Source organism: Mustelus asterias, chromosome 18 (genome assembly GCF_964213995.1).
Source record: "Mustelus asterias chromosome 18, sMusAst1.hap1.1, whole genome shotgun sequence".
NCBI lineage: Eukaryota > Metazoa > Chordata > Chondrichthyes > Carcharhiniformes > Triakidae > Mustelus > Mustelus asterias.
In genome coordinates this window covers 66,118,548-66,190,636 of record NC_135818.1, presented here as the reverse complement: position 1 = coordinate 66,190,636, position 72,089 = coordinate 66,118,548, and the positions used below count along the sequence as shown (strand labels likewise).

The 72,089-nt window shown below is 43.1% G+C and overlaps 1 protein-coding gene across 1 annotated transcript; it reads left to right on the top strand.

Annotated features, from left to right (window-relative positions):
- Positions 1-22,968: 22,968 nt before the first annotated feature.
- On the top strand, positions 22,969-47,688 carry LOC144507241 (homeobox protein SIX4-like). The gene is made up of 4 exons (XM_078234221.1): positions 22,969-23,870; positions 29,108-29,466; positions 29,578-29,799; positions 43,113-47,688. The coding sequence occupies exons 1-4, from the start codon at positions 23,128-23,130 to the stop codon at positions 43,931-43,933; spliced, it is 2,145 nt and encodes a 714-aa protein (XP_078090347.1). The 5' UTR covers positions 22,969-23,127; the 3' UTR covers positions 43,934-47,688.
- The last annotated feature ends 24,401 nt before the right edge of the window (positions 47,689-72,089 follow it).

Below are 72,089 nucleotides of genomic sequence, written 5' to 3'. Positions count from 1 at the left end.
ACATCCCTACCTTCTAGACCTACCTATAACCCTCCATACTATTACGCTCCATGTACTCATCCAGGAGTCTCTTAAAAGACCCTATTGAGTTCGCCTCCACCACCACTGACGGCAGCCGATTCCACTCGCCCACCACCCTCTGTGTGAAAAACTTACCCCTAACATCTCCCCTGTACCTACCCCCCAGCACCCTAAACCTGTGTCCCCTCGTAGCAGACATTTCCACCCTGGGAAAAAGCCTCTGAGAGTCCACCCGATCTATGCCTCTCAACATCTTATACACCTCTATTAGGTCTCCTCTCATCCTGCGTCTCTCCAAGGAGAAAAGACCAAGCTCCCTCAGCCTATCCTCATAAGGCATGCCACTCAATCCAGGCAACATCCTTGTAAATCTCCTCTGCACCCTTTCAATCTTTTCCACATCCTTCCTATAATGAGGCGACCAGAACTGAGCACAGTACTCCAAGTGGGGTCTGACGAGGGTCTTATATAGCGGCATCATTATCCCCAGACTCCTAAACTCAATCTCTCGACTGATAAAGGCCAGCACACCATACGCCTTCTTAACCACCTCCTCCACCTGCGGGGCCGATTTCAGAGTCCTATGGACCCGGACCCCAAGGTCCTTCTGATCCTCTACAGTACTAAGAGTCTTTCCCTTTATATTGTACTCCTTCATCCCATTTGACCCACCAAAATGGACCACGACGCATTTATCTGGGTTGAAGTCCATCTGCCACTTCTCCGCCCAGTCTTGCATCCTATCAATGTTCCTCTGTAACTTCTGACATCCCTCCAGACTATCCACAACCCCACCAACCTTCGTGTCATCGGCAAACTTACCAACCCATCCCTCCGCTTCCTCATCCAGGTCATTTATGAAAATGACAAACAGCAAAATGACAAACAGTTATGTATATATATAAAACCAGGATCCTCTACTCCTGCATCCCTTTCAGAATTGTACCCTTTATTTTATACTGTTTCTCCATTTCTACCTACCAAAATAAATCACTTCACATTTATCTGCTTTGAATTTCATTTGCCACTTGTCTGCCTATTCCACCAACTGTTAATGTCCTTTTGAAGTTCTGCACTATCCTCTTCACATTTCACAATGCTTCCATGTTTCGTATCATCTGCAAACGTTGAAACTGTGCCATGTAATCAGGTCTAAATCATTAATATATATTAGGAAAAGCAAGTGTCCCAACATTCAGTTCTGGGGAACTCCAGTACAAATATTCCTCTAGTCCAAAAAGCATCCATTAGTCACTGCTCCCTGGTTCCTGTCACTCAGTCAATTTTGTACCCATGTTGTTACAGTACCTTTTATTCCATGAGCTGCAGTATAACTTTGCTCATAGGACTGTTGTGCAGCATGGTAGCCAATCCGTTTGGAAGTCCTTGTTGTGACATTAGTGTACCTTTGAGAGATGTTTTTTTTAAATCATGATCTCTGCAGCTCTCAGAGTCAATGTTTCTCAGCTCATAGCCTTAGCTGATGTCACCGGTCTTACTGGGCTGACTACAATGAGTCCTTTTATTGCTATTTAGGTGTCTTAAATGGCTTTGTTTGTGTTTACTCTGGGATTAGTTTTACAATCCTGCATTGTTAGGACGGTCATGTGTTTTTGGACAGGTTTGTTTTTCATTTTTCAGTTCTGAGCAGCAGTTGGGTTTTAGAAGAGACAGCAAGCTAAAAATAAGTGTTTTCTCTCTCTCCCTGTTATTTTGAAAATTCTGTTTGTTGGCTGAAAACAAGATCTTGTTTTCTTGAAGGGTGAAAATCTGCTGTTGTTGGGGCTGGACCAGAGTCTCTCTGAAGTTTTGGGAAGCTGTCTTGTCTTCAAACTGTTCGGAGTGAATCCAGAGAACTGTAGATTTCAACCAAAAGACTCAATTTCCAGAATGGCGTGAGCATTAGTCTGTGCTGTATTAAGCCTGTCTTTTGTCTATGGGATTGGTTTGATTGGAACATTGTAGATATTTTTGTTATCATGATTGTTTGTTTCTTGTTTGTAATTGATAAAAGTTATTGCTAATTTTCTTACTATACATGTGAACTATATTCATAAATAAACTTTGTTTTATAAAAGCTCCCTAGTGGGTCACTTGAATCATACCTGAAGTGAAACATATCATACTTATCCTAGCCAAATTCAAAATGCAAAACTTATGATCCAGGTGGACTCCATTGAACACTTTGGAGTTTCTGACCTGAGCTATAACAATGTACGCAACATCAACATGCATTACCCTCATCAACCTTCTGTTACCTCTTCAAAACACACCAGCAAGAGAGCTAAATATGGTGGCCGGAATTCTCCGACCATTCACACCAATGGAATTCTCTGGTCCTACTGCAGTGAATGGAGATTTGGCTGAGCGCCAAACTTTCCGTCCTCACTTGCAGCAGCAGCAGGGTGTGAATGGCTAAAGAATTCTGGTCAATTTGTACTTAATAAGTCTATGCTAGCTTTCCTTAATTAACGCACATTTGTCCAAGTGACCTTTATTTTTGTCCCAAATTATTTTTTCCAGAAGCTACCCCACCAATAAAATTAAACTGAAAGGCTTGGAATTGCTGTGCTTAACTTTACACCCTTTTTTTGAACGTGGAAGTAACATTTGCAATTGTCCAGTCCTCTGGCACCACGCCTGAGTCTAAGGAAGACTGAAAGATACGGGCGGCACGGTAGCACAGTGGTTAGCACTGCTGCTTCACAGCTCCAGGGTCCCGGGTTCGATTCCCGGCTCGGGTCACTGTCTGTGTGGAGTTTGCACATTCTCCTCGTGTCTGCGTGGGTTTCCTCCGGGTGCTCCGGTTTCCTCCCACAGTCCCAAGATGTGCGGGTTAGGTTGATTGGCCAGGTTAAAAATTGCCCCTTCGAGTCCTGAGATGCGTAGGTTAGCGGGATTAGCGGGTAAAATATGTGGGAGTAGGGCCTGGGTGGGATTGTGGTTGGTGCAGACTCGATGGGCCGAATGGCCTCCTTCTGCACTGTAGGGTTTCTATGGTTTCTATGGAAAGATTGTTGGCTAATGCCTCTGCAATTTTCACTCCCTCTTCCTTCAGTATCCTGGGATGCATCTCATCTGGTCCTGGTGACTTATCATCTTTAATTACAAAAGGTAAAGCAGCAATACTTGATGCCAGACACCTGTACAACAAGTTAAGATTGCAGAAGCTGAGTTTCTTCATATCAACAAGAAGAACTTCTATGCATATAGTGCCTTTAACACAGTGTGCCAAATATCTTACACCAGAGAAAATGGAAAGGTTATCTTACTGCGTATTCACAATCCTTAACGGCATTGATAAGTTGAACCCTGTGAACCAAGGCCTGAATAATTACAATTTGGGTATGGGGTGAAGCTATGAGGAGAGGAAATGAATGGATAGATTACAAATAACTGCCTTGCACATATAGCAGCAGATCTTTGGAATAAATTGCATATGGAGATGATGGAGAGTGAGAACCGTCATTTGGGAAGAACATCAGTCGAGGGAAATAAGGTATAGATGTATTCTGCTACTGAACTCTTAAGACCAGCCAGGTGGATAACCATGTTCTTTTCCTGGCTTTTACTTATATGTGTTCTCTTTTAGCCCCCTTCCACCATGTTAGATATTTTTGCTCTGGGTCCCGGCTTGGGTCACTGTCTGTGTGGAGTTTGCACGTTCTCCCTATGTCTGCATGGGTCTCCTCCGCATGCTCTGCTTTCCACCTACACTCCAAAGATGTGCAGGTTAGGTGCATTGGCCATGCTAAATTCTCCCATAGTGTACCTGAATGGGCGCCGGAGTATGGTGACGAGGAGATTTTCACAGTAACTTCATTGCAGTGTGAATGTAAACCTATTTGTGACTAATAAATAAACTTTACTTTGCTATACAAAGCCTTTAGCTTTGCATTTAAACTCTTGCTTTCTAGTTTTGCTTTTTGGTTCTTCAGTTCTTCATTTTATTTCATATTTGTTGATTCTTCCCTCAGGTTTTCCTTCTAACTTGAAGGAATATTACTTGGACTTCTTCTTGATCCATTTTTCTTAATATTATTGTACAGTTCATAGATTCTATTTTCTAATTTTGGAACCATGGTATTTCTCTTGTCAGCAAGTCATATTTTTCCCAATACTTTGGAGCTGAATATAATATTTTTGCATCTTTGGATCTCCTGTAAGCTTTGATTATACCTGAGCTGTATCCCAACCATGTTTCCCCGACCCACAAATGGTGAGTCTTGGGACCAGCAATAAGCTTATTTATTGTTAAGTCTCTTCACATCCACTGTCCACATTTACACTCTCTGTTGCAGGAATACCTAGAAAAGGATCAGCAGCAAGTACCTTGGTTGACTTGTCCTTCCCTAGGCCAGGAGTTCTGAAGGTAATTATCGGGACGGTACTGGTATCCAGCTAAGAACAACAAGGATCTTTTGTGCATATGAATTACACATGATGGTTATCAACTAAGCTTTCAGGGTTCTGCGATTACTTGTTTTCCTGGTTTACGTTACAATCCGTTATTGGTAATGCATACCAAGTATGGCCAAATTACATTAAAATATGTGAAAGTAACACATGGCTCAATATTTTAACATGCAATCTGGACTTGGTTTTATAATATTTGATTTTTTTTTGCTTTGATGGGCATCATCTTTGTTGGGATGATCATGAATTTTCCTTTGGAACTGGAGTGACTCATTGGGTCACTTGCTTGCCTCTGAGCCAGAAGGCCCAGGGTTCAGATCCCACTCCAGGACTTATTAGCCATGAACAAGCCTAGCCACTGGTGCAGACAGGCCAAAGTGTAAAAAGCTCTCTCTCCCTCTCTCCTCTGAGTTCTCTGCCCCTCATTCTCTCCTATCTCTCTCTCCATCTAAACCGCATCCCATCATGTGGGCTTGCTACATCCATTGTCTCAATCATTTCACTTTCCCTGTATCACTTTGCTCCCTCAATCCCATTCCCAATCTAACCAGACTTCATCCTGTGTCCAACCTTGGAAAAACTAAGCCTCAACTCAAAACTTCACACTCAAAAAAATTATTACTCTTTAATCTTTGGCCAAATACTCTTTAACCTTTGGCCCTCCAATCACCATGACATTTTTGCAGCTACTAATTTGCTCAACTCCACCTTTGATACCATATTCCGCACTAATATCAAAATGCTCTCTCACCCTGGCCATTCCCCCGATAGAGCCCTCATCTTCACTTCTTCAGGCCAAAGAATGCAAACTTGAATGAATATGGCAGACATCTGCTTTAGCATTCACCTTCATATATACCTTGTCGTATCTGTTCTGTTTATTGTGGAGCAAAATATAATGGGAAGCTCGTCGGAATGTAAAGTGAAGCTCACAATGAGATCAACCTTGACCTTATTGAATGCTGAAGCAGGCTCAAGGGGCCGAATGGCCTACTCCTGCTCCGAATTCATATGGTGTTACGACTGGACCACATAAATTGGGCCTAGTTCTTGTCCATGAAAACTGCTCACTACTCCAGGACCACTGCAGAATGCAAAGACAACCCTGGCTTCTTTTCTCTAAGTAAGAAGTCTAACAACACCAGGTTAAAGTCCAACAGGTTTATTTGGTAGCAAAAGCCACGAGCTTTCGGAACAGGCTGTCCCTTTGTCAGGTGGGTGGGAGTTCTGATTACAAACAAGGCACAAAGACACAAACTCAATTTACATGAATAATGATTGGAATGTGAGCCTTTACAGCTAATCAAGTCTTAAAGGTATAGACAATGTGAGTGGAGGGAGCATTAAGCACAGGTTAAAGAGATGTGTATTGTCTCCAGACAGGACAGCTAGTGAGATATTGCACATCCAGGCAGGTTGTGGGGGTTACAGATAGTGTGACATGAACCCAATATCCCGGTTGAGGCCGTCCTCATGTGTGCGGAACCTGGCTATCAGTCTTCTTTTCTCTAATGCAGTTCACCTTCAAAAAAACCTCCAGCTTCTTCCATCAACATTCACCTCCAATAACAAGTGTGAGGAACTCATGGACTTCTTTGTCACTTTCCTCCTTCCCTCTAGCCCATGGGGCCAGCTTGTCTCTAAAGAACCCCCCGCCCTAGCTCTGAACTCACATCTTGTCCTAGTTTCTCTCCTATCTTTCGTCATGCCTTTTCTGAACTAAACCTGTCCGTGTCACCCACCTCTTGCTCTCTCGATCCTACCCCAAATAAACTGCTGACCCCCCATCTTCCATGCCTAGCCCCCATGTTAACTTTGGCCTGTCTGCACCAGTGGCTAACTGTTCTCTCTCTTTAGGTACTGCACCTCCCTCCTTCAAATCTCCCATCATCACTCCTAGAATTATAGAATGATAGAATCCATACAGTGCAGGAGGAGGCCATTTGGCCCATCAAGCCTGCACCGACAACAGCCTCACCCACACTCTATCCCCATAATCCAACATCTTTACTACTCGTCTCCTGACATGAAGGGACAATTTTACATGGCCAATCAACCTAATTCTCTCCACAAAAAAACCAGATTGATCCCAAAATCCATGCAAATATAACTTGCCTGTCCAAGGTAAAGTTGTGATGTGGAGATGCCGGCGTTGGACTGGAGTAAGCACAGTAAGAAGTCTCACAACACCAGGTTAAAGTCCAACAGGTTTATTTGGTAGCAAATACCATAAGCTTTCGGAGCTTGCTGCTCCTTCGCCAGATGGAGTGGTCTCTGTTCTCCAACAGTGCACAGACACAGAAATCAAGTTACAGAATACTAATTAGAATGCAAATCTCTACAGCCAGCCAGGTCTTAAAAGGTACAGATAATGTGGTTGGAGGGAACATTAAACACAGCTATGACAACGGATGAATGAACACCGCTCAACAATCATCAGGCAAGACTGTTCTCTTCCTGTGGGGGAGCACTTCAGCAGTCACGGGCATTCAGCCTTGGATCTTCAGGTAAGCGTTCTCCAAGGCGGCCTTCACGACACACGAGAGCGCAGAGTCGCTGAGCAGAAACTGATAGCCAAGTTCCGCACACATGAGGACGGCCTAAACCGGGATGTTGGATTTATGTCACATTATCAGTAACCCCCACAGCTCGCCCCTGGTCTTGCATAATCTCACCAGCTGTTCTGTCTGGAGACAATACACATCTCTTTCACCTGTGTTTAATGTTCCCTCCAACCACATTATCTGTACCTTTTAAGACCTGGCTGGCTGTAGAGATTTGCATTCTAATTAGTATTCTGTAACTTGATTTCTGTGTCTGTGCACTGTTGGAGAACAGAGACCACTCCATCTGACGAAGGAGCAGCAAGCTCCGAAAGCTTATGGTATTTGCTACCAAATAAACCTGTTGGACTTTAACCTGGTGTTGTGAGACTTCTTACCAAGGTAAAGTTCCCAGGATGTGTAGGTAGGGGGATTGGTGGGATAAATATGTGGGGTTACAGGGATAGGTTGGGATGGGTCTGGGTAGGATGCTGTGTTGGAGGGTCAGTACAGACTCGATGGGCTGAATGGCCTCCTTCGGCAGTGTAGAGATTCTACGATAAGGTCCTTGAATGTGTTGTCATCTCTCAAATCGGTGCCTTTTTTCCTGGAACTCCACGTTGGAATGCCCTAATCAGATTTCCATCTGTGTATCAGTACCAAATGGACTCTTTTTAAAGTCACGAAATTGAGAGCCAACCTGCCATTTGTAAATAAATAATTAATTTTCAATTGAGCTTGTTACCAAGCCAATTCGCCTGAATGTTACACTGCCCACACTGCAAAACAATGGGCATGGGCAGGCAGATGGGAGACCTAGTCTTCCTGATGCCCCCACTTCCAAAGCCTCCAAACTTCTTCACCCCCGGATCCACACATCCTCTTCATGTTGCAGGGTGACCCAGCCATGTTGAGCTTTGGTCAGAGCAGCACTGACTTTCCTTCTGCAAGTGTGAGCAATACTTCCACTCCCTGCCCTCCCCATTTCCAGATAGAAGAACATAAGAAAGAAGAGCAGGAGTAAACATCTTTCCCCTTGAGCCTGCTCTGCCATTCAATTTGCGGACTGATCTTCAGTCTGAATGCCACTTCCCTGGTCACTCCTTTGCCTCCCTGAGAGATCAAAGATCTATCAATCTCAATAATAGAGCATCAAAACCTCTCTAAAGTAGGGAAGTCCAAGGGTTCACAGCTTTGAGTGTAGAAATTTCTCCTCATCTAGGTCCTATCCTGAGGCAGGAGCCCTGTGTTCTAGATTACCCATGATCTGGAGATGCCGGCGTTGGACTGGGGTAAACACAGTAAGAAGTTTAACAACACCAGGTTAAAGTCCAAAAGGTTTATTTGGTACCCATCCAGGGGAAACAACTTCTCAGTATTGACCCTATTAAGCCCCTTCAGAATCTTGTATGATTCAATCACCTCTCATTCTTCTAAACTCAGAGATATGGCTCAATTTACTTAGATTTTCATTCTAGGACAACCTCTCAACCCAGGAACTGATATAGAGAATCTTTGGTGCACTGTCATCAATACAAATATACCCTTCCCTAGATAAGTAGACCAAAACTGTCCGAGGTTCTCTAGAAGTGGTCTCACCAAAGCTCTATCCAATTCTAGCAAAACTTCCCTATTCCTGTTCTCCAAATGCCTTGCAATAAATGGCCAACATGCCATTTGCTTTCCTCATTGTTTGCTGTACCTACATGCTAACTTTGAGTTCCTTGCATAAGTACACCCATTTGCTCTGAACACCAACATTAAAAACTATCACAACTTTTCAAAAATATTATGGTCTTTATTCTTTTGGCCAAAGTGAATAATATCACAGTTCCCCACATTATATTCCATCTGCCACCTTGTCTCCCACTTACATAATCAATACCTGAGGCCCCAGAACTGATCCTTGCGGCACTTGTCACAGCTTGCCAACCTGAAAATGTCCCATTTATTCCTTCTCTTTGCTTCCTGTCCATTAACCAATCCTCCATCCATGCCAATATATGACACTCAACTCCATGAGCCCTTAGCCTGTTCATTAACCTTTTGTGTAGTATTTTATCGAATACTTTTTGGAAATCTAAGAATAACACATCTACATGTTCGTCTTTATCTATGTTACTAGTCGCATCCTCAAAATTAAATATTGGGAGAACCATAAACATTGGCCATGATTTTCCAGCTGCATTTCGCCTGGCACAGATTGCAATAATCCAGGAAACTTGCACGTGGTCCTAAAAATGGGTTTTGCGCCTGGCGCCAAATGGTTTGCAATCTTCTAGGCTCCTTTCTGCTGGTGCAAACTAGATCTCACCCAGAAAGGGCACGAGGCTGATTAGCATGAAATTGACTTGTTTTCAATTTCATTAGCAAGTTTGGCACGCGATCATCCCCCTCCTGGAATGTTCCCACCCCCCACAGTGGGAAGTCACACAGGCATAAATCACTACTCGTCCCTGGAAGTATGATCCAGGGGGCTGGGGAATAAGGAAACTGGGGTATCAAGTGTGGGTCATGAAGGGGGGGTCATGAAGAGGGTCATGAACAGGGACTCATTGAGCGCTTCCCAATGCCCTGATACCAGTGACTTTTGCTGGAGAGGAGCATGGACAAACATCCCTTCAATGAGAGGAGTGCAGGGGGTGGGGGGGGTGGTGGTGGGGGTGGGGGGGGGGGGTGGGTTTGCTCCCTGATGTCTGTGGGGGGAGGGAGGGGGATCCACAATTCCAATTGGAGATCAGGATGCCCTTAAAAATGAGCACCCAATCTCTGTGAAGCCAGGCTCACTGGTGTGTTTAGGCCCTGCCCCTCTGAGAACTGATGTGAAATTCACCATTCTTCCAAAAAATGTCTAAGTGTGGGACGATTGCGATTTAATTTGCACCGGACATACCAACGCGGTTCGCATCTGTTTCCTCGCCCTATGTCTTCATTCCCCATTGCAAAGAGCATTCCCTAGTCATTGACTGGATCTCCATCCCTGGTCTGGGATTGAGCCTAATTCACAACCTTGCCCAGATAAGCTTCTGACCATGTTTCATGCCACCACTAAGACCGCTTATTTCCACCTCTGTAACATTGACCAACTCTGCTCCTATCTCAGTGCATCTGCTGCTGAAACACTCATCAATGTCTTTGTTATTACTCATGCACTCCTGGCCAGCCTTCACATTCTCGCTTTCATAAACTTGAAGTCTTAGAAAATTCTGTCGCCTTGTCCTTACTCACATCAAGTCCCGTTCACCCAGCACTCCTTTGTTCATTGACCTTCATTGGATTCCAGTAAAGCAATGTTTCAATCTTGAAATTCTCATCCCGTTTTACAAAACTCTTCATGGTTTCATCACTCCCTATCTTTGTGATTGCCTGCAGCCATACAATCGTCTGAGGCATTTGCTCTCTAATCACCAAATTTAAATTTCCACCACTGCAGGTCTTACTTAAAGCTTCCAAGACCCCAAATTCTGGAATTCCTTCCCTAAACTTTTCCATCTCTTCCCTTTCTGTCTTTCCATCATTAAGACTCTACTTAAAACCTATCTCTTTGACCATAAAAACCCATCTAGTTCACAAATATCTTTGAGGGAAGGAAACCTACTGTTCTTACCTGGTCTGGCCTACACATGACTCCAAGTCCACAGTAATGTGGTTTACTCAACTGTTCTCTGAAATAGCCTAGCAATCCATTCAATTCAAGAGTAATTAGGGATCGGCAACAAATGCTGGTCTTGGCAGAAATGTCTACATCCCATGAAAGAATAAACAAAACACCCCTATGACCTGAGGTTGCCATGGAGATGAACAGTGAAGGAGCAAAGGGTAAATAAAAGGTAATTTCAATGGGGTCGGGTCAGCCAGTACTTTCTGTTTGGCAATTCAAAACATAAAGAAGAAATGAGTATGATTCTCTCAATGGAGCTGTTTTTTGTTTAGTAGTTTTCAAATAGATCCTAGTGTTGAAGCAGGTCTCTGAGACTAGACAGGACATTGTGTTCAGCTTCTTGATTCTTTGCCCAAAGGCAGGTCCATCTGACAGCACCGTAATCTCCACCATTGGTGGGCAACAAGGCAGGTCCCAAATCCTCAGTGGCATGTCAGCCGGAATGGTATTCGAATCCCGTGCTGTTCACATCAATCTGATTTGCAACAGCCAACAGAGTCAATCAGCCCCTGGAGGAGACTTGAGTTGCTCTGTTAAAAAGACTTTTACATGCATGTTGTAGCCTGGAGCTATGGCTACTGATGCTAGAGGCTCCAATTTCTTTCCATCACGTGTTTGACCAGGAATCTCCCACACTTAGGCTGGGAAATTTACTGCTCCCCCCCCCCCCCCCCCCCCACTCCCTCCACCAGCCACAAGAATTGGAGCAGATGAGGGGCTAACAATGGGAAGTTCCGTTGACCTCGGGTGGGATTTTACGGTTTCGGGATGATTGCAGCTGTAAAGTCCTGCCCTCACTACCTGCCACTTGGCATATGTTGGAAAGATTTACAGGTTTATACTCAACCTGTTTAGCCACATTATGAATGCATCTTCCTTGACCATCAAGTGCGGGAGTGGGACTTGAACCCAAAGCTTCTGGCTCAGAGGCAAGAACACTGCCCAATGCATCACAGGATCTCCTAGAGATTGTGTTACTGTGTGTGTTATACATTTGGAAAAAGCAGAGAGCGGCAGCAGATTGTGGATGAGACAAGATCCATTGCAGCTGTTTCAGGATTGCCAGAGACCACCAGAACATCTAAAGGGGTCAGAGAGGAAGTCTCTAGGGAATCTGTGCCAGCAGAACTGTTGTAACCGGAGTCAGAGTTCACTTTGTTGGTGATAATTGTATCAGGGCACTTTGTATGGAATGTGGCTGCTGGTGACTACAACCTAAGGGCTGAAACAATTGAATGGGAAGTGAGAGGCTACAACCTCAGGCTAAAGGGATGATCCTTTAAAGCAGAGATGAGGAGGAATTTCTTCATCCAGAGAGTGGTGAATCTGTGGAACTCTTTGCCACAGAAGGCTGTGGAGGCCAGGTCATTGAGTGTCTTTAAAACAGAGATAGACAGGTTCTTGATTAATAAGGGGATCAGGGGTTATGGGGAAGAGCAGGAGAATGGGGATGAGAAAAGTATCAGTCATGATTGAATGGCAGAGCAGACTCGATGGGCCAAGTGGCCTAATTCTGCTCCTATGTCTTATGGTGTTATGGAGAGATCCTACATAGCAGAGGCCAAATTGGAAAAGCTGTGAGATTTCACTTGGCCCCAACATTTGTGTAGGAAGTAATGAGGGTGCTTGTACCTATGCGACACATATCTTTGTCACTTCAACTGTTTATCGTGAAATTTACTTCTTTGTTCAAAATATACTTTGCTTGTTAATTCATGTTTGAATTGTGTTGATTTTAGTTGGTTTATTACAGTAGACGTTTTAAGGAGTGAAACCTTCTGCATCAGTTTTCTTTCCATTTGCTTTGTGGGGATTCCTTTCTTTTAAATGTGATTGGTCTCTACATGGATTGTGACACTGATTTTTCTGAATTGATTGTGACTTAGAGATAAGATGGATACTCAGGCTTCTGCTAATGTCACTCTTAAGCAATCACTAGGTGTGCAAGAACAACTCAGGGACTCCAATTGTCCTCTCTCCTTGTGAGAATTGATCTGTTTTTTGCTCTTTCTTTTCCATACCAGTTTCCCTATTCTTGATTCAGAAATTTGTAACATGTAACCTGTTTAATTTTTAAAATCTTGCTCCATTGCATTCATCGTAGTCACAAACAGAAAGTAGCTGGATATTTCTGTGTTTATGGAGTGGTTTGACCACATTTTATGGCTAGCATAGGCAAATACTTAAAGGAATGTGAAAATAGAAGCTGCTGGAAATGCATTGCAGACTGATTGGCACCTAAAAGGAAAGAAAAGGGTTATCCTTGCTGTTAACCTTTATTAGAACTCTTCAGGACTTAAGTTCAGATGCAGAGTTACTCCTGACACATTAACTCGCCATTACTTTTCAAAGGTTAATTGACCTGTTATTGTGAAAGGTTCCATTTCTTCAGGTATTATCACCCTCACTTTCAAGTCTTCCGTCACTGCACCCCTCCTCAAAAACAAACCGACCCCTATGTCCTTGCAAACAACTGACTCATCTCTAATTTCCCTTGCTTCTCCAAGGTCCTTTAAGGTGTTGTTGCCTCCCATATCCATACCCATCTTTATCAGAACTGTGTGTTTGAATCATTTCAATCAGGTGTTATAAATACCTTGCCCATGGCAATATTTTAGAGGTAATTTTTAGTCTGGGTGAGTAACTTTTAACTGTAGAAAACAGGATAAATGCAACTAAAGCAGTTTATAGACTATTATACTTATGAGGGTTGGGGCCACATTCACCAGAGGGATTAACAGCTGGAGAGGTAAGATCCTAAAACAGTAGATGGGCTTACTTAGCTGAAGAATTTGGAGACAAGGGGCAGCAGTTTCCGCCACCCTCGCCCCAAGGCCGGAAAACCCCACCCAAGGTCAACAGACCTTTGCATGGTCCGTGTCCCACCTGCTATGATTCCAGTGGAGGGCAGGATGGGAAAATTCTGCCCACGGTGTCTACATTGCTCTCAAAGAAATGCAACCCAGTTAGTTGTTTAGTTTTGAGAGTTAGACATACAATATGGTAAAAGAGCCCTGGAAGACTATGTTGTTATGGAGGTGGTTGGAGCTTACAAAGATTCTAGGGGTTCAATTTATTTGTGTGATTACCGGGGGAGAAGACCTTACCAAAAATGTGAAGCTACTAGCAGGCTCCAAGCAACAAAGGTATTGTTGTTAGCTAGCTCTGTGTGGCTGGGGCTCAGAAGTCCCAGCAGCCATTTGTTAGTCTGCAGTTAGGCTCTAGGAGAAGCCCTGGGAAGCTAAGAAATTGGCAGAAGGTCACTGGCTCTGTGCTGGAAAGGGTTAGGGCTCAGAAGAAGTCCTGGGAGCCATATCTAGCTTGGTATAGCTGGAGAGTTTGGAATTTGGTGGAACTCAGGGGCAGTGCCAGCCAGTGAAATTAGTGGCTATTAAAGAGATAAAGCTGTGCCAGCAAGTAGGCTAGAGTACATACTCAGAAATCCAGGTGAACGGAGTCTCGGGAGAAGAGATTGAAACACTGGTGAAAGTGCAGTCATTGAGGCAATCTGAATTGGAGCAACTCTGAGGGAATTCAAAGGTTTCATCTTCAAAAGTGAAAAGTTTGGAGTCCCCCATGAGGGGGATAGAGTTTTAATATGATTGATTAACTCACATTTTTTACTGAGATCTGGGTGGCTTGCTAAGAAATCCATGGGATCTGTCTTGTGTTTGCTTTTTATTGAGCAATGTGGGGTGTTCAAACACAGTTTACCTGTTAATTCATATGAATATTAACATTGAATGTTAAAATTTAAGATAAATATTGCAAACTGGTTTATCTTTCTGACCTTGTATAGTAACGTTTATTTTTGTTTGATTCTTGTGGCTTTGCTCTCTTAGCAAGTGTTTTGAATCTCAAACCTAGTCTGCTTTTAACAATACATTATTGTTCCCTAACCAATTCACACCAAAATCATGGAAGTCTGGTCTAGGATCATAACACTGGTTTCGGGCCAGTCACAGTTTACATCAGTCACAAGTGATAACTATGACAATGGTAAACTTGCATTTTACTGCTTCCATTTCAAATTTTCAGCATTCACAGTGGTTTTAAACACAAATGGGTCAGTGGAATATGTTTTCTACTGTTGGATGACTGCCAACTCATCTTAAACATCACAAATTGGAATCCGCTAATGATTCAATCAACACAAAAACAAAATACACCAGATGCTGGAAATCTGAAGTTAAAAACAGAAAATGCTGGAAGCATTCAGCAGGTCGCAGGTCAGGCAGCATCAATGAAGAGAACCAGAGTTAATGGATGGAATCTTGTGCCCTCCTCATGGTGAACTTGGTAGCGGGTGGGCATTTAATCAGGCAGGAGGATGGCTGGTGGGGACCTCGTCACCTTCACGCTTCCAACCTGATTAAGTCTATGGCACAAAGAACCATGGACAGCCTGCCCTGCCAGCAATTGAGGCCCTTAAGTAATGCTCACTGAATGACCCATTCCACCTCTGGAAGTATTACCCCAGTGGTGTGCAGGGAGCTTGCCATGTGAGGTGCATGACAAGCAAAGCCTGGTTTATTTGCTTGCAAGCTCCCATAGTAGTCTCTCGTTCATAGAGGGACCCAGCATGAGGAAGGGGTTGTGGGGGTGGGGTGGGGGGTGGGGTAGGGGGGGGGGGGGGGCTGGTGAGAGATAGGCCCTGCTTTAAATACCACACACTTTATCCCTTCTCCCTTCTCACAATCACTCACCTTTGACCTGGGTCCATCCACAATATTAGGCCATTCAATAGAGCTACCAACCTTTGATTGGTCAGCAGCTCATGGTGGTTGGGACCTATGCTCCTGGGGTCCGTGATCCAAAGGGAAGGTCTGCCATTGGTCTGTTAAATGCCTGATTGGCACAAGATGCTGAGGGCTTTCTCAAAATGTCATGATGCAGGGGGCTTGTCAGCAACAAAGACCCCCATCGCCTCTACAAAATTCCAGGTCAACGACCCTTCATCTGACGTCGGATGATTTCATCAAAATGTTTTCCTACAACAGCTTATATATATTTGGTGCCTTTAATACAATGAAATGTTCCAAGCTGTTTCATAGGAGTATTATAAAGCAAACTTTGATACTGAGTCACTTAAGGAGATATTAGGCAATTGACAATAAGTTTAAGTACAATTGACCCCTCCATCACTGAGACTAGCTTTACATTTCAGAATTATCAATTGAATTTAAATTTCATTAGCGACCATGGTGAAATTTGAATATATGATCCCAGCACATTAGCCTGGGCTTCTGGTTTACTAGTCCAGTGACATTACCACTATGCTACCAACTCCCCCTGGTATGCTGCATTCTTTGGGGTCTGCCATTCAAATGAAACAAAGAACAAAGAACAAAGAACAATACAGCACAGGAACAGGCCCTTCGGCCCTCCAAGCCCGCGCCGCTCCCTGGTCCCAACTAGACCATTCTTTTGTATCCCTCCATTCCCACTCCGTTCATGTAGCTATCTAGATAAGTCTTAAATGTTCCCAGTGTGTCTGCCTCCACCACCTTGCCCGGCAGTGCATTCCAGGCCCCCACCACCCTCTGTGTAAAATACGTCCTTCTGATATCCGTGTTAAACCTCCCCCCCTTCACCTTGAACCTATGACCCCTCATGAACGTCACCACCGACCTGGGAAAAAGCTTCCCACCGTTCACCCTATCTATGCCTTTCATAATTTTATACACCTCTATTAGGTCACCCCTCATCCTCCGTCTTTCCAGTGAGAACAACCCGAGTTTACCCAATCTCTCCTCATAACTAAGCCCTTCCATACCAGGCAACATCCTGGTAAACCTCCTCTGCACTCTCTCCAAAGCCTCCACGTCCTTCTGGTAGTGTGGCAACCAGAACTGGGCGCAGTATTCCAAATGCGGCCGAACCAACGTTCTATACAATTGCAACATCAGACCCCAACTTTTATACTCTATGCCCCGTCCTATAAAGGCAAGCATGCCATATGCCTTATTCACTACCTTCTTCACCTGTGACGTCACCTTCAAGGATCTGTGGACTTGCACACCCAGGTCCCTCTGCGTATCTACACTCTTTATGGTTCTGCCATTTATCGTATAGCTCCCCCCTACATTAGCTCTACCAAAATGCATCACTTCGCATTTATCAGGATTGAACTCCATCTGCCATTTCTTTGCCCAAATTTCCAGCCTATCTATATCATTCTGTAGCCTCTGACAATGTTCCTCACTATCTGCAAGTCCAGCCATTTTTGTGTCGTCCGCAAACTTACTGATCATCCGAGTTACACCTTCTTCCAGATCATTTATATAAATCACAAACAGCAGAGGTCCCAATACAGAGCCCTGCGGAACACCACTAGTCACAGGCATCCAGCCGGAAAAAGACCGTTCCACTACCACCCTCTGTCTTCTGTGACCAAGCCAGTTCTCCACCCATCTAGTCACCTCCCCCTTTATCCCATGAGATCCAACCTTTTGCACCAACCTACCATGAGGGACTTTGTCAAACGCTTTACTAAAGTCCATATAGACGACATCCACGGCCCTTCCCTCGTCAACCATTCTAGTCACTTCTTCAAAAAACTCCACCAGGTTAGTGAGGCAGGACCTCCCTCTCACAAAACCATGCTGACTATCGTTAATGAGTTTATTCTTTTCTAAATGCGCATACATCCTATCTCTAAGAATCCTCTCCAACAACTTCCTGACCACGGACGTCAAGCTCACCGGCCTATAATTTCCCGGGTTATCCTTCCTACCCTTCTTAAATAACGGGACCACATTAACTATCCTCCAATCCTCTGGGACCTCACCTGTGTCCAGTGATGAGACAAAGATTTGCGTCAGAGGCCCAGCGATTTCATCTCTCATCTCCCTGAGCATTAAACCCAAGGCCACACTTGTATGCACAGATGAACAGAAAATACCTTAAGGTATTCTATTGAAAGCAGGGAGCTCTTATTATTTTGTGGCCAATATTAGACTCTTGAGTTATCACTGCTGAACACAAATTCAGGTGCTTGGGAACTCAACTCCAAGTTCCACTCCAAGTCGCACACCATCCTGACATGGATATACAGTGCAGTTCCTCCATTGTCACAGAACTCCCTGCCAAACAACATTGTGGCAGCATCTTCACCATACCGACATTCACAAATGGGAACAATTTCTTTACATTTACTTTCTTCAACTTTGTGATTTTAAAGGTTTCAATCCGATTTCCTTATCTCAACTTTTGCAAAGAAAAAAGAGTCCCAACAAACTCAATCTTTCCTGATAGTAATAGTATATCCTTGTAAATCTTTTCTGCATTTTCATCATTGCCTCAATAGCATTTTTCGGTATAGAGATCAAAGCAGCACATAGTTTTCAAAGAGTGATTTTTTTGATTTGATTTATTATTGTCACATGTATTATTATACAGTGAAAAATATTGTTTCCTGCGCTCTATGCAGACAAACCATATTGTTCATAGAGAAGGAAAGGAGAGAGTGCAGAATGTAGTGTTACAGTAGAGAAAGATTAATGCCAGATAAGTGCATTCAAAAGTCTGATGGCAGCAGAGAAGAAGCTATTCTTGAGTCAGTTGGTACGTGACCTCAGACTTTTGTATCTTTTTCCCAATGGAAGAAGGTGGAAGAGAGTATGTCTGGGCTGCGAGGGAGTCCTTAATTATGCTGGCTGCTTTGCCGAGGCAGTGGGAAGTGTAGACAGAGTCAATGGATGGGAGGCTGGTTTGATCTAACCAAGATTATCAGAAATTTTGCACTACCTCACTGCTTTTGTACTGTTCCATTAGAAATTAACTCCAGTATGTTGTTTGAACTCCTTCTGGTCCTATCAATTTCCATTACTTGTTGCAGTTTATATATCTGCAGTCCCAGATTTATTTTCTCTTCTATCCAATGTAGTTTCTTCCTTCCAAGGAACAAGAAGCCTCGTCATTTTTCCCACCAATTGAACCACCTTTCCAATCACTATATTATATTTCATTTTTTATTGTCTGGCTATTCCAGCAGCCTATATTTTGGTGCTGACTATATGGATTTTCTAGTCACGCCCGCCCTGAGACCAGAAATTCCCGCCTGAGGTCAACAGTCCTTCAAATGGTACTATCTACAAATATTAACAGCATTCCTTCAGTTTCTGAGTCCACATCATAATTTATTGAGATGGTGAATCATAGCCCGGCACAATTCACTGCAGAACTTCTCACTTCCTGCCACTTTGAGAAAGTGGAATAGCAATGTGGGATGACACGGTGGCACAATGGGTAGCACTGCTGCCTCGCATCTCCAGAGACCCAGGTTCAATTCCAACCTTGGGTCACTATCTGTGTGGAGTTTGCACATTCTCCTTGTGTCTGTGTGGGTTTCCTCCGGGTGCTCCAGTTTCCTCTCACAGTCCAAAGATGTGCAGGTTAGGTAGATTTGCCGTGCTAAATTGCCCCTTTGGGTCCTAGGATGTGTGTTAGGGGATTAGCGGGGTAAATTCATGGGAATAGGGCCTGGGAGGGATGCTCTGTCGAAGAATCCATGCAGACTTAATGGGCTGAATGGCCTCCTTCTGCACTGTAGGGATTCTATGATTCTATGGATTGTATGAACTACCCTCTCCACCCTCCTCTAAAGAAACTGGCAGGGAGAGTGAACACAGTAAGAAGTCTCACAACACCAGGTTAAAGTCCAACAGGTTTATTTGGTAGCAAATACCATAAGCTATTGGAGCGCTGCTCCTTCGTCAGATGGAGTGGAAATGTGCTCTCAAACAGTGCAAACAGACACAAAATCAAGTTGCAGAATACTGATTAGAATGCGAATCCCTACAACCAGCCAGGTCTTAAAGGTACAGACAATGTGGGCGGAGGGAACATTAAACACAGGTTAAAGAGATGTGTATTGTCTCCAGACAGAACAGCTAGTGAGATTCTGCAAGCCCAGGAGGCAAGCTGTGGGGGTTACTGATAATGTGACATAAATCCAACATCCCGGTTTAGGCCGTCCTCATGTGTGCGGAACTTGGCTATCAGTTTCTGCTCAGCGACTCTGCGCTGTTGTGTGTCGTGAAGGCCGCCTTGGAGAACGCTTACCTGAAGATCCAAGGCTGAATGCCCGTGACTGCTGAAGTGCTCCCCCACAGGAAGAGAACAGTTTTGCCTGGTGATTGTCGAGCGGTGTTCATTCATCCATTGTCGTAGCGTCTGCATGGTTTCCCCAATGTACCATGCCTCGGGACATCCTTTCCTGCAGCGTTCACCGCAGTCCAACGCCGGCATCTCCACATCAGGGAGAGTGAAAGCAGAGAAAGGGAAGGAGTTTGCAAGACTCCTTTCTGGTCCAGTATGTAATAGAGCCAACAAGGGAAAAGCACTGTTAAACGTCCTAATGGAAGTAGGGGAAATAAGGAAAGTAAGTGTGGGAGAACATCAAGGGAGTAGTAATCACAATATAATCAGGTGTAAGATAGTGATTGCGAAAGATATAGATAGTGCAAAGACCAAAGTAATTGATTGGGGGAAAATTCGGGGGGGGGGGGGAGGGAGGGGGATATATTCCATTAAGCCTACGGATAAGAATTGGGGATTAATAAAAAATGGTTAATTAATGAATCAAAGAAGAAGGCAAATGCAAAGCTCTTAAACTTTAAAGAGGGATGACGAGATGGGATAAAATAGGCTTGGAAAATATGTTGAAAGGACAATTAGAAAGATAATGCAAGAATACGAAATGAAAATGTAAAAGAATGTATAAAGAAATAGGAATGTATTCTATTGGCACGCAAATAACAAATGGAGACTTAGAATGATGGGGAGCTGGCAAACTCAGGAGGCGACACTAAAATGGCAGATAACGAATAAATGCCCTAATAGGTCGATTTTAACCTTTTTAATGCTTGCCGCATTGGCGTTCCTCATTCTCTTCATTCCTCCTTCTTCCCATTTAGGCAACACAGAAAGTAACAGTTCAAATCAATTTTTTTAAAAAACAGGATGGAATCGAGTTGGAAAGAAAATACTGGGTTACCTTGCTCGTTAACTAGAATGTTGTTTCCTTACCCGAGAACGCGCTGTTTTTGGCATTCGCGTTATATTTATACTCATGCTTGTTTATCCTTGACGTGCTGGTGCGAGAACCCACCAAATACCCCGCGGAACTTGGCAAGGCGCAACCTCGGGAAGTAAAGCTTATTTAAAGTTGAGCTCGTGTGTGTTTGTGGTTGGCGTTGTCTACCAAGAAACGACAGTAAAAGCAAAAGGGATTAGAAACCTTTAAATTGAATCGCAATTTTAAAGTCGCACACCTCACCTGACCAAGTCTGCAGGGGCTAAACGTTATCTTGGGAGGGTGCGAACTGATCGTCTGAATTGTGGAGAAAGTCTAAAATTTGCGTTTGTTCCCTACCAAAGGCCATTTGCCACAAGAGGCTGCGACATTTGGATGCGGCCAATTTAAACATGCAAAAAAGCTTATAAAGCTTTACACGTGTGAATTTTACATATGGATGTGATGTGGGTGGACAGTGAGAGAAATATGCAAACACTCCAATTTAATTTACAGCTATTTCCTTCATTAATTTTGGAGTAGCACCTTGATTGGCCTAGAGTTTACAAACAATTGTGCATATTTGTACTTTTTTAGTTCAGTTTTTTTTCCCAAAACGTCTCCTGTTCCACCAGAGGCCCAAACATCCTAGACCATGCTACACAAATGTCAAACATGCTCCCGCTCTACCGCCCACACTTTGGCAAATCAGATCACAAGGCTGTGCTCCTGCTCCAGGCTTACAAGCAAAAACTGAAAGGGGAGAATCCGTCAAAGAAAGTCGTGCAATGTTTGAGCATTCCATAGGATGATCTCCGATAGAACTGCTTAGAGTCAGTAGACTGGTCAGTATTTAAAAACTCTGACCAGCCTGAAAGAGTACGCCAGGACAGTAACTGACTTTATTATTAAGTGTGTAGAAGATTGTGTGCAAAGAAACAAAGCTGTGTGTTTCCCAACCGGAAACCATGGATGAACAGGGATGAACATCCACTGCTTGCTGAACTCCAGGTCTGAGGTGTTTCAAGTCAGGCGACCCTGACCTATACAAGAAAGAGTTTTAACAACACCAAGTTAAAGTCCAACAGGTTTATTTGGTAGCAAATACCATTAGTATTTTTATTAGTATTTATTAGTATTGGTATTTGCTACCAAATAAACCTGTTGGACTTTAACCTGGTGTTGTTAAAACTCTTACTGTGTTCACCCCAGTCCAACGCCGGCATCTCCACATCTGTACAAGAGAGCCAGATATGATCTAAGGAGATCCATCAAAGATGCCAAAAGACAGTACCGGACCAAGCTGGAGTCCCAGGCTAGCCACACAGACCCCCACTGACTATGGCAAGGTCTGCAAGACATAACAGACTACAAGATGAAGGAATATAAAATCGCCGGCATCATTGCACCTATCCCCAATGAGGTCAATGCATTCTATGCCCGTTTGAAGCAAGAAGTCAGTCCCATCCATTGATTCCGTCTACACTTCCCACTGCCTCGGAAAAGCAGCCAGCATAATTAAGGACTCCACGCACCCCGGACATACTCTCTTCCACCTTCTTCTGTCAGGAAAAAGATACAAAAATCTGAGGACATGTACCAAATGACTCAAGGACAGCTTCTTCCCTGCTGCCATCAGACTTTTGAATAGACCTACCTCACGTTAAGTTGATCTTTCTCTACACCCGAGCTATGACTGTAACATTACATTCTGTACTCTTTCCTTTCCTTCTCTATGTACAGTATGCTCTGTCTGTATAGCGTGCAAGAAACAATACTTTTCACTGTATACCAATACATGTGACAATAGTAAATCAAATCAAGGTTAGGTGCATTGGCCATGCTAAATTCTCCCTCAATGTACCAGAACAGGCGCTGGAGTGTTGGGATTTTCACAATAACTTCATTGCAGCGTTAATGTTGTGACACGAATAAATAAAACTAATTTTGGAGTGGCAACCTTGATTGGCCTAGAGTTTGCAAACAATTATGTACTTTAAAAGAAAATGTGTTCAATGAAAGGATGCTGCTTTTTGTAAAAGAATTCCAGGAGACAGAAAGAAGTAAACTCAACCAGGGTCAGTGTTATCAAGTAGTTTCCCTGCCCCCCCCACCCCCCGAAAAAAATTGCAGGGAAATTTAATTTCAGCTGATTGACAGTCTCTGTGGAAACGGCCAGGTCTTAATCCATCTGGAGCCGCCCTCTGGTGCCGTTTGACCAATGATTGGAGAGGAGAACGAGTCGAATCTGCTCCAGACTGGGTCGCCGTCACGTTGAAAACACACACAAACCATCCCGAGAGATAGTTATCTGCATGAGGGAGGGAGGCGGGGTGGGGGGGTAAACCTGATCGGTAGGATCAAGCCCCAACACTAAAGAGGGCATCAACAGGGGAAGGGGTAGGGAAGGGGGTGGGTGGGGGAGGGAGGGGGGAAAGGATTCTTTTTAATATAAAAGAAAGAGAAACATGTCTTCCGCCTCAAACGAAATCACCAGCACAATTGAGATTAAAGTGGAGAGCGACAGCCTGCCGAAGGCAAAGATCAATAGCCTGGGTTCCCCAGCCGCTCTGGAGCCTGAAGTGAGCGCCCTTTCCTCTGTCAGTGCGCAGATCTCCGACCAAGTGGTGCCCGTGGAGCTGCTCAGCAACCCAGCGGCGGCGCTGACTTTCTCGCCGGAGCAAGTGGCGTGTGTGTGCGAGGCGCTGCAGCAAGGGGGGAATCTGGACCGCCTAGCCCAGTTCCTGTGGTCCCTGCCGGCCAGCGAGCTGCTACGTGGCAACGAGAGCATCCTGAAAGCCCGGGCGCTGGTGGCTTTCCACCAGAGCCGCTACAAGGAGCTCTACAACATCCTGGAGAGCCACGACTTCGAGCCGTCCTGCCACACCGCCCTGCAGGAGCTGTGGTACAAAGCCCGCTACACCGAAGCCGAGAAGGTGCGCGGGCGCCCGCTCGGCGCCGTCGACAAGTACCGGCTGCGGAGGAAGTTCCCGCTGCCCCGCACCATCTGGGACGGCGAGGAGAGGGTCTACTGCTTCAAGGAGAAGTCCCGCAACGCCCTCAAGGAGCTCTACAAGCAGAATCGCTACCCTTCCCCGGCCGAGAAGCGCAACCTGGCCAAGATCACCGGCCTCTCCCTCACCCAGGTCAGCAACTGGTTCAAAAACAGGCGCCAGCGGGACCGCAACCCCTCGGAGAGCCAGTCGAAAAGGTGAGCAGGCCGGCAAGGCAACTTCCCAACTCCTTCAAAATGGCGCTTATCTAGTCCTTTATTTCCTACTTTTATTTTTAAAAAAGTTACACTGGATCCCCAAGGATTGTCGAAAGTATTCCCAATATTTCCCCCCACTCTTCCTCCCTCCCATAGGATCAGTGCTGTTGTTGGATATTGGGAAAGAGGGGGGGAGGGGAAACTTGAGGAAAGTTTTTTTAAAAAAAAAGAATAACAGGAGACCAAAGAGGAGTAGAAATAGTTTGCTTTTTTTTTTGCTGTATCTAATTTTTTTTTGTTAAAAAAAGTACAATTCCAACTGGTATGTGTGAGGGGAGTGTAACTTTTTCTGCCTCCTTTTGAGCTGTTTTTGCAGCATGGCCGTACTCTGGCTTTGTTTTGAAACCTGAGTCTTTCCCATTCAGCTCGGATTTCAGGCGAGTTCACTTCTCCACAGCAAAAGTTTGCTCCTATTTTCTCTCTCTCTCTCCCCAGCCCCCCTCTCTAGTTTTAGATAGGACAGAAAAACTGCTTCTGCTGGGGAATTGGAGTGGATTATTTCTTCCCTCTCTCTCTTAACATCAATCCAGTGTGGTAGATATACTACATTTTTAAAAATAAGCTTTGTGTCCATGAAGGTAATGAAATGCTGTTTTAAAGGGGGGGTAGGAGAGCGCACCTGGTGGAGGTAGTGTCGAGCGACAAGCTGGAACTGTATTCATTTCAAATGGTGATGTAAGAAACTGCTGGAGGGCATTTGTGAAGTAAATGAGGTGAAGGACGCCTTTGTACTCGGTCAGCGCACCATGCAGTTTGTAAAGGAAAAGTCAGATTCCACAAATAGAACCAATGCTTCTGACTCATTGTCTCCTTTTAATCACTTTATTTTATATATAAAAGGCATCCTGTACAAAAAGAAGCGACTTCATTGCAAACTAAACACACACAAGGTAATCCTTTGATCTATTTGGGGAAAGAACGAATTAGTTGCAACTTTTATAGGGTGCTATCCCTAAAGGTCAGAGTTGCAACATACCAAGTTGCACTATCGGGTGGATGGCGGGAGAAAGACACCCCCTCGGGCCAAGTAAGCGCTGAGGATAATCCAACATGCCATTTGCAATTACAATTCAAGTAGTAAGTTTGGCTGGAGAACTTTCTTTTAAAACGAAAAATACGGATTGATCAGTGTAATTTTGCGTTTTAAAGCACGCATGCTATTTACAAAATACAGGCGATGTATAACCGATATCTTTTTTTAAAAAGTAAGCTGCGAGTCTATAACAAGACCAGGAATTGTTGGAATCGCACAACAGGCCATTAAGCATTTCTAAAGAGAAAAGTTATATTAACATTCAGAGTTATGACCCTTTGGCTCTGGTAGTTCTCAAACAGTAAGGAAAGTCAGTGTAGTTAATTGAAAACCTCTGCTTTTTATAATAACGCTCAAGATGCATATTTTAATCTGTTCAACACAGCTACACAAGTAATAAGTGATACTGGTTTCAAATCTTTGGGCAAAGCAAAACAGCTAAAGAATTGAACAGTGTGTAAAATAAAATGAGGTGGTTCACGTGATGATGTTTCACCCCAAATAAACTGCTGTGCTTGATTGACTTTTTTAAAAAAAAAGCCAGAGCTGTTTTTAAACGCATTTGCTGATGCTTTTAAGAAACTTTAGTTATCTGTTGTATTTTCGGGTATTCATCGAAGTTTTATTAGACAAAAACACCAAAGCCTGGGAATTAACTGGGGCCTCTTTTTTAAAAAAAACCGTGATAACCTGTTTATTTTAAATGGGTTAATTGCTCTGCAAAAGTAGTTGGAAAGGAATGTCACGAAAATGTGCATCCTTCATTATTGGCAACAGTCCTCGACTCTCGATGGTCAGATTTTTCATGGTGGCAGAAGAAATGGGGAATACAAATTATTAAAATGTTGAATGGCATCCTGCAAATTTGGATATGGGAGGGATGATGCTCATTATAGAATAATACAGCTCAGAATGAGGCCATTCATCCCACGGCGGTTGAACTAGCTCTTTTTCAAGAGCTAACCAGTTAGTCCCATGTCCCTACAATTTTTTTCCCCTTTATCAAAAAAGGCAAGATTTTCATGCTGCCTCTGGTACTTTTACTAACTACCTTTTAAATCTTCAGCCATTGAAACTAGTTTCTCTTTATTTATACTATATAAAACTCTTTATGATTTTAAAACCTCTATCAATCTCTACACCAATTTCTATTGATCTAACTGTAATCCTTCTTCTCTGAAACCATTCCAGTAAATTGCTTCTGTAACCTCTTCAAAGCCGGTGGCACAGTGGTTAGCCCAGCTGCCTCCCAGCTCAAGGGACCCGAGTTTGATTCCCGGTTTGGGTCACTGTCTGTGTGGAGTTTGCACGTTCTCCCTGTGTCTGCGTCGGTTTCCTCCCACAGTCCAAAAGATATGCTGGTTAGGTGCATTGACCCGAGCAGGCGCCAGAGTGTGGCGATTAGGGGAATTTCACAGAAATTTCATTGCAGCCTTACTTGGAATAAGTAAACTTTAACTTTTTTCTCGAATTCTCAGCCCAAAGGAAAGTTTAACCCTCCATGGGTGGGAAGGGAGGCAGATCTGAATCCACTCCAGCCGGATCAGATCAGAGATCCAACCCCTTACTGTTGGCACCAATCGGAGCCACACCAGCTGTCCAGCCAACTGAGCCAAAAAGGCTCCCAAGGACTCCAAGTTGCTGTGGCAACCTGCATGTCGTAGTCTGAAGCTATGGAATGAGATGGTAAATGCTCCAATTCCTTTCTGTCACATGGATGTGTGATCTATGAAAATTTCTTTCATGGCTGACCAGAAATCTCTCTCCTGCTCTTACTGCCATATGTTGGAAGGATTTACAAGTTGATGCTTGACTTATTTGGCCACAGAATGAATGTACATTCCATGGCCATCAAGTTCTGAAGTGGAGCTTGAACCCAGAACTTCTAGCTCAATAGACAGGGCGATGACCCACTGCATCATGAGACCTTCTACCCAAGACATTATGTCCTTCGTAAAGTATGATCCTCATAATTGGCTGAGCTACTGTTTGATATAGGCTGAGTGTAACTTGCTGCCCTTTGTACTGTCTGCCTCTATTTAGAAAGATGAAGATTCCAATGCTGGAAACATGCCTCTTCCATTGTGAACACCTCAGGATTATTTATTTTGGGTTGGCACCTCATTGACCAGATCAAATGTGGGTTCTTTATCTCGCATCATTATCAGGAGCAGCAACCCGACAGCAGTTTTGCTGGATTGGCCAATTAGCAGGCCAACTCTTGAAGCTGGAGGATCAATAGGAGCCCCCCTCCCCCCTCCAACATGGAAGGAGCTGCAGCCTGCCATTGCAGGTGAGAATGGGAGGGAGGGAGAGGGCACTTAGTGTGCTCTCACCACTTTCTTAAAATAAATGAGAACATCTACCCAGTCACCATTGTGGATGGGAAACCCCACAGAGCAGTCTGTGGCCACAGCTCTGGTTAGGTAGGTATGGTGACTGCGGAGTGATCTTGGAGTGTTGAGTCCATCACCCTAGTCTGGTGCCAAGTGGCAACCTCTAAGCTTATGTCATGCTCCTGATGCCATTGGAAACCTATAAGCAAACAGGAAAATTCCAGTCAGTCTCTGAACAATGGCCCTCATTGTTTTTCTTAAATTGACTTAACATGCTATCCCTGCTTGCGGAATGGTAGCTATTCCTGATGCCATCAGAAATTCGGGAAAATGGGTGAGAGTTAGGACCAAGGGAACCAGCATCAGGAAATTCTGTGCCTCCATTCCTGTTTCCCACATGCAGACCAAATTCCTGTCCTGGTCTCTGTAACATTTACTTGGCTCATTGTGAATTAATTGTGGCTTTGGCCTCGGAAAAGCAACCTGTTCTGCACCATCCTTTTAGAGTGTCAGTATGTGTGAAAAGTTGTCAATGGTTTTATGATGAATGGGTGTTGTCCTGTGCCCACTATGGACTGAAATGTGATGAGTCCTTTCCCACCCCTGCGTGAAGTCCATTTCATTAGGGATCTGTTGAGGTGGCAGGAAAGGAAGACCTCACCCCATCAGTTGGAGCTAGACAGAGCACTGTTCCCAAAACCAGAGGGTTAATGCACTCTTTGCCCAGGACAGCTGCAAGTCTCAACGTCACTGTGATAATGTTTCAGAGATTCATTTTATGGTATCAATTTATAGTAGCACCTCTTCTGATATTTGTGTAACTGTATATTGAAATAAGTGCACTGAGGTAACTTGTGTACATTTAATGCCATACATACTTGATACAGTATAACTGGTGCATTTTGCTTCAATATCTGATAATGGTCTTCACATTAAGTTTCATAAAAGCATGGTATAAATATTAGATTTAGATAAATTATAAATTTTAAATTTTGAGGGCAGCACGGTAGCACAGTGGTCAGCATTGCTGCTTCACAGCTCCAGGGACCTGGGTTCGATTCCTGGCTTGGGTCACTGTCTGTGTGGAGTTTGCACATTCTCCTCGTGTCTGCGTGGGTTTCCTCCGGGTGCTCCGGTTTCCTCCCACAGTCCAAAGATGTGCGGGTTAGGTTGATTGGCCATGCTAAAATTGCCCCTTAGTGTCCTGAGATGCGTAGGTTAGAGGGCTTAGTGGGTAAATATGTAGGGATATGGGGGTAGGGCCTGGGTGGGATTGTGGTCGGTGCAGACTCGATTAGCCGAATGGCCTCTTTCTGTACTGTAGGGTTTCTATGATTTCTATGATCACAGTTCTTCTGTCCCTTTTTTTTTCAGGATCCCTGAATTTAAAATGGAAGTTGATTTTTTTTTGGATTAGGTTATGAGTTTGTATGAAATATGATTGCAGTTATCAGTACAGTATTAAAACATTGTGCTCTCCCCTTCTGAGACCATAAGATCATAACAAATAGAAGCATGAGTAAGCTATTCAGGCCATTGAGCATGCTCTACCATTAATTAGGATCATTTTATTGATATTATTCCAACCCCAATTTCCTGTCTCCTCCGCCCTGTAACCCATAACCCTTGAGGTTGCTTTTTTTTGTGTGTGTGAATTTTGCCTGTCCCATTATGCTATTTTTTTTTCATGACACAATTTTCTATCCAAGGCAGTAAGTTTCTTAGTGCAATGAAAGCCTAAAATATGGTTATTAAGTAACAATCATTAATAAAATGGTACTTGTATTTTTTTAAACCTGTTTCCACAGTGAATCAGATGGTAATCACAGCACTGAGGATGAGTCCAGCAAGGGTCAAGATGACATGTCACCTCGTCCATTGTCAAATCCATCTGAGGGGATGAACCACTCCAACGTCCATAGTGCTCCAGAAGGCATGTTCATGCATCATGTTGGGGAACTGAAGCCCTCCCAGAGTTCCTCTGGCATACTACTGAATGGAAATCTTGTCACTACAAATGGCTCTCCTGTGTTTTACAGTGGAAGTTCTTTCATCCAAGGTCCTAATGGGGTCCTGGTTAATGGACTGTCTTTAGGAAATGCCCAGACAATAAGTTTGAACCCAATAGGAACCACTTCCAGTGTGCTGGTCAATGGTATTTCAAATGGTGAGTTATTAGTGAATTGCTACCCTTCAAATAAGGATTTTTAAAACTTGACTGAATCATTGTCCTATTCAACTGTGACTTTCAATTCCAATTCATCTGTTCCCTTCCCAGGATCTGCTGGTGGCACTGAACTTAAAACTGAAAGTGTACACATGCTTACCTCCGAAGAAGTGGTATCTCCAGGATCCGCTGAAATTAGTAGAGGTCCAACACAAGTAAACCAGTATGGCCTTGTGCAGCTCCAAAACTCAGAAAATAACATCCAACTGGTAAATGGAAATATTGGATTACCTTCACTGCAGCTGCCTTCTGTTTCGGCCGCGTCATCGCAGGGTGAGTTTCTTTCTGGTTTTTCTGAGGTGGGTGCCAGATAGTGGGTTGATTCAGTTTAATTTTGGGCATGCATTCCATATTAAATTCTTCAAGCGTACTACCAGAGTTCAATTTCATTGTGTTACAGCAACAATGAAGTGTGTTTTTTTTTAAAAAACAGGTTTTGTTTGAGTTGAATTGAGGAGGTGATTGTATTGGAGCATATTGATTTAAGAAATACTACGAACAGGGTTTGCGTTTGTCAGACAGTCCACAGCAGCAAACCAGCTGCATCCAGACATCATCAGCTTACCTAACCAGATTGGTATTTGGGCTGGCAGACTTGTACACATTGTAAAAATCTCCACTGAAGCTTGGAGCAGTTAAGGACCTGTTTTGCATCTTTCCCCAACAAAAAAAGTCTTTTTACGAATTTTGCAAAAAAAAGAAGCAAGTGTCTCAAAAATGGCAAATGCAATATTTGCATAGTGAATATCAACTACCATGCAAAATCCTTTTCAGAGTTACAACCACCCTGTATGATTTTAAACACTGAGCAAGGTCACTGGGTAAAAATCACTGGTCATTTGCAAAATGCTGCCCCTTTTTTAATATTGGCTATTTGGGTCTTGTCTTTTTCGATTGAGAGCTCTAACTTCAGGTCTGAGTCCTTAAAAGTTTTTACCAGCCTTGAGATTGTTTGCCTGACAAAATTGGTAATGCTCTCTCCCTTGGTCATACCTACGCCCATATCTAAATCGTCTGGTTCTGGTAACCTTTCCAATGTTTATCATAAGTGCATTGTGTTGTTCATTCTGGTAATGCACAGATAGCAAATAATTAATGACCTTTACATTGTAGCACTGCTGCTGATGTCAGCCTTGATTTTCGTATACTGTACACTCTCTCAAAATACAAAGGAAACTGTGTCATTTGGCATTTGAGGAGCAGCGTCCTCTCTGGCAGCAGTTTTGCAAAGTTTTCCTGAGAAGCAGCCATGCTGCCAGGGGCAAACGCAGAAGTGGTGGCTCAATGTAGCCCTACAAAACAGACCAACAATAGAGTTTACATAATAACTGGCTTGTACTCCTTCCCCAACCAACAGGGAGGTAGTATTGCTAGCAAACTAAAGTGGTAATTGTGAATTTTATACAAGTCAACATGCATAAGCTTGCGGATGTGCATTTGTTTTACTTTAGCTGCTGGCACATAGGAAAATGATTCCGCAGCATATAGGGAGTGTTAGTTTATGGATCTACCTTACTGAGTTTACTGTGAAGGAATCTCCCTAATAGAAGTGTAAACATTCACGACCTTAGTCCATTTATAGCACCTTGCTGCTGCCTACGTAAAAGTGAATGTAATCTTAAAGAGCATAGGATTATAATAAAAATGCTTTACTGTCCTTGGCAAATTGTTTCAATGTGCAGCATAAACCAGTTTAAATATCTCTTACAAATTACAACTAGGCTCAACAATTTATTTAAAAATAAAATATTTATTTGGTTGCTTGCTTGAATTTCACAGTAACTTCATTGCAGTGTTAATGCAAGCCTTACTTGTGACTAATAAATAAACTTTAACTTTTTAACTTTAAAAGATCTGTACTTTGGCATGGTATGGGCACGGGCAGCATGGTAGCACACTGCTGCTTCACAGCTCCAGGGACCTGGGTTCGATTCCCGGCTTGGGTCACTGTCTGTGTGGAGTTTGCACATTCTCCTCGTGTCTGGCTGGGTTTCCTCCCACAGTCCAAAGATGTGCGGGTTAGGTTGATTGGCCATGCTAAATTGCCCCTTAGCGTCCTGAAATGCGTAGGTGAGAGGGATTAGCGGGTAAATGTGTAGGGATATGGTGGTAGGGCCTGGGTGGGATTGTGGTCGGTGCAGACTCGAAGGGCCAGATGGCCTCTTTTTGCACTGTAGGGTTTCCATGGTTCTGTGATTCTACTGTTTCCTAGATAGTATATACTAATGCAATGGAAGCATGAACAATATTACCACGAGCCTCTATAATCAACCAGGTTATCATAAAGCCTTACGCTTCTCAGCACACATTTGAAATTCTAGATCCGTTTTTCTGTTGTCAGGAGTTAAATTTTATTCTGCTCTAACTTCATCTGTATCAGAGATAGTTGTAATAGTAATTTGGAATAGTGCAGCTGGTTTCAGAGATTGGCACCCGAGAAGCCATTCTGGCCCCTGAGGCATGAAGTTTTTTGTGATTCATGTTCACTTCTGTTTTTATTCCTCTTTGTGTATCATCTTTTTGTATTGCTAATTTTATCTCTCTCACTCCACAAAATTTTACTGCCAAAGACGGTATTCGTTGCCTCCGTCCCCTGAAATATCTTGCCCATCCCCTCCCTCATTCAATCCTTTTTCTCCTCTATTCCTTTCTTTCCCCTCTTATATTTTGCTCTGTCATTCACTCCTTTTTCTTCTGGCTCCATCCCATGTGAAGTGATAGAACATTGTAGGGAAAATCATTCTAGAATAGAGTTACTTTTTATTTAACAGGTTAGAGTTTTGTAAAGACTGGAGCACATTGCTTACCTGTCTTCTCGGAGGAACACGGGATAGAGTTTAGATTTTTTTTGTCTAATTTTTTTCTTTCCATCCAGTTTTCCTTTGACCTTTTGATTGTTCACAAACCTAACATCCAATTTGACTCCTCGCTGAACTTCCAACCCAATATCCTCTTCATCACACAATCCCTAACAGTACATACCTCACCTCTATCTCAGCCCATCTACTGTTGAACCCTGATCCTAGCAATTATCATCTCCAGTTTCTGTCTCCCACTCTCGTCCCTCTGCAAACTTCAGCTCATCCAAAAATCTGTTGCCTTTACCCGATACTAAGGCAAGTAGAACTTAACAATCACCCCTATTCTCACTGATCTACATTCGTGCCATTTCCAACACATCAGTGCTTTTTGTCATCTTGTTTATGGCAGGTGAGTCTGTACCACATCAAGCATTGGCCATCCTTTGTGTTCCCTGCTTAAACTGTTCACTGCTCCAATATCATCTTGGAATCAGCAATAGCTCTAAGCTTCTTTCCCCATTGCCAACCAGCTCTCTCTCAAATCCTCTCATGCATACACCGTGCATTCTCAGCAACAAATGTGAAAAGTGCATGGGTTTCTTTGTCAACGAGATTGAGACCATCCATTCAGCTGGCTCTTACACATCCTTCCTTTCTCTTTGCCAACTAGCCAATCCCTAGCCCTGAACCTACAACATCCTCCAATTTCTTTCTCATCTACTTCCATGTTATCTACATCTAATCTTGTCCATGAGGCCTGCTTATTTCTATCTCTATTCTGATCCCATAAACTGGAGATGGCACAACTTCTCTTCCTGGTCCCATGTTAGCTGACATTTTAAGCAATTACGTTTTCTTGTGTCGTCCCCTTCTTTATCCAATCTGCCAGCATCATCCTTCCCAAAAAACACAGCCTTGACCCCTCTTTTTTTGCAAACTAGTATCTCATTGCCGAGCGAAGTTGCCTTGCTAAATTCCCATCTCCCTAATCTGTTACTGTTTTACCCATCAAGATTTATCCTTGGTTCTATCCTATTTTTCATCTACATGCAGCCTCTTGGTGACTTCATGCCGTTTCTCAACACTATTCTCTTTGACCCCTCCAGTTCTCCTGTGTTGTCAGACTACTTGTTAAACACCTATTTTATGGAATAGTGCATTTTTATTCATTAACCATTGGAAAGACCAATACCATTGTTTTCAGGCCTCGCCTTAAACTCCATTCTGGGCCAAACACCAGCAATTAGGGTTAGCTTAATGGTTTTTAAAGAAAAGGGGGCGTCATGGACACATTGGGCCGAAGGGCCTGTTTCCATGCTGTAAACCTCTATGACTCTATTCACTCTGAATTGCATCTTTTGTCCCTGGCCAGTGAATCAGGCTGAACTGGACTGTTTGTAATCTCAGTACGCTATTTCACCATCAGCTGAGCTTGGACTGCAGATCCTTCCCTTCACCAGGTCCATCTACTCCATCTGTCTCCATAATATCATCCATGCTACCAGAACTCTCATCCATGCTTTACTGACCTCCATGTTTGACTATTTATTTTGAGGCTCTCATGGCTTGTCCCCCATTTTCCATCCACCATTTAATTCAACCAAAACTCTACAAGAGTTTACATTCATGTTGTGTGCTTATTGTGCCAAAACATCCCAAGACAGATGCACTATAAAACACAATGTGACACCAAGACATAGATATTAGGACAGAAAGCCAAAGCCTTGGCTATGGAGAAAAGATAGGTTTTAAGAAGAACTTTAACAAAGGAAAATACGATGGAGAGGTGGAAAGGCTTAGGAAGGGAATTTCAGAACTTGGGGCCCAGGAAGTTCAAGACATGGCCTCCGTAGAGGAATTAAAATCTGAGATGCTCAAAAAGATGAATTCAAGGAGCACAGACATCTTTGGCTTCTAGGGCTGGAAGGAATTTCTGAGGATAGGGCATGTTGTACATTGGAGAATGACGCTTGGAGGGTTTAAAACAATGGAGCTTTATTTACAGGTGTGTATTCTCTTAGTTGGCTGCTGCTTCTGCTTGTTTCCCACGCTGGGGACTTGTGACAACACTTCTAATGAATCCATGAGTACATTGATACAGCAGAGATACATAACACCCCCCCCCCCCCCCCATCCCTTAAATTGAACATCCCCAACAAGTTCAACATGAATAATTAATAAGCCGCTTGCTGTTAAAAAGTCATAGTCTGGAGGTCTTCGCTGAACGGTTGATGGCAGATTCTCTGGCAATTCTTCTTTACACTGGTGGTATCCTCCAGCGTTTTCGTCTTTCCTCTAACCTCTTCAGTGTTTGGTGTAGACTTTGATGCAGACACTCGAGCTTGTCTTGGTGTCTGATCAGTAGATGAGGTGCTTTCCTCAACAGTGTCTGTTGGTGTCAGAGTTGTAGGAAGGTTCAGGTCAGGACTTTGTGTGGTTGAACTTGGATTCTCTGCAGGTTCTGATTCCGGCAGATCTGTTCTCCCAGCCAACAACTGGTCAGCATGTTTCCTCCAGACAATGTCATTTCTGGCCTGAACAGTACAACAAACGGGTCCAGTCCGTGCAAGGATTGTAGCAGGATCTCATTTCTCTCCTGTGGAGTAATTCCTAGCCCAAACTCCTTGTCCTTGGTGGAAAACTTAATGCTTTGCTTTCCCACTGTTCCATTTGTCCTTGTACGATCTCTAGTTTTTGGTGGTTTCAACAGATGGAATGCCGATCGTAGTTGTCCCTTTATCATTAGTAATGCAGGAGAGGTCTTGGTCATAGAATGTGCGGTATTCCTATACACCAGTAGGAATTTGTTAAGACGTTTGATCAGCGAACCTTGTTCCTTAGTTGCTCTGAAGGTATGTTTCGGGGTTGGATGAAACGTTCTGCAAGTCAATTTGTATCAGGATGATATGGTGTGGACCTAATTTGTTGAATACCATTCTTTTCTAAGAAACGTTTGAATTCTTGTGAGACAAATTGAGTTCCATTGTCACTTAGCAGTTGTTCAGGGAATGCATCTGACCTAAAATAGTAGATTTCATCACAGCGACCTCTGGCCACTTAATGTGAGCATTGACTTTTAGAAACATAGAAAACTACAGCACAAAACAGGCCCTTCGGCCCCACAAGTTGTGCCGAACATATCCCTACCTTTTTAGGCCTACCTATAACCCTCCATCCTATTAAGTCCCATGTACTCATCCAGGAGTCTCTTAAAAGACCCTATTGAGTTTGCCTCCACCACCACTGACAGCAGCCGATTCCGCTCGCCCACCACCCTCTGTGTGAAAAACTTCCCCCTAACGTTTCCCCTGTACCTACCCCCCAGCACCTTAAACCTGTGTCCTCTCATAGCAGCCATTTCCACCCTGGGAAAAAGCCTCTGAGAGTCCACCCGATCTATGTCTCTCAACATCTTGTATACCTCTATTAGGTCTCCTCTCATCCTACGTCTCTCCAAGGAGAAAAGACCGAGCTCCCTCAGCCTATCCGCATAAGGCATGCCACTCAGTCCAGGCAGCATCCTTGTAAATCTCCTCTGCACCCTTTCAATCTTTTCCACATCCTTCCTGTAATGAGGCGACCAGAACTGAGCACAGTACTCCAAGTGGGGTCTGACGAGGGTCTTGTATAGCTGCATCATTATCCCCGGACTCCTAAACTCAATCCCTCAATTGATAAAGGCCAGCACACCATACGCCTTCTTAACCACCTCCTCCACCTGCGGGGCCGATTTCAGAGTCCTATGGACCCGGACCCGAAAGTCCTTCTGATCCTCCACAGTACTAAGAGTCTTTCCCTTTTATATTGTACTCCTTCATTCCATTTGACCAGCCAAAATGGGCCACTACGCATTTATCTGGGTTGAAGTCCATCTGCCACTTCTCCGCCCAGTCTTGCATCCTATCTATGTCCTTCTGTAACTTCTGACATCCCTCCAGACTATCCACAACCCCACCAACCTTCGTGTCGTCGGCAAACTTACCAACCCATCCCTCCACTTCCTCATCCAGATCATTTATGAAAATGACAAACAGCAAAGGTCCCAGAACAGATCCCTGGGGCACACCACTGGTGACCGACCTCCATTTAGAAAAAGGCCCATCTATACACTCTCTGCTTCCTTTGGGCAAGCCAGTTCTGGATCCACAGGGCAGCAGCCCCTTGGATCCCATGCCCTCTCACTTTTACTAAGAAAATATTTTCTTCAAAAGGTCCTGCAAAATCCACATGCACACGTCGCCAAGCCTCTTCAGGCAATTCCCGTGGATGCAGCAGTGCTAATGGTGGCAGGTTTCCTATATTCGCACAGGAAGAGCATGTTCTAGCTTCCTTTTCAATTTCCACATCCAGTCCCGGCCATCAGAAATAGCTTCTCGCTATTTCCTTCATGTGTACTATACCACAATGGCCCTCATGTAGCTTCTCTAACACTCACTTTCTCAGTGGTGGTGGAATAATCACTCTGAGCCCTTGTACAACACATCCTGACTATACTATGACATGCAGGTTAGGTGGATTGGCCATGCTAAATTGCCCCTTAGTGCCCCAAGATGTGAGCTCCACTCACCTGACATGCTAAGGTTTTGAGTTCCTAAGTCTTTGCTCATAAAACCAGATCCATCACTTCTAAGAGCACAGGATCGCTGTGAGTGTGTTTCCTCACTTGCCTAGAAGTGACAGGTGTGTTGTCCACTTGTTCAATGTAGAAGATATTCCCATTTGAGTATTCTGACGAACGACCTGGCAGTGGCAATCCCCAACGTATGGCAAACTTTTCTAAAAAAAAATTCACAAACATACACAATAAAATATAGTGTCAGAACACACCAAACGTTTGTTTATGTCCATCCATATTACCATGTAGACTAGACTGTTGGTGCTTAATGGTGTAAGTATGTGCAGACAAAAGCAATGCCCATCTTTGCGTTCTACTTGCTGCAAATGACCCAATTCCTGTGTGTGGTCCAAAAATGGTAGCTAGTCGACGATCATCTGTCAACAAGGTGAATTCTCTCCCATACAAGAACTAATAGAATTTCTTACTCCAAAGGCAATCCTCTAATGCTTCCGTTTAATGTGTGCATAGTTACTTTCAGCCTTGCTCAAGGTTGGGGACATGAAAGCAATGGGTCTTTCTTCACTCATTGGCATAATGTGGGAGACCAGCGCTCCTACACCATGAGGAGATGCATCACAAACTAACTTTCGGGGTAAAGTTAGACCAAAGTGTGTGAGAACTTAAGACTTGAGTAATGCTTCTTTGGCTTGCGTGAAGGTGTTATTGCATTGATCCAGTCACTTCTATATCTTGTTCTGGTACAAGAGGTCATATAATCGTTTCAGAACCGTTGGTCACGTTTGCAGCAAATCTTGTATAATAATTCAGCAATCCCAGGAGGGAATGTAACTGATTACTATTATAAAAGCCTTGATCTTTGACAGATAATCAGTGGAAGATTGGAAGAACTCTCTTGTCGTTGCGGATTCTTGGACCACAGTGTTCCAATCTCTGGAGAGTGCCATCCAAGTTTCGGAAAATGTTCCCCATTTGTCTCTTCCAGTGACTAGGATGTCATCCAAATAGCAAGATGTGGAGTTGCCGGTGTTGGACTGGGGTAGGCACAGTAAGTAGTCTCTCAATACCAGGTTAAAGTCCAGCAGGTTTAGTTGGTAGCACGAGCTTTTGAAGCGCTGCTCCTTCATCAGGTGAGTCACCTGATGAAGGAGCAGCGCTCTGAAAGCTCATGCTACCAAATAAACCTGTTGGACTTTAACCTGGTGGTGTGAGACTACTTACTGATCCAGATAGCACTAGACTCCACTTAGTCAACTCAGGATCTGATTTGTTGCTCTTTGAGCAATACAGGAGCTGAGCTGATACCAAATGGTAATCTTTGGTACCGGAACAAATATTTGTGTGTCATGGTCATCAGAAGCTCCTGAGACTTCTTGTCCGCTCGGGTCAATTTTCCTGAAATATTGGCTGCCTGCCAATCCCGCAAGTCTTTAATGTGGGTAATGGGTACTGTTCCGCACACAACACTGGATTAATTGTGACCTTGAAGTCTCCACAAATCCTTATGGATCCATCCTTCTTGATGACTGGAACTATTGGTGTGGCCCATTCACTAATGCTGACTGGTTCCAATACTCCTGTCTTCTCAAGTTGTCCCAAGTCAGCTTCCAACTTTTGGCCTAATAGGACCTTGCCTTCAAGCGCTTTGCTTGGTTTCCTCCTTTTATCTTTAACTGTAATATTTTTCATGCTTCTGAATTTACCACACAACATTGTGCTTATTTAAAATTTTTGTGATGCCTGATTCTCCATTGGCCATCATGTTGACTCTGGCCCAGTTCAGTCAAATCTTCTCCAACCATGTATGACCCATCAACGATGGATAATTTCCCTTTTCTACATGTGGAGACAAATCCTCTGTTTGCCCATTAAGTTGCACAGCTACCTCGATGCGGCCCTTCAGTGGAACTACTTCACTTGTCTTCAGCAATATCTTTCATGGCTTCAAGGGAGGTTTCTCCTTGTAAACAGTCTATGGCACCAGCTAGACTGCTGTTCCAGTGTCAATTTCCATCCTTAATGCCTGTCCATCCAGCAGTAGAGTGAACCAGTATCTGTGTGCAGCACCAGCAATGGCTAGCACATCCAATGATAATTCCTCCTCAGACTGAGTCGCTACATTTTTCTCGGCTCTTTTGAACGGCATGAACATTTCTCCTTTTGTTCTATTTAAATATTGTCTTAATTTGGTTGTTCTCTTTTATTTTTACTCAGTTTGCTTTTTCTTCCAGCAAGCACACCTCATGTCTTTTTTATCCCACAGCTTCAATATACCATGTCCTTACACCAGCATTCAGCTGCAGAAAGCCTTGGCTTTGCACGCAAGTGACGTGTACAAATTTTGAGGTTCCTGGGTGTCGATTCAGCCACCATTTTGTGTATCCTAGTGCATAAACTCAATTGCTGAGCTTCCTTTGCAGTAACTTCCATTGCCTTTTCTCAGAATAAGGTTACCCTCCATTAGCAAATGCTTCATTGTGTAGCCCACAAACAAATCTGTCCCGAATAGTGTCATTCAGCACATCTCCAAACTCTCAATATTCTGCAGGTCTTTTAAGCATAGCCACGATTTGTGCAGTTGACACCCCCCCCCCCTATTTTCTATGGTGGAATCGCAAATGCTTTGCAATCACCAATGGTTTGGGTGAAAAATGTGCTTGCAAAACTTCTACAATCTGTTCAAATATTTTAGTGCCTGACTTCTTTGTTTGCACTAAACTAGGGAGGATATTAAATGTTTTTTTCCCTCCTTCAGTTATTTTGTTTGCCTGTGCAAAATAGTCAAAACGCTCCGTATTGGAGCTCCATATTTTCATCAATATAAAGGTGAGGAAGTATTGTTGCAACTATACAAGGCATTGGTGAGGCCACACCTGGAGTATTATGCACAATTTTGGTCCCCATATTTGAGGAAAGATGTAGTGGCATTGGAGGCAGTTCAGAGGAGGTTCACTAGATTGATTCCAGAGATGAGGAGTTTGTCGTATAAGAGATTGAACAGTTTAGGCCTATATTCTGTGGAATTTAGAAGAATGAGGGGAGATCAAGTTGAGGCATTCAAGATGATAAAAGATGTGGAGCGGATAACTCCGCTGGTGGGGCGTTCTAGAACAAGAGGTCATGGTCTTAGGATAAGGGGTAGCAAATTTAAAACAGAGCTGAAGAGAAACTACTTCTCCCACAGGGCTGCGAATCTGTGGAATTTGCTACCCCAAAATGCAGTGGATGCTGGGACAGTGAGTAAATTTAAGGAGGAGTTAGACAGAATTTTAATTGGGGGTGGGTTGAGGGGTTATGGGGAGAAGGCAGGAAAATGGGGATGAGGAACATATCAGCCATGATCAAATGGTGGAGTGGACTTGATGGGCCGAATGGCCTAATTCTGCTCCTATATATGATGAACTTATCAAAGAGTCCCACGAAAGCTCCTGTCATTTTTCTCCTCTTAGGGGGGTTTCCCGTACGCGCACTTTTGCAACGCATTTCAAGCAGCTACCTTGATTTTTTTTTTCTTTCACACAAGACACAACCTGAGCCTCAGCCTCTTATTTAACGCACCCAGCTTGATTACTGCTGTAGAGTATCATAACTCACGCCTAACTCATCCAGTACAGAGCACATGCAAGAAGTTTCTTCTCTAACTTTCCTTTCCTGACTTTTTCCTTGGCAAATTTGACTTCGAAGGTGGCTAGCCAGTGCTGTTCATCATCTTCATCGCCAGTTTGTATGTTGTATATTGGGGAATGACACAAGGGAGCATGGAGAGTTTGAAACAATGGGGCTTTATTTAGAGGTGTGTGTGTTCTCTTACATGGCTGCTGCTTCTCTGCCTGTTGCCTTCACTAGGGACTTTTGAATCAATTATGATGAATGCATTAATACAGCAGAGCTTAGTAAGCCAATAAGAATGAATATAAACATAAAAGGGCAGTACAAGGACATGAAGAAATTTGAAAACTAGGATGAGAAGTTTAAAATCCAGATGTTCCCGAACTGGGAGCCAGTGAGGTCAATGAGCAAAGGCGATGTATGAAAATGACTTGGTGAGAGTTAGGACATTGGCAGCAGAGGTTTGAATGACCTTCACTTTATGGAGGTTCGGATGTGGAGACCAGCCAGGAGTGCATTGGAATAATCAAGTTGTGAAGGGACAAAGGAAGGAGAGTTATGGAGGGGGTCCTGGAGCTCTGATGTCCCTGGGTGTGGGGGGAGGAGGTGGGGTTGTGATTGTGGTGTCAGGGGGTAGGCAAGTTGCAGAGGGGGTCCTGGAGCTCTGATGTCCCGGGGGGGGGGAGGGAGAGATCGGGCTTCAAGTGAGGTGCCCCCTTCCCCCAAGATGGGGGAAAAGTTTATATATCACTTTCCCAACCTACTTGCTCCCGCCAGCCCAAAAGTTGAGGCTGGGCAGGATAATAAATCACCAAAGAGGAGAAGTTGCTTGGTGCAGAGGAAGGAAAGCATTGAAGATAGCTTATTGAGAAAATTGGATGGTGCTAGGCTGGGCAGTACGCAACCATGATGTTAAATCAGAGGGGCGGGGCAATGTGTGATATTCAAAGGAGAAGTACCAGAGGAGTAAGGTGATGGACCAAGGTGAGATTTGCTTTTAAGAGCCATATCAGCACATTGACAGTTTTGCTAGGGACTGATGAGGTGAGGAGACTTCAGTTAGGGAAAAGGTGTCATCACCGTTCAACCAGGTTTCCATCAAAGTCATGACGTTGATGCAATCATTTACTGTCAGCTCATGGATTGCAAGGGCTTTGCTCACAAGCAAATGGACGTTTTGTAGGGAGATGTGGACAGTGGCTGTGACAGCTGAGCCACTGACAGAGTTCCCGAGATCAGCATTGAGAAGGGAGAGTTGGGCTGGGAGGAGATCTTTGTCCTCATGTTTGACCTCATTTGTGGCTGTGCCCCTGTAAGCTGCTACAACTCTCCTGAGAACTCCGTGTTCCTGTCAACTCTGAACGCTTGCGTGACCCCCATTCTCTTCACTCTTTCCACTCGTCCTAATTAATTGTGGCTCTTAATTTCTGGAATTCCATCCCTAACACTCTCCACCACTCCTCCTTGTAACCTACTTCTTTGAACGAGCTTTTTTTCAGCAATCCTGGTATGCCCTCTTTGACTGTGTCAATTTGTTTTTCAAATGTTTATTTTTCTAGTTAAATAACTTAAGACAGTTTAGGAAGTGGAAATACTTCCCTGTTTAAATAAGCTCAGGAGTTGGGAGATGCAAATCTAAGCAGGACCAACATTAGTGAAAGTGTAACAAGTTTGCATTCTAATTTTGGACATGGGAATTTATCAAGGAAAATTAAGATTTGATAACTGGAAGTAAGGATTTGTAGATGACAAATGTTCACTGAATTAGGATTTTGTATGTAAAGTTTTCAGGTCTATTTTCCACTTCTAATACCTGCATGAATTGTGCTCAACAGTAATATCAACTGTACAATGCAAGGTATGTGCAACAGCAAGATGAAAGTTGATTTTCCTGTTTTATGTTGGCATCAACTTTGTTTTTGCTAAAATACTGACAGCAGGAATTCAATCCTCCAGTTTGACACAAGCAGCATTGACAAATAAGATGGGTTGAGAATAAGTGATGACACTGCTGTCTCGAGTGCTTCATGCAGGCAGTATCTACAGAAGAGTCGATTAAACATACAATTTAAAAGTGCCATTTTCATGTAGGTAACATTTCTCCCGATTTACAGGTTAATGGTAATTTTGAGCTTACTTAACCACAATGCTAATTCATTTTTGAAAACATAATGACAAGTGCATGATCGTGCACCTTTTCATTCTAACTTGACTTTCTGTGGAAAGCAAAACTAGGTCATCTAAAATTGTTTTCTGGCTTTAAAAGCACAATAGTATTTTGTAGTGCCCCCGAACAAAAACAAATTACTTTAGAACCTAAACTTTATGCTGGGTGTGATCTACCCACTAAGCGCTAAATTGGGTTTTGCTAAAAGAAATACTGTAGTTTTGTATAATGCGATTTAAAAAATATATATATATATTTCTTCCCTTCTGCCAGAATGCAGAAAATATTTGGAATTAATAAGTATACTAGCAGAGTATTGATTTTATGAAAATATGGATATTTGCCTCAATTTGGTTAGTATGTGCATGTTATTATACAATGGACTGCTATTATTTACACTTCAGTAAAAGTTGTACTATTTTCTGACATGTAGGAAACATTTTGATAACAAACACATCAGATGGAGGAACATTCCTAAGTGGGACAGCAGCCAGTCTTCAGCAAGGTAAGGTCTTCTTGGCTGCCACTCTCCCACCAAATGCAGTAATGTGCACGTTACCTAATTCGGGACAGACTGCGGCCCCAGTAAAGCAAGATGCATTGGAAGGGGGTCTTGTTTTTTCTCAATTGATGTCAGTGAATGGAAATAATCAACTGAATATTAATTCATCTCCTGGGAACCAACCTGGAAATACCCTACAGACTCCAGCGCCAACTCTGGCAAATGCAGGGCTCCCTCACAACCTGCCCTTGACTTCTTCAAATCTGCTGAACACATCGAGTACTTTGAGCTTCAGTCTCACAGTGAGTCTGCCACTGTCAACTACTGCGCCTCTGAATTGTGAGCAACAATTGCCTACTGCTGTCACAAATGCCGTTCCTGTGGTGTCAATGGCCAGCAGTCAGTATGCTACACTCCAGAACTGTAACCTACTTTCAAACTCCGGCCAAGAGACTGTAACTGAAACTGGTCTTGGTGCTGCTGACAGTGAAGATAAAGCCAGAAATCCCATTACAGAAGAAACGCATGGATACAGTAGTGGGCATGTGTCAGTACTTCACCCCCCAGTAAAGGAAAACTACTTGGTCGTTTTAGAGAACAAATCTAGCAACCACCTGACAGTAATGGACTCGAAATCCAAGTATGTTATAAATGATGTGGTTAACAATGTCTGCAAAGAACTAGAAACTGAAGAGAAGGAACTAGCTAAACTTCAAAATGTTCCTATGGATGAAGATATCGGTGATATGTAACTGCCTACAGATAGGTGGCTGGCTAATGGAAATAGGACAGTTTGATATTTTCCGTCCTCGCATTTAGGTAACCAAAGACTGATGTGTTTCTATTATCGTATTTTATCTACTTCATAATTTAAAGGAAAAAAACTGATTGAGGTAGTCGAACATTATCTGTTACATGTTTTTTACTGGAATCTTAAACTCTTAGCTGTAAGTTGGTATTTATTTTTCCAAGTTTAAATATGGCATAAAACTCTGGTGTAAGCAGTCATAAGAAAAAATTATGGTTTGGTTAGTGTCTTAAAGTTTTATGTCTGTACTAATGGGATTTTCTTCTTGTATCAATTACTTCATATGCATGGTTTGATATCAGTGTACCATTAGCAAATGTAAACATTACATTATGATATATTTCAGGTACACCAGTCTCAATAGACCCAGAATCATCTAACTATAAACCTCATTTTATTAAACACTAAGGGTGGGATTTTCCAGTCCCTCCTCCGCCCCCCCCCCCCCCCCCCCCCCCCCGCCCCCCACCATGGGAATTGTCATGGATGGGCTGGAAAATTTGACAAACCAGCGAAGGATCCGTTGACCTCAAATGGGAATTTCTGCCCTACGTTTCCCAAAAGAATGCAAAGTAACACTTTTTTTTTTCAAATGTAATTTATTATCTTTTTGCGGATTTTTCAAAACAATTTATCAAGAAATTTCCCAAAATTGACAGTCTTTTCTATGACCAATAACTGACAATCAATGTGAGCTGTACCAATGTATCACCAGAATTACCATTGCAATGTACAGTTTTATATTTAAATGGCCTAAAGTCCAAGTACTGTGAAATATGACAGGAAGCGCACCATTACTTTCCTGTTTTCTACCTGCACAAAGCATTAATTTAGGTGGAATGTGTAAGAAAGTGAATATCTCAAATTGGTACTACGCCACAATATTATAATAACGCAGAGAAACTTTATTTTTTTATCTTGCTGTTTTACTACATACATGTAGTTCGCTTAATGAAGTGCTTTCTTGAAGCACTTTGCTGAAATGCTTAAACGTTGCCAGCAATAACCTAGGCAATAGAGAACTCCTGTGCATTGATTGAGTGCCTTGGCATTTTAGCAGAACCAGAGCCCTGCGGTTCACCATTCACCTCTGTGTAAATCAGGCTCTTCATTTTGTTTTAGAACAACTGGTGTCAAAATCAAGTATGGGCAGAAATCTGTCTTGTGTGGTGGCACTAAAATGATGGTATTGGATTAGCCACCCATTATACACACTTCCATTGCAGTAAATGGAATTACATATCAAATAATATAATGAGTTGCTGATCTGATATTATCCATTCTGCACCACTGCCCAAGATCAATTTCTACCCGAGATCAAATTCTACCCCATACCAACTTAAGAGTCACAGGTATCACCTCAGTTCCTGTTCCAGTGCAGTGACAGTCTGTTCTGAGAATATGATGATCGGCTGCCACCAACATTCACTCTCTCTCAAGTCAGTTTCTGCTGTCATCAATACACATTGCTGGATTCCACACCAATATGAGTTGAATTCATTTTAGCATAAATCAGTATGTTTGTTTCTGGGTAAACTTTTAATAAGTGCCATATTATATATGGGACTAAAAATACATTACACATGTTAGTATATCACTTGAACAGTTGAGTTGTAATGAATCAAGCTTTTCAGATCATATTCATAATCTGCTTGAGTTTTCATGCTTTATAATATCTTCTGCACTCAGTGATGCAACCTTGTAGCATTCTCCTGATAGAAGTTGTGGTAGTCATTCCGTCAGCTAGATGAATCCAGATATCACATGGCATAATATCACTTCAATTGACATTTCTTGTCATGTTCTAATGGCAAGCGAAATATAATGAGCAGTAAAAATTACATTTCTATATATTAAATAGAACAATACTTTGGATATATTCCTCGGCACTAACATCTCAATCTTGATGATAAACAACTTGAGCTTTGCTCTTGTAGTTTTTGGTGTTCTTTTAACTGCTTTGAAATGCTGCTACTGTGCAACTTACCACAGGCCATGTTTCCCTGTGTGTAATACATATGGTTTAATCTTTCCCTTCAGAGAAGCATTTTAATGTTTGGTCAAATTTCATTAAGTAAACTATTCCCATTTAGAAACTTATCATGCATATTACTGAATTCAAGTTTAACTTTTTTCTTTTGTGCCAGTTATAGTGCGCCCCCCGCCCCCATTCACTGGTGTTCAGGCATTATAATGTCTCTTAGTATGCGCGACAAAACACATTCGTGTCCCTATACATAAAAAAGAATACCTGTTTCTTATAAAAAGTTCAGCTTGCCTTAATCTGTTACTGTTAGTTTTCAATGCACAATGCTTGAACTGTTGGAACAAACTCCCCTACTCTTTCTTCTCACACACACACACACAATATTATTTTTCCCTTCTCTGGCTTGTGTGCCGTGCAGGAAGCTTTTCCAAAAGTGGAAGTCTTTTTGTGAAGTGAAAATTCTGTAACTCTTTATGGATACGTCTTACATTTGTTTGTGTATGTTTACTTGTTACCTTAATGTGTCTTCTTCCATTCGGTGCTTCTTGTGCTCTTAGATTTTAAGCACTGCAAAGCATTTGAAAACCTGTTCAACCCACTGGAGTTGATAGAAAAATACCATTCTTCTCCAAGTGAGAATGAAGTGTAGCCAAGTGTGTATGAAGCGTGGCCAAGTATGATTTTTCTGGTATGTGAAAGCCTGCCTGTACGTTGAGACAATCTTCATATTATTTGGATAAGAAGTATTTTTATATGATCATTAAATTCCCCGAAGCAAATGACTACATCGGCAGGAGGTTTAAGCAAAGTTTTTTTTTGTGATCCTCGCGTTAACTTACAACCATGCAAAAAAAAAAATTTTTTAAAGCTTTATCAAAGTACTGGTGGAAATTACTGAAGTTTTTTTTTAAACTGCTGTGCAGACTGTTTAAGGAGGGAGCTGATTTCTTCTTCCACCAGTGATATTCTGTATTTCTGCTAAAATCAACCGTGCGTTAATATTGGGATTATGTACTCTAATATTAATCTGACACAGCTGAATATAGTGTCCAACACGCGTTTTAAAAAAAATTAGTTACCCATTTTAAGTTTTTTAATTGCTGAACTTTGACCCATGCCCGATCCGAGGCATTAGTGGTGTGTGTTGTGAATTTTTTACATTTGGTACTCTTGAATGCTTGTTGGATAAAACATTTTGTTGATCCCTAGAAATGATAAGCGTGTAGTGGTAATGTTTCACTGCCCCCTCCTTATCTGACTGCACACAGGGAGAAGTTTTCTTTTTCTGTATCTATACATTTGTTAGTAAAAGTTGTTTTATAGCTTGCTCTAAAGGGGTTTTAATTTAAAGGGAAGGTTTTACTAGCCAGTGCAAGTTATATATCTTGATTTTAAAGTCTGTTTTTACTGTAGATTTGGCATGAAGCTTTATAAACATTTTACATTTGGTTTGAATGTGTCTATATATAAACACAGTGTGAGGGATATGGGTAGCGAAAACATCTATACTGCACTAACTTCTTGGTGATGGTACATTGAGCATGTATTAGTGTTTTGTGTTCACCCTTGGTATACCAAAGATATTTTAAATGCTAGGTTTAAAGTATAATCTGGTTTTTGTCTGTACTGTTACATGACCTTTTGTTTATATTCTGAAATGATCTGAGCTTATTTTTCTAAACACTATACTCAATGAACTTTATATTTATACATTTTTGTGTTGCCTTTTGTTTTATTAAATTGTATGAATGCCGCTGATGAATGAACTCAGAATTATGACCAAAATGTTGGCTGGTTGGTTTAGCTTTTGCATAGCGAGCAGTGATTATTGCACCAAAACCAGCCAAAGAGAAAGTACAGCCTCCCTCTTTCCACAGCATGATAACACATGATTCCATTGGCAACAGAGATTCTTCAACATTTTGCTAGCTTTATGTGGGTTAACAAATTAATTGGGCAACATCTCGCTGATCTATTCATTCCTCTCAAATCCATGCAGTCCAGCTGGGAACATGAACTGGTAATGAAGAGCAGTCATTCTGGCCGTTTTGTTTATGTTTCTCCTTGGCCCATTTGTCATGACCAGCCAGGGTACCCTCATCACTATTGTTGTCTCCAGGTAACTAGTATTGTAGGTGAAGTAAGGTAACGCAACATGGTGTAAGTATTGCAACTGTTAGTGTGCCTCAATACTGCGCCAAGCAGTGCATTTAACCACTGAACTATTGGCACAGGAAAGTGGAACATTTAAACTAAAGTGCTAAATACATACAATCTGGGCAAGTAATCACATCTTATTATTATTTTAATTATTTTAGTCTGAGGTAGAACAAACTAATTGCCTTGTGGCCTGAGTCAGCTAATAATGGTTTGAACTTCTCTATTGACTGTTTGCTGGGATGGGTTGGAAGAAAATTATTACCATTACAGGACATACTAAAATTGAGTTTATATAATGCCTAAGATTGTGCTTGTATTCATAGCCCAAAACAAATGGTATAAAAGAATTTAGGATGAGATTTTGATTCAGTTTACAGAAATATTTCTTAAATTGGGGATCCCCTTTAGCATAACATTCAAAAGAATCTTGTGTAAATTGAGTTGTGATTTTGAATGTAATCTATTTTGTTTTTAATTACAGTGATTGTCTAATTAAAAAGAAAACACCAGAGTACTGCCATTCCTTGACGAAGATTAGGATGGCAGTTAACTGCAAAGGAATAAATTATTTAACTTTAGTGCTGGTATATATGGCAGCTCAGATTGTGGTGCTGCTTGTCCCAAACATTGCTGCAACATTACATGTTTCCACAGCACAAATTCCTTGCCTCTCCAAACAGCAACTCAAAACCAAGTTCACTCCAACGTAGAAACCTGTTTCTCCTTGTGATCTTCAAGTTAATTTGGGATAGTGTTCTGCTGCTTTGATAGAAAATGTCCAAACTCCACTCCTTGTAAGTTTAGCAGGTGTTGTGGAGTGATGGGCTTTCCTTTAAAAATTTATTTATTAGTGTCACAATTAAGGCTTGCATTAACACTGCAATGAAGTTACTGTGAAATTCCCCTAGTTGCCACAGTCCAGCGCCTGTTCGGGTCAATGCACCTAACCAGCACGTCTTTCAGACTGTGGGAGGAAACCGGAGCACCGGAGGAAATCCACACAGACTCGGGGAGAACATGCAAACTCCACACAGACAGTGACCCAAGCCGGAAATCGAACCCAGGTCCCTGGCACTGTGGAACAGCAGTGCTAACCATTGCTACCGTGCCACATATTTGATTTGTGCCCATACTGTCAGAAGTTAAGAGCCTTGACTTGAGACACCAAGCTCATTTCACAATTTAGTTTTAGCATTTAGCAAAAAAAATGGCCACTATACCACAAAAGAAAATTCACAATTAATCCTCTGCAAAGTAATGTTTCAGTGGCGTGGAGGAACTTGGCCTTTAAGACTAGTTTGCCCTGTGAACCTTACTTTATAAATCACTTTCCTTTTTATCTAAGGATGCTCATCATTGACAAGTTAAAGAAAAATAATGGGATGCATTATTTAAAATTAAGCACTTCCATTGCAGAATACTGAATATATGTCATTATGTTTGAGGAATTTTTGATATTCTGTACTCAAGTGAATTTCTAGTGAAGAAATATGCCTTTAATCAAGATATCAGATTGGTGGAAGGAAAACAAATTTTTTTTGTGATTTTTGTTTGTTTTATGTGGATAAAAATTTAAACTATTTTACATTAACGAGGCTGCCAGTGACCTATTTATCACCTGTCTCAATATGGATTATTTTTGACCAGATGTGTAAACTGGGAAATTAGAAAATATGCTTGAATTGTTTTAAATTTATGGCAGCAAAGTTCTTGGTTTGTGTTAGACGTATTTGAAAAGTGAATTCATGGAATCCTATTCAGTAAGCCATTACATAACTTGACAAAATTGTTTAAAAGCTATAGAAACGGAACATGGATAGAGAATGTTCAGAATCATGGGACATTAATTCGATAGACACATGGGATCAAATACAGCCTTCAGTTTATATACAATTAAATGCAAGTACAATTGGATCAAGGTAGAGGAATGGTGAAGAACTACAGAAATTCATTGCACTTTGTATATGAGTGAGGCTTTCTGCCTCTACCATCCTTTCATACAGTGTGATCTACACCCCACCTCTGGGTGAGAAGCATTTTTCTCAACCCCACCTCCTCTCAACATCTTTGTATAAATTTACTTTCGATCTATACCCCCTGGTTATTGATCTGTCTGCTAAGGGAAGTGGGTCCTTCCTATCCACTCAATCTAGGCCCTCAATTTTATACAATTCAATTAAATATCCTCCTCTGTTCCAAAGGAAGCAACCCCGAGTTCTCAATCTTCCCACAGCTAAAACACCCTTCATTCGTGGCAACACCCTCCTAAATCTCTCTCTTCTCTCCAGAGGTCACCTTCCTGTAATGCGGTGACCTGGTATGCAGTACTCTTGCTGTGTCCTAACTAGTGCTATGTGCAGTTTGAACATAACTCCCTTCTCTTATATGCTATTGTCGTCACCTAAGCGCGATGCTGAGTGGCTTTCGTGGTCTTCCAGACTTTTCTGATCATCGTTACAAGTGGATGACTTTGTTGTCCAGATCCTTCCTAAGCGCACATTTCAAAGCTGTAAATTTTCTTTTATTTCCCTCTTTCCTAATGCTCCAACCTTCAATCGATAATTGATTACTAGCCAGATAATATTTTAGCGCTTGGATTCTCATTTTCAAGACTCAAACTGGCACTACTTAAAATGCTGCTTAACTTTGTAAAAACACTTTTGACTTGTCCAGTCCTTTTTCAGATTCCTGTACAGCTTTTGACATCAGATGTTACTGTGCTTCCTAGGTAATTAGATTAATTGCTGTGTTCTAACTAGCTTCCATTTTCATTTTAGATGCAACATTCCACTTTCTCCAAGTCATATCTCTGCTCAGTAAAATTGGTCTTTCCCAATTGAGAACTTTATCCTGGTTTATCGTTTGTCCCTTTCCATTATTATGTTAAATCTAACTAAATTCTAAATCACTACCACCACTAATAGCCCTTTCACCTGGCCAGCTTCATTGCCTACACCAGGTCTATTGCTGAATGGAGTTTTCCATGTACTGACATTTTTAAAATGCTTTTGACTGGATTTAAGTCTTTTCAGTGCTAAAGGACATTGGAATTGACTGGAAAGATAAATAACTCGTAAGACATCTGAGCGTGGGCAAGAGCAAGAGTAGCCAATGGGGAAACAGAACCATATGTAATAGGAAAAGGAGTTTCACAAGTGTGTGTTTTACCAGTCCCCATCAGTGTCCAAAGAAGTGCAGGTTAGATTTATTGGCCATGCTAAATTGCACCTTTAGTGTCAGGGAAATTAGCAGCGTAAATACATGGAGTTACAGGGATAGGACCTGGGTGGGATTGTGGTTGGTGTAGACTCGATGGGCCAAATGGCCTCCCGCCGCACTGTAGGGATTCTATGATCTATGTTGGGGCAAAGAGGGTTTTGAAGACTCAAAATCCAGTGTTAAAATTGTGTGGGTGGGGTGGTGGAGGGCGGGGGGGAGTGGTTGCTGAACATAATTAAGAAATTGCAGAAACTGCAGGATACAGCAAGAAGAAATGGACTAGTAATACATGTTATGAAGGAAGGATTTCAAGGAAGAAATGGAAAGAAAAGAATATGAATGAAAAGACTGGCACAAAGAGCCGTGGAGAAGATTGAGGTAAGGAACTGCCTTCAAGTGGAGTAGACCTGATAGTATTTTTATACCTCCATTCTCTTTCCTCTGAGAAAGCTCTGCAATCGGGATAGTTGAGCTGCCATTCCTGACCTCCTTTCGGCTATGTCTCAGTCACAGCTATGATATCATACTTTCAATCTGTGCCCTCAGTTCATCTGCCGCCTTCACTACATTCCTTGCACCCAAATACATACCAGTAAACACTGCAAAACCTTTTCTTCTATTCTCGAGCTTTTATTTCCTCAACGCTTGCTATTGTTTTGTGTTCCATTTCCAGCTTTGCTTCTCTCCCTCTGAACCTTTGCTCAGATTCCCATTTGTTGCCAAGCTATTTTTTAAAAAAAACCCTCCCCACCAGCTCTTGCAGCCCTCTCTCCTAACCCAACTCTGCCCCCAGCATTCATTAATCTGCTGTATCATCCGATTTCTGTTCTCATTGGCACTAATACCAGAAGGAATGTGGAGATCACTGCCATTTGAGGTTCTGCCAATTCTTTCCCGACTTCCTAAAATGTCTGTAGGGCCTCATTCTACCTATGTCTCCTTTTCACCGAGAATGTCCATTAATGAGGTACCAATGCTTTTTTTTAAAAAAAAAAAGTCACAACTCACTCTTAAGCTCATCTTAAAGCCCTGATTTTTTTCAAATAGTAGAGATTTTCATTATTAAGTTTGGAAAGGCCCCATTTTAAAAAAAACACAGGTTTCCATCTACACTAAGTATTCCTTCCTTTCTGAAGAGTTTGAGGTTTAGGAGGGTCTGGCAGAGTAGATGAAGAGAAACTGTTCCCATGGTGAAGTAGCCAAGACCAGGGGCACTGATTCAAGGTGAGTCACAAAAGAGCCAAAGGTGACTTGAGGGTTTGTTTGTAAAGCAGCAAGTGTCTGGGATGCAGAGTGCTCTGCCTGTGACTGGTGGAGGCAGAATGAATCAACATTTCAAAAGTGAATTGGAGAAGCATCTGAAGAGAAGATATACAGGGCTTGCTGAGTTTCCTTGGTGGAGAGCCAACATGGACACAACAGGCCAAATGGACTCTCGGATGATCAGGTAAGGAGGGGCTGAATGGCTCCCCTCTTTCCCTGCTCCTTGTTTGACTGCAAACTGTATTTGACTATATTTTTCAATATGGATATGCTTGCGAATTTGATGAATGCTCAACCGTTCCATGCTGTGACTGTAAGAGACACTAACACCGGTTTCCTTGAAGTTTTTACGCACACACACCAATGAGTTAGAGCGTGGGAGGATAGATTTAGTGCAACTTCATAGTCCAATAAAGATGAAAGTAGCACTGTTCTCGTTGAGTGATGGCTTGAATGGCTGAGCTTACTGTTCCTTCTGGTTTTGGCGTTGAGGCAGTTAAAAGATGTAGATGGGCTTGGGTAGATTTCTTTCTCGACCAGACTTTATTGTCTGAGGAGATTATATCCAGTGCGTAGTTCACATTCAGGTAATTTACCATGCTAGTCTCCCTGACACTAAGGGGCAATTTAACATGGCCAAACAACCCAACCTGCACATCTGTGGATTGTGGGAGGAAACCAGAGCACCCAGAGGAAACCCATACAGACAGTGGGTGAATGTGCAGACTCTACATAGACAGTGACCCAAGCCAGGAATCAAACCCAGATCCCTGGCGCTGTGAGGCAGCAGTGCTAACCACTGTGCCACCCATAATGGTCTGGATGTTCTTTCAGTGAGTTAAGAGAGAATCACATCCATTTTCCTTCAGGGTAATTGCTTCTGCTGGAGTTTTCTAAACAGGTTGGCTCCACTTAATGGCTTTGGAATTTGGTGCACATTTTTGGGCATCTTTGAAGCTTGGTTTCAAGTCACTGGAATATGGCTTTGGTCGTTTCAAAATGCAATCTGTGGTTTCCAGCTAATAAATTCATAAAGTAATTGTTTAAAAAAAACATAGCTTTGAAATGCAACCAGAGTTATTTCCCCAGGGCATCTGGGCCCTGTGTTAGACCAAATGGAAGTCCTGAGCCCACACTTGCCAGAAGCTAGTCTAGCCTGGCAATCTTTCTAGAGGTGGCCTCCTAACTGACCACCTCCAAGCACACCATCCCGTTTAGGATGATGGGAGAGCTCAGATGCTCCTAGCCTTACCAGAGTGCTGGATGCTTTGTAGCCAGCAGTAGCCCTGCTGGGAGAAGTGAAGGCTCCTAAGACCGGTCAGGAGCCATGAAGGTAATTCGATGTGGAGGCACGTTCACTTGGCTGCACGTCAGTGATCAAATAATTGGGACCCAGGCTCATAGTTCAGTTGGAGTTGAGGTGGAGCTCCTCTGCTGGATTGGTATTGGAAAAATATTGATGAAGTCACAGAATCCCCCAGGGTGGGTCCCTTAATTATGCAAATTGGCTGCTTGCTTCCATGGTGCAGGCCACCACTGGGAAAATTTCCGGGGGGGGGGTGGTGGTGTGGACAGCGAGCATTATGTGCTTCTCTCCCCCACCCCCTTATTTCCCTGGCCAATCCCATGGCCAAGCTTGAAAGTAGCACCAGAGAAAACCGGCTCAAGGTGTTTTGAAGCTGCACATGTCAATAGTTCAATGTTGAAAATCACAGCACCATCTACAGGTGTAACACGTTGTAGGTAAATGTGGATTTCTATAAAGAAATTCCATAGGATCCCTACAGAGCTGTAGGAGGCCATTCGGCCCATCGATTCTGTACCAACCACAATCCCACCCAGGCCCTACTCCGTTAACCCCACTTACCCTGCTAATCCCCCTGACACGAGGGGCAATTTAGCATGACCAATCAACCTAACCCACACATCTTTGGATTGTGGGAGGGAACTCTCACGGACATGGGGAGAACGTGCAAACTCCACACAGACAGTGACCCGAGGCCGGAATTGAACCTCGGACCCTGGTGCTGTGAGGCAGCAGTGCTAACCACTGCGCCACCGTGCCACCCAGGCATGCCAAACGCATTTGTGCTAAACACATTGACAGGCATGTTAAACATATTTTGCAATATTGATCTACCCACGACTTTTATTATAATGTGCCTCAACCTGTCACTGCTCAGGTTTACATCTTATATGCAAAGTATGCATCATAATTGCTCTCTGACTCAAATTTCAGATTCATAAAACTGCATTGAAGCATGTCGTCAATAAAAAAAGTGGTTAAGATAGCTTCAAAAAATGGGCGGCACGGTAGCACAGTGGTTAACACTGCTGCTTCACAGCTCCAGGGACCTGGGTTTGATTCCCGGCTTGGGTCACTGTCTGTGTGGAGTTTGGACATTCTCCTCGTGTCTGCATGGGTTTCCTCCGGGTGCTCCGGTTTCCTCCCACAGCCCAAAGATGTGCAGGTTAGGTTGATTGGCCATGGTAAAATTGCCCTTCGTGTCCTGAGATGCGTAGGTTAGAGGGATTAGTGGGTAAATATGTAGGGATATGGGGGTAGGGATTGTGGTCGGTGCAGACTCGATGGGCTGAATGGTCTCTTTCTGTACTGTAGGGTTTCTATGATTTTATGATTAAGCACATACAAAGGGACCAAGGTAATTAAACTGGTTCTAATAAAGGTTGGGACTTTCTAAAGGTCTTGCCAAAGCTGTTGCATCAGAGGCCTACTATGCTGGGAACTCCCACAGAAATCACAGAAACCCTACAGTGCAGAAAGAGGCCATTTTTGGCCCATCGAGTCTGCACCGACCACAATCCCACCCAGGCCCTACCCCCATATCCCTACATATTTACCCGCTAATCCCTCTAACCTACACCTCTCAGGACATTAAGGGGCAATATTAGCATGGCGAATCAACCTAAACCCGCACATCTTTGGGCTGTGGGAGGAAACCGGAGCACCCGGAGGAAACCCACGCAGACACGAGGAGAATGTGCAAACTCCACACAGACAGTGACCCAAGCCTGGAATCGAACCCAGGTCCCTGGAGCTGTGAAGCAGCAGTGCTAACCACTGTGCTACCGTGCCGCCCCAGAGGCTGGGATCTTTCCTGGGATTGCACCTAGAGGCAGTAGCACAGTGGTTAGCACTGCTGCCTCACAGCTCCAGAGACCTGGGTTCGATTCCCGGCTTGGGTCACTGTGTGGAGGTTGCACGTTCTCTCCGGGTCTGCATGGGTTTCCTCCGGGTGCTCCGGTTTCCTCCCACAGTCTGAAAGACGTGCTGACTTGAACAGGCGCCGAACTGTGGCGACTAGGGGAATTTCGCAGTAATTTCATTGCAGTGTTAATGCAAGCCTTACTTGTGACTAATAAATAAACTTTACTTTTAGTGGAGATTGGGCAGAAAAACTGTCCATTGCCATCACCAACTGAATTTAGTAGCCAGGTGGCATCCTAGCAGAACCAGATTCTGCCTCAAATTCAAACCAGCTTTACCCCTACTGAAAAGATCTTGTGCTGGTCCTAGGCAAGCTTGAGACCTAGATAATTAACTCCAACTAGTATGTCTTTTACACCGTCTTGCTGCATAATCTCTGCTTTGAAAGTGGTCGTGGATAAACATTTAAATACACGGGTTAAATGCCATGCCAAATTAAAATATCATTCATGGATAACTAGTTAAAAAAATTGGATTCTAATACTTCCAGGCTAAAGCAAATTTATGTATCATGCTTTAATGCTACAATCAGACTGTCTTGTTGGCCTCCTCATAAACAAAGGAAAGGTTCTGGCGTGCAATCACCCTGAGCATTCATTTCGAGAATGCAGATTACTTGCAGAACTTATAACATACATGCCTCCAATAACAGCATCAGAGTTGCACATAATGCTTGGAATCTAAGCGGGGGTAACACTCTGTCACCTTCCCATCTTCATCCGATCAGGCTTTCCTGCCCTGAGGCTGATTCAGGCCCTTATGTGGCAACTGAAGGGTCTCATCCCACCACAGCTGGGCAGGGGGTCTCCCCGTTCGAGGAGGTTGCCCAACAAATCTGGTTAGGTTTGCCAACAGCCTATCAGTGGGGATCCCAAAATACCACCTGAGCAAGAGAAGATTGTTCCCCGTGTGTTGCCAATGTCTCTGTGGGGATGGGGGAAGTGGAAATGTAGAAGGGAATATTTGGGAGGACACTAACTGTTCGTATCAAATATTTGGATTTGGGGACCAAATGTAATATTTCCAAGTTCAGGGCTGTTACAAAGCTAGGTTGAAGTGTGTGTTGTGAGGAAGATGTAAAGTAGCTACAGTAGGATTTGGACAGTCTTAGTGTGTGGGTAAGAACATGGCAGATGGAATATAATGTGGAAAAATGTGAGATAATCCACTTTGGAGGAGGAACAGACATGCAGAGCATTTCCTAAATGGCAAGAAATTAGGAAGTGTGAATGTACAAAGGGACCTGGGTATCCTTGTCAAGAAGTCACTGAAGGCTAACATGCAGGTGCAGCAAGCTATTAGGAAAGCTAATGGAATGTTAGCCTTTATCACAAGAGGTCCTGCTTCAATTGTATAGGTGCTTGGTTCGATGGATCTGGAGTATAGTGTGCAGTTTTGGTCCCCTTACCAAGGGAGTGCAACAAAGGTTGCCGAGACTTGTTGAGGTGATCTTATTGAATCCTACAAAATACTTTAAGGAATAGACAGGATAGATGCAAGTAAGATATTTCCCTTGGTTGGGAAATCTAGAACCAGAAGGCACAATTTTGAAATAAGGGAGACGTCACTTAGGATCTTAATGAGGAGAAACTTCTTTATACTGAGAATTGTGAATTTTTGGAATTCTCTACCTCAGAGGGCTGTGGAAGCTCAGTCATTGCATATGTTTAAAGCAGAGAGTGGCCGATTTTTGATCATTAATGTAAAGGTTATGGGAAAAGTGGGTGTAAAAGGCATTGAAATGTCCGATCAGCCAATATTGATGGGCTGAATAGTCTATTCCTGTTCCTATGAACATGTGCCAGCATGTTCCTGTTTCCCCACAAGTTCTCCAAAGGCTGGTTCTATCTCCTCTCCCTGGGCATGTAGATGGATGTATACTAACAACATGCAGACGAGGAGAAAACAGCCTCCACCATCTGTTCAAATATTTGGACTTGGGAGCTGGCTGTTAGTCCTTGTCACTCAGCGTTCATCGGGTGGCAGAGGGAATCTCGGCGCAGAAAGAGAAAGGAGGTCTCGTGCAGTTGATTGTAGAATGTTGCTGTTCAATCAACATCTTTAAAATTAAAGTAGATTGTTCCTCAGCAAGGTGTCAATGGTGCTAGACTCTTCTCCAGGCAGCATCCTTGTTTATTCGAGGATTGCTGAACCACGGTTTATGCCATGATTTCACTCTGGGCCAGAATGAAGAGGCAGTCTCAAGTATACATCAGCCGAAATGGGGATTCAATCCCATGCTATTCGTTATTCTGAACTACACGTTAGCCATCTACCCAAATGGGTTAAACGGATCCCTCATAGTGCTATTCAACAACAACACTTATCAATAACCTGCTCACTGATAATCAGTTTGGGTTCTGTCAGGACCACTCAGCCACTGAGCTCATTACATACCGGTCCAGACATGGACAAAAATGCTGAATTCAAGAGGTGAGGTTAAAGTTTCTTTACTGTAACTGGATCAAAATGCTGGAACTTCCTGCCTAATTATAATTTGGGTGCATATGTACCATATAGCCTCCAGTGGTTCGCCACCACCACCTCAAAGGTAATTGGGGATAGGCTTCATAGAATCTATAGTGCAGAAGGCAGCCATTTGGCCCATCAAGCCTTCACTGACAACAGTCCCACCCAGGCTCTATCCCCGTAACCCCACATATTTACCCTCCTAATCCCCCTGACACTAAGGGGCAATTTAGCATTGCCAATCAACCTAACCTGCACATCTTTGGACTGTGGGAGGAAACCGGAGCACCCAGTGGAAACCTATGCAGACACGGGGAGAATGTGCAAACTCCACAGAGACAGTCACCCGAGGCCGGAATTGAACCAGAGTCCTTGGCGCTGAGAGGCAGCAGCGCTAGCCACTGTGCCACCCTAGGCAACAAATCATCCCTTGAATGAATAAGTCTTCCTCCACAAAGCACATTGCCCTTTGAGTGGTGCAACTCCCCATAGCGGCATTGGGCCCAAACTCCCCATATGTAAATAACCCCAGGTATAACTGGGACTAGCAGAGCAGACATTTTACCCAGTCAGGTGGCCTAATCAGGAGACAGCGAAAACCCTAGGCTTCTTGGAGGATCAAGTGTTAATTTGGTGACATTTGATGGCTTCATCCAATATCTCCAGTGCTGCATGTGTCTAAGTGCAACATTATTCTGAGCATAAAAGCAAAATACTGCAGATGCTGGAATCTGAAACCAAAACAGAAAATGCTAGAAAATCTCAGCAGGTCTGACAGCATCTGCGGAGAGAGAATAGAGCCAATGTTTCAAGTCTGGATGACCCTTCATAAAAGAATTATACTGTGAGGCTGGGGGAAGACTGTAATAGGACAAAGGGAATGTAAATGAGGATGAAGGAGGCTCTGAGAGGTGCTAAAAGTGTCCATTAAGTGATCAGATTCTGAGGATAACAGACAAGGACAGTCAGGAAAATTAAAATTGCCTGATGTTTTTGGATATTTAAGTTTCAACAAACAACCATATAGAATGTACTTAAAATCCTATGGATATAATTTTGTCATTAGGCTAAAAATGCATTTGCAAAACAATAATTTCAACAAAGGTCCTCTGTCCATATGGGATGACTGGCTGCACTTATAGTGCTCGCTCTGTAGGTTCATGGTTCAGAGTTCTAAAAGCTGGCTGATGTGTGTTATAGGAGTGCCACAGAGTGTTTGGTCCTAAGGCCCCAACTATTTACAGTCTATATTAATGTATTGGATACAGGGATAGAAGGTACTATAGCCAAATATGCAGATAACAATAAAATTGGTGGGATAGTAAGTTGTAATGAGGAAATTTACAATTGGACATAGATAAGTTAGGTGAGTGGCAGATGGCGTTTAATGTGGATAAGTGTGAGGTTATCCATTTAGGTTGGAAAAATGGAAAAGTAACTTAGTATCTAAATGGAGAGAGGTTTTGGAGTACTTCAATCCAGAGGGATCTGGGTGTCCTCGTGCATGAATCACAAAAAACTGTTTTGCAGGTAATAAGGAAAGCAAATGGAATTTTGGCTAAAGGAATAGAGTATAGAAGTAAGAAAGTGTTGCTGCAACCATGCAAGGCATTGGTGAGACCGCAACTGGAGTACTGTGTAGAGTTTTGGTTCCTTTATTTGAGGAAGGATGTAGCATTGGAGGCAGTTCAAAGGAGGTTCACTAGATTGATTCCAAAGATGAGGGGTTTGTCTTGTGAAGAGAGTTTGAGCAGTTCAGACCTATACTCTCTAGAGTTTATAAGAATGAGAGGCAATCTAATTGAGGTATATAAGACAATAAAAGGTATTGACAATGTAGATGTAGAGTGGATGCTTCCTCTTGTGGGGCATTCTAGAACAAGAGGTCATACTTTTAGGGTAAGGGGTAGCAGATTTATAATAGAGATGCGGAGAAACTACTTCTCTCAAAAGGTAATGAATTTGTGGAGTGCAGTGGATGCCTGGACATTGAGTAAATTTAAGGAGGAGATAGACAGATTTTTGATTGGTAATAGGTTGAAGGATTTTGGAGAACGGGCAGAAAAGTGGAGTTGAAGCTGAGACAAGATCAGCCACGATCATATAGAATGGCAGAGCAGGTTCAAGGGGCTGAATTGCAGACTCCTAGTTCTTATGTATTCAACCACACTCTGCTGTGGTGAAATGACAAACTACTTTGGATGGTATTCTTATACAGTCGATATACTTCTTAAGAACTCTGAACCCATGAACCTACAGAGTGAGCACTATAAATGCAGCCAGTCATTCTATATGACATATTTTAACATTACATTAAACTGATTTTCTAAAGCACTCTTGTTCTGCAGAAGTTTAAAAATATACAATAAGTTTTATTTTTGTAGAAAAATATACAGTGCAATTATTCCACAATCACTATTGAATGTTTTATTTAATTACACATTAATTTATACAAATGTTAAAAGGCATGCACATTTGTTCCTCACCTTACCACACCATTAACTGCTTTGAATGCGCCGATGTTTAATGTTAAAGGTCAACCAGTGAAAAGCTTCCTGTTGTTATGCTGTCAAGTTCAGCTTCAGAAATCCACAGCTTGCCTATGTGCCTAGAATTATACGAGTAATGAAATGGCAATTTCAGTAAAGACCACAGCTAAATCAATTCAAAATTGGAAATTGCCATTTCTCTGCACTTCATATACAATTGAAGTTTCTTTTTAAAGTCAGTTAATTTGTAACATGAGATCATTCAAAGTTTTTCCTGCAAAACACAATGGCAATGGTCTTCTCTTTTTTAATAAATCTTTGAGAATATACATACTATGCCCCATGGAATAAAACTCCTGTATCATCCTTCAACTACATTTTAGAAAAAAAAGGCAACAAAAAGTATAATTCAATTTGCCATTCCATCCAATGCTCTGATGTTGCAATTTTTGCAATTATTTTACATCTGAGATCAATGATGTTCTTGCACTTAGACCACATAGAGTCATAGAGCAATATAGCATGGAAACAGGCCCTTCGGCCCAACTGGTCCATGCCGACCATGGTGCCCTCCCAGCTAGTCCCAATTGCCTGTGTTTGGCCCATATCCCTCTAATCCTTTGCCATCCATTTACTCATCCAAATGCTTTTTAAATGTTGCTTTTGAACCTGCCTCAACCACATCCCAATTTATTAAGATAGCTGCCATTGTGATAGTGTGACAAGGATTCAGGTAAAGACCATAGCTAAATCAATGTGAAATCAGAAATTGCTATTTCTCTGCACTTGTCCACACACACGAAGGATCATCATTAGGTTTAGAATTCACAAATGCAGAAAACGGTTGACCAGTTCCTTTGTTCCATATAAACTGATTTCCAACATGTGGGGAAATTTAATGAATTTTCAAGAACAAATCTTGGCAATAAAGCATTTTCATACTTTTGACTCTCCTCTGAGGCTGTTGCATCATTCTCCTAAAGCAACGGGTGTAGGAATCTAAGATTGATTTGATTTATTATTATCACATGCATTAGTATACAGTGAAAAATATTGTTTCTTGCGCACTATGCAGACAAAGCATACTGTACATAGAGAAGGAAAGACGAGAGTGCGGGATATAGTGTTACAGACATAGCTAGGATGTAGAGGAAGATCAACTTAATGCGAGATAGGTACGTTCAAAAGTCTAGCAGCAGGGAAGAAGCTGTTCTTGAGCCGGTTGGTATGTGTCCTCAGACTTTTGTATCTTTTTCCCGACGGAAGAAGGTGGAAGAGTGTGTGTCCGGGGTGTGTAGGGTCCTTAATTATGCTGGCTGCTTTTGCGAGGCAGCGGGAAGTGTAGACAGAGTCGATGGATGGGCGGCTGGTTTGAGTGATGGACTGGGCTTCATTCACGATCCTTTGTAGTTTCTTGCTGTCTTGGGACAGAGTTGGAGCCATACCAAGCTGTGATACAACATCTGTAAACATTGGTGAGAGTTGTAGCAGACATGCCAAATTTCCTTGGTCTTCTGACAAAGTAGAGGCATTGGTGGGCTTTCTTAACTATAGCGTCAGCATGGAGGGACCAGGACAGGTTGTTGGTGATTTGGACACCTAAACTCTTGAGGTTCTCGACCATTTCTACTTCATCCCCATTGATGTAGACAGGGACATGTCCTCCACCACGCTTCCTGAAGTCGATGATCATCTCCTTCATTTTGTTGACATTGCGAGAGAGATTATTGTTGTCACACCAGTTCACCAGATTCTCTATCTCCTTCCTCTACTCATCTCGTCATTGTTTGAGATCCGACCCATTACGGTGGTGTCATCAGCAAACTTGAAAATTGAGTTTGAAGGGAATTTGACCCCACAGTCATAGGAGTACAGTAAGGGGCTGAGGACACAACCTTGTGGGGCACCAGTGTTGAAGATGATCGTGGAGGAGGTGTTGTTGCCTATCCTTACTAATTGTGGTCTGTGGGTTAGGAAGTTCAGGATCCAGCTGCAGAGGGAGGATTCGAGCCCCAGGTCACGGAGTTTGGAGATGGGTTTCGTAAGAATAATAGTGTTGAAGGCTGAGCTGTAGTCGATAAATAGGAGTCTGACATAGGTGTCTTTGTTATTTAGGTGTTCCAGGGTTGAGTGCAGAATGATGCAGTCTCCCCCGTGGTCACCATCAATGCCACTTGTTTACAGAATGTACATTTGATGCAGGCCAAAACGGATGATCCTAGTTTTGTTTTGCTACCCTCTCTTGGAGTTTCTTGTTTCCACAGATCCACAGAAAATCTGCATTCTGTCATTTCAATAAAGCATACAAAAAGTTCCTTATCTCACTGTCAGTGGTGGAACATGGTTGATCTGTTTTAAAAGGATAAAAGAGTCCAGCCTTCAGGCTCTCTTTAAAAATCAGTAACATAGAACTATCATTACCATCGCTTTAGTTGGTTTATGCAGTTGCCTTTGGTATTACACAGAGCAGAGAGGAATGGAGGCTTGATTTCCACATCCCCACATATCCCCCATTGAATAGAAATTGAAGCTATTTGGGGGGGGGGTGTGTACGGGGGTTGAGGGGTCATGTCTGTTATTGCTAATTGATTAGTGTAAGCTATTTGCAAATAATTTTATTAGAATCATAGAATATCTACAATGCAAGAGGAGGCCATTCGACCCATCGCGTCTGCACCAACTCTCCGACAGAGCATCTGACCCAGGCCCTACCCCTGTATTTACCCTGCTAATTCCCCCTAACCTACACATCTTGGGACACTAGGGGGTAATTTAGCATAGTCATCCAGCTAACCTGCACATCTTTGAACTGTGGGAAGAAACCGAAGCACCCGGAGGAAACCCACGCAGACACGGGGAGAATGTGCAAACTCCACACAGACAGTGACCTAAGGCCAGAATTGAACCCAGGTTGCTGGCACTGAGATAGCAGTGCTAACCCCTGTGCAGCCATACCACTCTTCCAGTATTTTTAAAAATTAACACAATTCATGTAGCCATATCTCCCTCCCCGTGGCGTGCATTTGTTTTTCACAGTCCTGATGGGGGCGAACGCGACATATTTTCATTTACAGGTTCCCTTCTCCAAAGACAAACCTTTGAATAAAGCAGTTAACAGCTGCAGAATATTCTGGAATGATTAGGGAAGAGGTCTTGGCTCCGGAGACGGAATAAAATTATTGGGAAACTTTCTTGCTTCTGTTAATAAGCATCATTTTGTGTCTTAAAAGTATTATCCTATTTGTGTGTGGCACCCATGAATACAGAGTTTCTTTCTCTTAAACAGTGACAAGGGCACATGGTGGCCCAATGATTAGCACTGCTACCTCACAGCGCCAGGGACCAGGGTTCGATTCCCGACTTGGGTCACTGTGTGGAGTCTGCATGTTCTCCCCGTGTCTGCTTGGGTTTCCTCTGGGTCCTCCAGTTTCCTCCCACAGTCCAAAAGATGTGGCCGGTAATGTGCATTGGCCATGCTAAATTCTCCCTCAGTGTACCCAAACAGGCACCAGAGTGTGGCGACTAGGAGATTTTCACAGTAACTTAATTGCAGTGTTAACGTAAGCCGACTAGTGACACTAATAAATAAACTTTATAACATTTATTCAAAGCTGTGTGCTTCTAATGGGCTCTGGTGCTGGCACCAGCATAGGAATTGGTGGGAACCAGTCAGGTAAACAGGAAGAGCCGGTCTAAAGATGTGGGAGGCATTGGAGGTTTTGCATTGTCAGTAATTGCTGGTAAAGGGCTCTAAGGAAAAGATTCTACTGCTCCCATCGAGCCCCACAACCTCTTGTACAGAACTTCTCCCTGTCTTAATCAGAATTTACAGAGACAGTTGAAAAATAAGTGAGCACAGTATAGAAATATAAAAGCAAGACAAATAAACAACAATAATCTGAAGAAATTAATATGGACAAAGACCAAAAGACCTGGTGGGGAAGCAGAGGCAGAACAGGAAGCACATGGCACAGATCTTGCTCCAATCTCTGTTCAAGGTGTGATCCAGTGCTGATCCAATGCTGGATCCAGTGTGATCCAGTTCTGTAATAGCTCTGTCATAGCCAGCAGGGAGGATCACAGTGTCCACCAGTACTGACACTATCATCTCAGTGGGTATTCGCTTGGTATTAGATTTGGGGTTTGAGCATCGCATATGTGTCTGACCAGTTGCCTGAGCCTGTTGCAGAGGAGGCCACTGACACTTGGAGGAGTGTGGGAGACCAGGCCTGTGCTGAGATTCAGGCTGATGACAATTCTGGAGTAATCCATGAGGCCAAAGATGCTGGAAGCGCAGTGTGAGTTACGTTAAAGATCTGGTGAAGATACCAGGGAGTATCTGTAGCATGGTTCTGTTAACACCCAGGTCACTCCAAGGAGTTTCTCCAGACACTCCAAGGTGTTTTGTGAAGTTAGCCTGGACCCTAAGTTTTACATTTGATGTTCACATTGGTGAGTATAAGGTGTTTCCCTCCAGGTATGATTCAAGTGACCCACTAGAAATTAAACAAAGTTTATTTAAGAGGTTAGGAACAGGAAGGGGTCGGTAACGTTGCTGGGTGTTTTCTATAGGCCGCCCAATAGTAACAGAGATGTTGAGGAGCAGATGGGGAAACAGATCCTGGAGAGATGTAGGAATAACAGAGTTGTCGTGATGGGAGATTTTAATTTCCCAAACATAGATTGGAATATCCCTAGGGCTAGGGGTTTGGATGGAGAGGAGTTTGTTAGGTGTGTCCAGGAGAGTTTCCTGACACAGTATGTGGATAAGCCTACTAGAGGAGAGGCTGTACTTGATCTGGTGCTGGCTAATGAACCTGGACAGGTGGAGGATCTCTCGGTGGGTGAGCATCTTGGGGATAGCGATCATAATTCTATCTCCTTCACGATAGCATTGGAAAGAGATAGGATCAGGCAGGCTAGGAAAGTGTTTCTCTGGAGTAAAGGGAAATACAGTGTCATCAGGGAGGAAATTAGACGGGTAAATTGGAAGGAGGCATTCTTGGGGAAAAGTATCGAAGGAAAGTGGAGGATTTTCAAGGAATGTTTGTCTGGAGCTCTGCATGACAACGTTCCGATGAGACAGGGGGGTGTTGGTAGGGTACGGGAACCGTGGTGCACGAAGGTTGTGATGAACCTGGTGAATAAGAAAAGAGAGGCGTACAGAAGGTTCAGAGAGCTAGGAGGTGTTAAGGATTTAGAGGAGTATACGGGATGTAGGAAGGAGCTTAAGAAGGAAATTAGGAGAGCGAGAAGGGGTCATGAGAAGGCCTTGGCGGGTAAGATTAAGGAGAATCCCAAGGCTTTCTACAAATATGTCAAGAGTAAAAGGATGAGATGTGAAGGCATAGGACCCTTAAAAGGTGAAGGGGGAAAAGTTTGTGCGGAACCGTTAGAAATGGCGGAGCTGCTTAATGAATACTTTACCTCGGTATTCACGGTGGAAAGGGATCTGGGTGGTTGTACTGCTGGTTTGCGGTGGACAGAAAGGATCGAGCATGTGGACATAAAGAAAGAGGATGTGTTGGAACTATTGAATGGCATCAAGGTTGGTAAGTCGCCGGGACCGGATGGGATGTACCCCAGGTTACTGTGGGAGGCGAGGGAGGAGATTGCGGAGCCTTTGGCGATGATCTTTGCATCGTCGATGGAGACGGGAGAGGTTCCGGAGGATTGGAGGATTGCAGATGTGGTCCCTATATTCAAGAAAGGGAACAGGGACAGCCCGGGAAATTACCGACCGGTGAGTCTAACCTCAGTGGTTGGTAAGTTGATGGAGAGGATCCTGAGAGACAGGATTTATGATCATCTAGAGAAGTTTAGTATGATCAAAAGTAGTCAGCGCGGCTTTGTCAAGGGCAGGTCGTGCCTTACGAGCCTGGTTGAGTTCTTTGAAAATGTGACCAAACACATTGACGAAGGAAGAGCGGTGGATGTGGTCTATATGGACTTCAGCAAGGCGTTCGATAAGGTCCCCCATGCAAGACTTCTTGAGAAAGTGAGAGGGCATGGGATCCAAGGGGCTGTTGCCTTGTGGATCCAGAACTGGCTTGCCTGCAGAAGGCAGAGAGTGGCTGTGGAGGGGTCTTTCTCTGCATGGAGGTCAGTGACCAGTGGAGTGCCCCAGGGATCTGTTCTGGGACCCTTGCTGTTTGTCATTTTCATAAATGACCTGGATGAGGAAGTGGAGGGATGGGTTGGTAAGTTTGCTGACGACACCAAGGTAGGTGGTGTTGTGGATAGTTTGGAGGGATGTCAGAAGTTGCAGCGAGACATAGATAGAATGCAAGACTGGGCGGAGAAGTGGCAGATGGACTTCAACCCGGATAAGTGTGTGGTGATCCATTTTGGCAGATCCAATGGGATGAAGCAGCAGTATAATATGAAGGGTACCATTCTTAGCAGTGTAGAGGATCAGAAGGACCTTGGGGTCCGGGTCTATAGGACTCTTAAATCGGCCTCGCAGGTGGAGGATGCGGTCAAGAAGGCATACGGCGTACTGGCCTTCATTAATCGAGGGATTGAGTTTAGGAGTCGGGAGATAATGCTGCAGCTTTATAGGACCCTGGTTAGACCCCACTTGGAGTACTGCGCGCAGTTCTGGTCACCTCATTACAGGAAAGATGTTGAAGCCATTGAAAGGGTGCAGAGGAGATTTACAAGGATGTTGCCTGGATTGGGGGGCATGCCTTATGAGGATAGGTTGAGGGAGCTTGGTCTCTTCTCCCTGGAGAGACGCAGGATGAGAGGTGACCTGATAGAGGTTTACAAGATGTTGAGAGGTCTGGATAGGGTAGACTCTCAGAGGCTATTTCCAAGGGCTGAAATGGTTGCTACGAGAGGACACAGGTTTAAGGTGCTGGGGGGTAGGTGCAGAGGAGATGTCAGGGGTAAGTTTTTCACTCAGAGGGTGGTGGGTGAGTGGAATCGGCTGACGTCGGTGGTGGTGGAGGCAAACTCGTTGGGGTCTTTTAAGAGACTTCTGGATGAGTACATGGGATTTAATGGGATTGAGGGCTATAGATAGGACTAGAGGCGGGGATGTGATCGGCGCAACTTGTGGGCCGAAGGGCCTGTTTGTGCTGTGGCTTCCTATGTTCTATGTTCTATAACACAGTTAGAATATGACAAAAGGAATTAACATAACTTTTGCCAAATACAAGACTTAAACGTGACACAGTATGACTCTTATCAACTAGCTCTCTCTGTTGTTCCAATGTAAAGCAATATCCCACAAGCATACACCCTTCTTCAGCATTAGTTATGCCAAGTTTCCAGCTTTTTAACACTTCTGGATAGCAAACCCAACAACAGTTTTCACAGAAGGATAAATCCTCCAAACAGCAGAACCTCAGACAGGTAAACCCAGTCTCTGGCAACTTCCAAAAACAGCCACACAGACAACAGAATCTCCAACTCCAGAGCGCGGGAAACCACTGCTGTCTCCCTCAGCCCCAAGCAGCTTCTAAGCTTGAATATTTTGTGAAAAGCCCAGCTTCCTTGTCACATGACCATACTTGCTAATATTTCCAATGAAGCCTTACTCTGCAAAATCCCTGGGGAAAACAGCAGAACTGCATTAGTTCGGATTAAAGCCAACATTCTAGCCATTAGAAACAATTGTGCTATTGCAACAATACAGGATGCCGGTAGACACTACAGCTCCGACAAAATGCCAGGGACTGTTTGAAACATCCTGCAGAGAAATATGATTAAAATACATTTCTTAAAGGCACGGTATCGTCACAGTTCAGACAGTGCAGGACTCCATCCAGGCCAGCCAATTTGCCTCTTGTTTGTGCACATGACCTTCTCCATTGAGAGATTGGCGACTCTCTTGGAGAACCACGCCAAGCAGACCAGTCAGTGGATACCAGTAAGTTATTAATTATCTGCACGTGTGCACAAATCTGCCTTGCCTAGGACTTCAAGGGAGCAGCGGCAATGCAAGAGGTGAATGAAGCACCTGAAGGCTCCACCAGGCCCTCCTCCTTCTCGGGTCTGCAGGAAGGTACAAGTGTGCCTTACAAGAGAGGAGGAACCACTGCCTACTGGGGCCTCCTCCCAGGGCACTCTGAGTGTGGATAGCAGATCCTCAACCCCTCTACCAGCCATGGCAGAAGGAAGCTGGTGCACAATAGCCAATGTCAAACCAAGACCTGGAACTGCAAGGTCAGCAGCCTATCTCCAGCATAGCTGGCAGTGAAGGGGAAGCATCACATAGGAACACATGTAAAATAATTTTTAAAACACACTAGATGCACTTTGGTCTCATGCGTATGTAGACAGTTAATAACTCTCTGCTCGTGTGTTCTGAATAATGTCAAAAATGCCAACTCTGAAGAAGAATCATATTAGATCCAAATGTTAACTCTGTTCCTCTCTCCACTGATGCTGCCAGACCTGCTGAGTAGTTCCAGCATTTCCTTTTTATATTTAATAAACATAGAGCTTGGCTTATGAAAGTTTCCAGTCAGTCGTGGCCCTTCAGCAATGCAAGTGACAGGTGTCAACCCAGTGGCTACCTGACAGTGACTATGGCATGCTTAATTTTATGTTTGCTGTGATGTAGCAGGTGGTACATACTGGGCCAACCAAATCCCAAGGGGAAACTTGGCAAGCTGTCACATAATTTGTATTTTCTTACAAGAAGTTACGTATGGTGAAACCAGGAGTCAAAAATTCCAATAAGACTTCTGAACATGTTAAATAATAAATTAAAACATTTATTAACAAAAGAAAAGAAAACTTAAACACACAAGGTTACACTTATACAGTTAAAATTAGTCTTACATTTACCCAATGGTGTTTTATTTGGTTAGACTCATAAACAAATCCTTATAGAAACTTAATCCTTGGAAATTCCAGTAATATTACCCCAAGGCACAACCTACTGTGGCTGTAGGGGAGGTTTTTCACATGGCTTCTCTCTCTCAACTGTGGAAATCCAAGGCTTTACACTAAACCCTACTGTCTGGAACAAATAGACACTTCTCTTCTGGATGGCTGAAGACTGCTTCACTTTGCTTCTTTTCACAGTTCTCTTTTAACGCAGCACACTGCAGGATCTTTCACAGTCATTCCCCTCAACATAGCTTGCAACATTTTCTTAAATATATTTCCTCTCTTTCATCTTTAAAACCATTGTTGACAACATCTCTCTGAACTTAACTGTCTTCAAAATATAAAGATCTTTAATGTTCTCAATTGCTCCCCCCCCCCCCCCCCCCCCCCCCGCTCCCTCCACTCTTGGGTCAGACAAAACTTAATAACTTTGTTTCATTCATTTATGACCTTTGTCAGTTGTAAAACTCCTTTTTACTTCTCTTTGACCTTCAGCAACTAAATGCAAACCAACCATCCTTATCTCCTCATGCAAATTTCTACCCAAGTTGTGTTTACTTTCAAACATCCAACTTTGGTCATATCCACTTCAAATGTCTGTTTTTACATCAAGCTCCATTGATATATTAAACCTTGCAGCTCAACTGTCTTCAGTTTAATTATATACACACACATATACATCCATGAGAAATACACACACAACCCCCCCACAATCCTGCTTCACAGAATATCACAGAAATATTAATAAAATAATATTCTCTTCTTCATATATTCTATCATGGGATGTGGGCATGACTGACAAGACCAGCATTTGTTGCCCATCCCTAATTGCCTTTAATTGAGTGTCCTGCTAAGCCATTTCAGAGGGCAGTTAAAAGTCAACTATATTATTTTGGCTCTGGGTGACATGTAAGCCAGACCAGGTAAGGATGGCAAATTTCCTTCCTTAAAGGATATTACTGATCCAGATGGGTATTTACAACAATCAACAATGGTTTCATTGTCACCATCACTGAGACAAACTTTTAATTTCAAATTTATTAATTGAATTTAAGTTCCTTCAGCTGCCATGGTGGGACGTGAACCCTTGTCCCGGTGTATCAGTCTGGGCTTCTGAGTGACCCCACTTCCCCCCGCTCTCTTCCCCCCCCCCCCCCCCCCAACCCCTTTGATGAGCAAATGTAGTCATTGTGTGCACATTGCCAACAAGGTGCTGATGAGATGTAAGAGGCTGGATTCAGAAGTGTGAGGGTTGGGTGCAGGATCTTGGAGCTGAATGAAACAGTAAAGGTAGTGAGGGACAAGGCTGTGGAAGGGCTTACAGACATTGTGCAATTGAGGCCTGAAATAGGTCATCAGTAAAATATTGGAGACATGAGGGCTGGTAAAAGAGAAAAGTTTAGTGCAGAATAGAATATAGACACCAGAATCCCAGATGAGATACGACAGGCCAATAAGCAGATGGGCTGGAATAATCAGATTTGACAAAGGGTTGTTACGTATTTCAGGGACAGTGAAGGTGAGTTAAGCGTGGAGGCAGGTGAGGCTGCAGTGTTTGAAATAGATCTTAGCGATAGCTGAAATGTAAGTTTTGGAGTTCAGCTAATGGTCACATACCAAAATTTTGCACCGTCAGTCTGAGCAAGCTGTTACAACAAAAACTGAAGCCAAAGGCTAAATTTTTGGTGGGAGTGAACAGAATGGCTTTGGTCTTACTGATCTAAGTTGAAAGACGTTATTGTTCATCTCGGACTAAGGGAAATTAGGTGAAGGTTGAAAGTGGAGTGACTCAGTGCCGAGGCTGTGAGCAGAGAGGAAACAGATTTCAGCTTTAAAACATTCTCAGAAGACTTGGGAAGACGATAGACTTTGAAGGGGAAGGAAAAGAAAGAGCAAAGGATGAGGTGACCAAAAGAGGAGAAGATGCTGAGCTGAAAGGAGGCAAGATAAGATGGAACTTGTCAGTATAAGCCATGCTACGGATCAGCATATTGTGGAATAGGGTAGGGGAGTCTTAGTAATGGTAAGGAATCACCGTCTAAAAGCCAAGTTTAGTAAGGCCTAGCATATGGACCCATCTATGATGGTTTACTCTTTCAGCCTCTGTGACTTAGCATTCTTAGTGATTTCAACACCCATCTCAACTCATCATGCTCTCTGGCCTCTGAACTCACTGCTCTCTGATCCTCCCTTAACCTCACTCTCCTTGTAAATTCTCCAACCCATATCCAGGGACAACTCCTTGAACTTGCCATCTGATGTGACTTCACCACTCCCATCATATCAATTACAGATAAGGCAATCTCTAATTATATCACTTTCCACTCATATTCCCTTTACACATCACAATCTTATTTCCTTCTGGTTCTGTCCCTGCTTGGAGACCAAGCATAGATTGGGTGATCGCTTTGCTGAGCACCTACGGTCTGTGCGCAATCAA

Excerpts from the sequence above, each read along its gene's own strand:
- LOC144507241 (XM_078234221.1), top strand. The coding sequence starts at position 23,128 with ATGTCTTCCGCCTCAAACGAAATCACCAGCACAATTGAGATTAAAGTG. Across the intron at positions 23,871-29,107 it reads TCGGAGAGCCAGTCGAAAAG|TGAATCAGATGGTAATCACA; the intron begins GTGAGCAGGCCG and ends CTGTTTCCACAG. Across the intron at positions 29,467-29,577 it reads GGTCAATGGTATTTCAAATG|GATCTGCTGGTGGCACTGAA; the intron begins GTGAGTTATTAG and ends TTCCCTTCCCAG.